This window comes from Copadichromis virginalis, linkage group LG12, assembly GCF_057382275.1.
Source record: "Copadichromis virginalis isolate Kocher_CV1m ecotype Utaka linkage group LG12, C_Virginalis_male_GT1.1, whole genome shotgun sequence".
Lineage (NCBI taxonomy): Eukaryota > Metazoa > Chordata > Actinopteri > Cichliformes > Cichlidae > Copadichromis > Copadichromis virginalis.
In genome coordinates, this window is record NC_140629.1 from 29660239 (window position 1) to 29731278 (window position 71040).

The 71040-nt window shown below is 40.8% G+C and overlaps 3 protein-coding genes across 4 annotated transcripts; all 3 read left to right on the forward strand.

Moving 5' to 3' along the window:
* Positions 1–838: 838 nt before the first annotated feature.
* Positions 839–29032, forward strand: nsd3 (nuclear receptor binding SET domain protein 3). The gene is made up of 25 exons (XM_085475920.1): positions 839–1220; positions 3159–4018; positions 6879–7127; positions 7236–7398; positions 7498–7652; positions 8638–9267; positions 9342–9507; positions 9619–9719; positions 10146–10191; positions 10304–10434; positions 11181–11306; positions 11430–11556; positions 11649–11849; positions 13983–14162; positions 14818–14964; positions 18012–18168; positions 20229–20431; positions 20527–20639; positions 20736–20882; positions 20978–21100; positions 21613–21729; positions 22085–22226; positions 22339–22445; positions 22554–22758; positions 23722–29032. Exons 2-25 carry the CDS (start codon positions 3203–3205, stop codon positions 23985–23987), a joined length of 4818 nt encoding a protein of 1605 aa, XP_085332046.1. The 5' UTR covers positions 839–1220; positions 3159–3202; the 3' UTR covers positions 23988–29032.
* Positions 29033–32003: 2971 nt separating this feature from the next.
* plpp5 (phospholipid phosphatase 5) lies at positions 32004–41059 on the forward strand. Of its 2 annotated transcripts, none has more exons than XM_085475921.1 (8): positions 32004–32182; positions 33714–33854; positions 33950–34058; positions 35038–35128; positions 35243–35306; positions 35394–35518; positions 35975–36145; positions 37165–41059. In XM_085475921.1, exons 2-8 carry the CDS (start codon positions 33784–33786, stop codon positions 37332–37334), a joined length of 801 nt encoding a protein of 266 aa, XP_085332047.1. In that variant the 5' UTR covers positions 32004–32182; positions 33714–33783; the 3' UTR covers positions 37335–41059. The 2 variants fall into 2 exon arrangements, with proteins under 2 accessions (XP_085332047.1, XP_085332048.1); XM_085475922.1 differs by having other exon boundaries at positions 32004–32158.
* Positions 41060–42296: 1237 nt separating this feature from the next.
* cdc45 (CDC45 cell division cycle 45 homolog (S. cerevisiae)) lies at positions 42297–50128 on the forward strand. Its single transcript, XM_085475924.1, has 18 exons — positions 42297–42534; positions 42645–42704; positions 43095–43187; positions 43434–43571; positions 45176–45322; positions 45419–45477; positions 45563–45611; positions 45707–45768; positions 45858–45908; positions 47454–47573; positions 47687–47818; positions 47910–48008; positions 48089–48250; positions 48349–48487; positions 48569–48652; positions 48764–48882; positions 49404–49480; positions 49819–50128. The coding sequence occupies exons 1-18, from the start codon at positions 42484–42486 to the stop codon at positions 49881–49883; spliced, it is 1707 nt and encodes a 568-aa protein (XP_085332050.1). The 5' UTR covers positions 42297–42483; the 3' UTR covers positions 49884–50128.
* The last annotated feature ends 20912 nt before the right edge of the window (positions 50129–71040 follow it).

The window sequence follows — 71040 nt, forward strand, 5'->3', positions numbered from 1 at the left end:
CCATCCATCCACCCTCATAAGACTTTGTGTTACACTATCTCATACCGTACATTACCAAATCTCCATTTGCACTATTTGCCTATTTGCACTACTCTGCCTGGTTTGCACTCAATGTCATTTACCCTTATATTGTATATTGTATAGCTTTCTTGTTATATGTAAAATTGTATTATATTATTTAATTTTTTTTACTTTAAAATATTTTACTTGCATTTTTAATCACTCATATTTAAATGTTCATTTTCTATTTTATCTAGGGATTGAGAGTAACGAAGTTTCTATTCTCTGTATGTCCTGTACATGTGGCAGAATTGACAATAAAGTTGACTTTGACTTTGACTTTGACTTTAAACCTGGCACTTTCTTGCTGAACGAAATCCTTGATATATGAAAGGAAGTGTTCCTAATAACACTTGCAGGAACAACATGCAGGAACAAGAAACAAGAGGCAGAGTGACAGCTCTTTCTTTTTTCCACCTCCTCCCCCTGAGAAGCAGATCAGGCGAGGAGGCGCGTAAAAGCCAATCGGAGAGCCTGCTGCAAGCGTAGATACATGGTGCCGTGGACACAGAGATAAAAATATAATAACAATAATGATTTAAAAAAAAAATCAAATATTTAACAGTGTTTATCCACGATACGAGCAGTAAAATGTTCTTGTGTAGCCCATTAAAAATAAATAAATAAATGAAACCCCCCACACATGCGTTTCCTCCTTTATTTCCGTGCATTTCAGATGCCTTTTTCCTCCTGTTTAACCAAATGTAAGATATAAACTACAGCTCCCGGGGTGCCTCTGGTGACCCTTGCTTGCAGGCTGCATCAGTGTGATTTTGGCGCTGAGCTGAGGAGCTGGATCCACCGAGAATTTAAAAGAAAAAAAAGGGCAGAGCGCTTTTGTTAAACCGGAGGAAGAGGGTGCTAGAGATTATTATGAAGAAGAGGACAGGAAGGGGGTTGCGATCAGATTGAGGTTTTCGGGTCCTCGCACTGACGAAGAGCCCCGCGTTGGGATTGGGCAGCGACCAGATCGAGTCCTCCTCCTCCTCTCTGTGGAGAATTGCGTTAAAACGAAAAGGCCTGAGCTTTACCAACATCACAGGATTATTATTATTTTTTTATTATTATTTTGTACCCCCCTCCTTCTCCTTCTCCTCCTGTAGATTAAACGAGGAAGCATTGCTGGCTGGTGTATGTGTTTAGAATGGGACACGCTGAAGGTATTGACATTTTTTTGTGTATTTTCCTGCATCTTTCGACTCGCTATCAAAATCCGTGCTGCTGCTGGTGCTACTGCTCAGTGTTGGCCGCCTCTGCATGTTGCATCTCCTCGTTTTCAGTCGTAGCCAGCTTGCTTTCGGGCACATTTTCCCCCCACAAACCGTCAGTGATGGAGGTATAATCACGGCAGACAATTTGATTTAAAGGGGTACCAGGCAGCCATATTGGCAGCGTTAGCGTTAGCCTACCCAACATTAGCTTTCTCCCCCCTCCTCCCCTTCCACCTCCTTTCATCTTGTTTCATGTGCGCTTAGATGGATTAGAAAACATTAATAAATGGAAATGTGTCCCCGAGTGTGTCAGAAAGACATACAGCCACATCCCCGTCGTGTGCTTCGCCTTTTAACCGTTTAAACGGCTCCTGTATTTCCATTTCGATGCCTTTGGTGCCAGGTAGCTTCAAGCTAACATCGCAGGAAGCTGTAAGATCAGTCATTGAAACCTTGTTATGCCCATGCATGCACCCGTCTTTTTTGTTATGTTTGATTAAAATAACACATCTATAGCCAGCTATTGATCTCTGCCACACTATATATACACCCAAGTTATACTACAAGTCCTTATAGGAGACTAGTGACCGCTGGATGACATCTTTTGGATGTTTACATCACCGTTGTTCACCCTTCGCAAAGCTGCTAACAAGTTAAACCGCAACAAGAGGAGCAGATTACCCACTCAACACTTTAAACCTAATTAATTATATCAGCTCTGGTGGTTAAAAGTGTTCAGTGCATGAGGTCAAACCCACCTCTGGTAGCTGCTCTTTTGTTTTGTGCAAGCAGGCCACCATGTGTTTGTGTTGATGAAAATAAACACATAAAAATCACCTAAAGCTTGTGAACAGGAGCTTGCACGACCTCTCAGTATACACTACGAAGATGACCCGAGTTTGTGATGATAATATGGGGATTTATGGGGTCTGCAATTCAGACCACCCTGTGAGTTTATCACAGTAATCATTATAATGAGTATTCTGCAGATCTCCTCAGTGCATCTGTTTAAAAAAAAAAAATCCCACATAATTCAAACTGCTGCTCTAAAACTCAGATTTGAGGAGTAGGAGCCTGGTGAAACTGCCACTGAAGTGATAATTAAAGTTGTGTAGTTAATGGTCAGCTAACCCTGAGTTTGTAAGGGAGGAGAGGTGTGTGCTTCTACAAGTCAGAGTTAGAAGTTTCACACTATATTATTAGCAGAAATTTCTAGATATTTTAACCAGAAAACAGCTGATACATGGCAACCCAATTCGGTAGATGGCTGACTTCTTTCCAGAACTTATGACAGTCCCGTGTGTTTATCTGCAGTGAGAAAGATTTACCAAAGCCCAGATCAGTGGTCATAAACAAAAAATAAACTCTGTTATTCTGATGTTTTTCTAGCTATTTTATTCGTATAATAATAAACAGTCCTTGTGTTTACTGTGGGAGCCAAAAAACCCGATGATGTAACTCTGTCTTTGCTCTTAGTTTCTCTTCATTTACAGCTGCAGTTTGATACGTTTCAGACACCAAATCTGCTTGGTTCCATTTAGAGAAAGGATTATTGTTTGGGTTTAAATATGCCTTTTTCATTGAAAATGAGGCTTAAAAAACGGTAACCGTGGGTTCAGATGTGACACCAAGTGTCAGTGTGTGACAATTTGGGATTCCAGAGTGAAGCTTTAATTTGCAAACAAGTTTGCTTAATACACTGCTAGAAAGTTAAATAAAAAAGGCCAACCCAGAAACACAGATGTGTGCAGTGTTAATCTGTTGCTCTGTGTTAAATAATCTGTTAATAATTCCTGAAGGATAGAAGCTAAGGTCTTGGTGACTATTGGCTGTGTGCTTGTTGAGCTTTCCTGCGGTTCATTCAGTTGTGTGTACCTCTGTCGGCAGGTCCAGTCAAAGAAAAAGACAGTTAAGGATGCAGGAGCCCAACAATGGATTTCTCCTTCTCTTTCATGCAAGGGATCATGGGAAATACAATTCAGCAACCCCCTCAGCTCATTGACTCCGCCAACATCAGACAGGAAGGCACCTGCGACACCGGCAGTGACCCGGGTGAGGATGGTGGTCCCTCCTACGATGCAGCCCTGGATGCAGAGTTTCCGTACCCGCCATCGGCTTCGGAGGACATGCCGCAGGTCCCCAATGGCTACCCGCCGGGTTTGGGCATATACGAACCGCAGGCTAAATTCTCCATGTACTCGCAGTTCCCCAACGGCTCTGCTAATGGCTATGGGGCCATACGGAGCTACGGGGACCACGGCCTCGTGTCGGTGGAGGGGACCGTCCTGAGAGGTCCCGGTCTCCAGGAAAGACCTCTGTCTCCCGTTTCACCCCCACTGTCCACACATCACCCACACCTCCACCACCACCATCATCATCATCCCCATCACCACCACCATTCGCTCCACATCCACTCAAATCCACCTCACATACAAACCCACTCACACCCGCAGAGTCCTCCACCGCCACCCCTGCCCACCCAGCATCACCTACACCAGACACCTCACATCATGACTCACAACCTGCCCCCTCCTCCCCCGTTACACCTGCCTTCGTCCAGTCCTCCCCCCTCACTTGTGGACAACACCCCTTCGTCTCAGCCCACGCACGCCCCATCCAGTGCTTCTGGTGGGGTCCTGAAGAAAACCAGCTCTCCGGAGATCAAGCTGAAGATCATAAAGACGTATCAGAACGGCAAAGAGCTGTTCGAGTCTGCGCTGTGCGGAGACCTGCTGCAAGAACTGCAGGTAACTGCCAACAGCCTTTTAGGCAACATTTCTTTTTACCTTTTTGTTTATTCTTCCAAAGATGCTTTTTAGTGCAGAAGATTAGGTGGAAATGTGGAAATCTGCACAGGTGCGCACAGTGTTGTTTTCTTTTTTTATTATTATTTCATATAATGAAAAAGATGCATGATCTGACTGCTATCTCCTTTTCAAAATTGCTTCAAACATTTTTTTTTTCATGTGGTAGAACAGAGCTGAAGAACCTCTGATTCTCCAGAGTTTAATGTATTTTTAAAAAATTGCATTAATAATTACAAAATGTATAATGTTTAAGCTAATTTTTCTGCAAACTAGACTTTATAGTTAGCCATTCCTATGAGAACTAAAACTTTGAGTTACAAAATCAGCCCGGGTGTTCTCGACTAAGATCAAGAGCCAAGCCTATGAGCAACAAAATCAAGAGACGATAGTGCAGCTGGAATTACACTTACCATCTGAATTGATTAAGTGTAGAAGGAATGGGCCATCAATGACAACACGTGGGTTATTGATGAGTTTAAAAACTCTCCAGAAGCTTAAAGGCTGCACATTATCAGGATCAGCCCCTTTAATTTAATCAAAGTTTGGATAGCAAGATAACAAGAGCTGTTCAAATGGAGGTCATGGGGTGAAAGTGCATTTTCTAGTCTTTATATAATGTATGCATACATACTATCGTCATTTAGCTCTGGTCAGCTACTGCCAGAGGATTTAATAAAATTTACCAGATTTGAACGATTCTGGTTGAGGTTGCGGCCAATCTGCTGTACTGTCTCTCTGAAAAAGACAAGGACTAATGTTTTATATTTATATAAAGTTAAGAAAAACTTCTTACTTGATGTTAGAGCTGAAATGATTAGCAACGTAATCAATTAGAGGATCAAAACGAAAACGATTAGAGATCCCGTTCACAGCTAATGTTGAATACCAGATGACTGTGATGACCTTCAGCTCAGTTTGTTCACAGTGTTGCAGACAGTTTTTCTTTCTTTCTTTCTTTCTTTCTTTCTTTCTTTCTTTCTTTCTTTCTTTCTTTCTTTCTTTCTTTCTTTCTAGGAAGAGTAAAGATCACGTAAAAAGCACAAGTTTAATTATTTAGGGAACTTAAGGATAAATATTAAACTAATGCTGGTTTCAGCCTGTCAAAGAACAGAATTAACTGGTTGTTGCTCCTTTTGTTTTAAAAATCTTTAAATTGTTTTTTCTCACAGGAATAAAAAAAAAATGCAGATAAAGAAACTTTATCAAAATATAACAAGCATCTGAAGTTTTCACATTGTTTTATTGTCAGGTTTTTATTAACATTTGCTCGTGTTTGGCAGTCCTCTTTAACATGAGCACATGTTTCTTCACAAATCTTTATGGCTGTACTAACAAACTCGCTCTGTGTGTGTGTTTATTTTAAAACCTTGCTTTTAACTTTGTATGTTTTTATTAATGTGCGTATTAGTAAACCTAAAGGGTTTGCTGGTAAAGGTTTGTGCATGAGAAGAAAGCACACACTGACTTTAATCTGAACCGCTGCGTCCCGTGTCTGTTATTCCTTTGGTTTATAAATAATTAAATCCGAGAAAGACGTGTGAAACATAGTTCAGAGGTGCTGCAAACTAATTTGCTTCAGAACTTCAGTCTGGGGACATCAATAAATGATTATTTTAATTATTGCATAAACTAATTGTGTGTCTTCTACTATAACAGTTAATAGTTAACTAAAGCTAAACTAAAACTGGGTGTGGAAAAGCAGTTTTAGTTAAGTTATATAAAGCTTAAAAACTAGGCCTCAGAAAAACAGAACCAAGTTTAACAACTTGTCTACTTGGAAATCATACGCAGGAAATGTCCTTGGTATTAGTCTTTGTCAGTTTGGTGCGTCATTTGAACATGCCCTCCCCTATTGTAACAGTTAAAAAGATGGAAATTATGAAAAACTGAAGTGAAACAGGCAAACTCATTTTGGATAGTACCGAATTGAAAACAAATGCTCAAAACCAAACAGAAAGAAAAAGCAAGCCGAAAACTTAAAAAACTGTAACAATGACGCCTCATGTACTTTTTTAGACAGCCGCCCAACACGTAAGCTCGGCCAGTCCACATACAGCGTGGAACTTTACATTACATTTTGGCTTTCCTGCACCTTATGCTTCTGCTCAGTAAAGGAAAAACTTGCATAAACACAATTATTTTCCCATTTTAAAGACATTGTGTTCTTTAAAAATGCTTTTTTCCTCCCTTTTTCCATGTTGTCATGGACATTGTCAGGCATTGATGTCAGTGTGTGTTGACAAATACTTGTAAGCCAAAAGCTCACACTTAGACTGGTCTAAATGCTCTATTTTGTAAATTAATTTTTAACTCTTGACTCCGTATGATCTCGAAAGGAGTGGATATCATTATCAGGAAGTGTGAAGGTCGCTTTTGCTTATGAGAGGCAGCCAATCAGAAGGAAGTTCACTTACAGAGAGCCCAAATGACAGATGATAAATAAACTGAGTATACCCAGGCTCAGTACTAGATAAATGAGGATTATTTTAACCATAAAGCTACTCTGCTGCAGTCCAAGAATAAAATTATGCGGATGGAAATGAACATAAAATGTCCTGTTTAAATCCCAAGACACCTTGGCAAAATAACTGTGCGTATTAATTGGAAATCTTATCAGTCCATTTATTTTTTAATGGAATTATTACCGTGCACATCTTAGTTTATTTTTAATTATTCTTCAAAATCCCTAAAGCAGCGGACATCTGAGGAAATTCTGAGTTGTTTCTTTTATAAAAACACAACAAAATGAACTGCCGTCTCATCGCAGCTGACTTCTTTCTGTTTATTTCCCCGTCTTCAGAAAGAGTCTCAGAAGAACGAGGCCGCTCAGGCGCAGCGCAGACATGAGAGGAAGAAGGAGAAGAGGAAAAAGAGTGCAAGACTGCTGCTGCAAGCTCAGGAACAGAGCCTGGACACGAGCCAAACACAGCCAGGTACCACAGGCCAGACAGAGGACACCCACGTCCAGCCGCCGCCAAAAGAAGCACCGCCGGTGCAGACAGAGAAGCCTCCGAAGACCGTTATTAAAACCGAACCAAAGACGCCGAAGGCAAGAGCTCATGTTCACTCACCAAAGCAGTTTGAAGTCGTCGCAGATCAGCTGCTGTGGTTTGTAGTAAACATTTTGAAAACATAACAGTGACTTGTTCATGTTTAGGTTCCTAAGGTCCATCATCCATCAGTGATCCAGGAGACAGGCTTCTGTAAGGAGTTTGTAATAGGAGATCTGGTGTGGTCCAAGGTGGGTACCTACCCCTGGTGGCCCTGCATGGTGTCCTCAGACCCACAGATGAAGGTCCACACTCGCATCAACACCAGAGGTAAAATCCCTTAAACGTCTTTGTTGTTCAAGTTTAAGTGTGTAAATGTGTAAACACAGAAGTGCCGCAACTTGTTTTCTTTCCTCTGCTGCCGTGCAGGTCACAGGGAATATCACGTCCAGTTCTTTGGCAGTGTCGCAGAGCGAGCGTGGATCCACGAGAAGAGGATAGTCATGTACCAGGGGAAGCAACAGTTTGACGAGCTTCAGTCAGAGACACTTCGCAAAACCACAAACCCTGTAGAGAGACACAAAGTATGCACAGATGGGAGATTTATTTTTAAGACTTAAAGAAAACAAACTGTTTAAACAGAATTTTTGTTGTTTTCAGCTTTTAAAAAGATTGTTTCAAAAATCTTTAACCAGAATTAACCATATAGTGGACCTGCTATGCTTTTCCTTATTTTCAGCCACTGTAACAATGGTGGATGCTCATATTAAAGATATTAAAAAAAAATTTCAAGTAATGAGGTCATCGTATGTGCAAGTAATCCCTTTTGAGTTAAAAGCTCAGGCTTTAGACCTCTGCAGCGGCACACATTTAAAAATGTTTGATTTTGTTGAGTGGGTGAAAATTGGGATACTTAGTTTGAAAGAATAATGAGCAAGTCTAATTTGTTTTTAAAGATTTTTCCCTTTTCTTAATGAAGGCATATTCTGAGCTGTCCTCTTCACATAACATCATCATCAGACATCCCATCCTCACTGGGATTATAAGACAGCTTTATGTAACATCAGTGTTTATAGTGGGGATTTCTCAGTGCCACTTTTTCATCTCCCATGCTGATGGTTAGTAATCTGATGCTGTCTTTTTCCCCTCTTACACAGCTAAGCCAATAATAAATTTACATGGAGACACGTCTGAGCTCGAGATATCAGTTTAACCCAATCAGATATTCTTAAATCTCAGTTACTTGTCACATCTGTCTTCATGGCATGCTGTTAACTGAGGTTGTACCATGTAGTTTTGGCTAATGGAGCATCTGATTATATTTTCCCCAATGTGTTACCCACTATCTTTGACCAATATCGAATCAATACCAATTATTGGATCCACACACCTCTTCTTTTGTTTTTAGTCATGTATGTAGTATGTGGAACACTTTTTTTTAATTTTTTTATTATTATTATTATTATTGTTCTAAAAACTCCCTGAAAAGCCTTCAGTTAATCCAAAATCATGAATGCCAGGGTTAGTACATGTTTATAAGTTCATGAGTTTTCTTTTTTTTCTCATCAGCTAATGAAGCCTATCCCTCAGCGGGAACGTTCTCAGTGGGAGGTGGGTGTTGGTCACGCCGAGGATGCTTTTCTGATGACGAGACAGGAGCGAATTGACAACTACACCTTCATCTATGTGGACCCAGACCCTACTGAAGCCCCACCCAGCAAGAAACCCAACATCAGACCTGAGAAACGAAGCCGGCGCTCAAGCAGCTCTATCAGTAAGAAGGAGGACCGAGATGTAAAGTCACCAGATAGAGAGCAGCCTCCGCGACGGCAGCTTCCACGGAGACAGTGTAGTGTTTCAAACACAGATGACAACGCAAACTCCCAGGCCTCAAGTGAAGATAAGAACCAGAGGGGGGACCAACGTAAGACCAGCTCACCGAAACAGAATGCCGGCTGTGATGCACGAGCACAGCAGGACTCTCCGCCTCCGGTCAAAACGTGGAAAACGGCAGCTGCCAGGAAGCTGCTGCCTCTTTCTATCACAATGAAGAGGCTGAATGTGGAGATCACAAAATGTGACTGGCCTCTTATCCAGAAAAAAGCAGCTGCCTCCCCAAAGAAGGACAAAGAAGAAGAGAAGAAAGAGAGGGTGGAGAGAGAAGGCAGGCAGCCCGACCTGGGATACTGCTCACCTGAGGTTGGTCTAACTGACAGAAGAAGATGTACACAGCAGAAACATCCTGTAAGCTAATATTCAAATGTTGATTTCAGCAGGACAGCAGAGCTAAACCTGAGCCCAGTCCAGAGGAGGAGGAAGATGGGGATGAAGGAGAGGACGAGGGAGAGGAGAGGAGAGATTCCCCAGCGAGTCGGAGGAGTGAAGAGGGAGGATTGCAGCAGACCTCATCTCCGGGATCACACCACAGCAGTCCGCAAGGTTGGCGAAACACAGACATGCAGAGTGTTTCTGTTGCATTTCTCAATTTTATGGATTAAATTGACAAAGTCAGAAAGAGATGCAGCTTAGTGTTTTGTTTTGTTTTTTTAGGTTCTCAAGAGAGGAAGCTTCAGCGGCGGTGTGTCAGAAGCAGGTCTGAGTCAGAGAGAGGCAACGATCTCGTCCCTAAGAAGAAAACCAAAAAAGAGCAGGTATTAGTCCTCCACAGGGAATCAGTATGCCATACCTTTCTCTCCCTGTCTTTTTTTATAGAATATAAAAATATAATAAAGTAAAAATTGAAATATGAGCCTAGCACTTCTGTTCACGTAACAGCTTTAGCAGTTTGAAAGCTTATCAGATGCTAAAATGCTGCTAAAAGGATTTTGTAATATGATAGAGCTTTGGGCAGCTGTATTTTTCCTACACCGCAGGAGTTGGCAGGAGAACTGTGAAATTGTGTATCTGTCTTCCAAAATAATCCAGGTATGCACGTGTTGAGCTATATTCAGATTTGTTTTGCAAACTTTCCTGAATTTTTGTGCAGGAATAGTTTCATTAAATTGAATGAGACAGCTTAGAATCCAAACTAAGAAGACCTGAGATAACCTGAACCTGCACTTTTAATCTCCTTGCAGGCTGAGATGGCTCCAGAGACCACGCTGAGGACAGGTTCACAGAAAGGTGAGCGATCATTCATTCACACACGCTGTAAATCATTTGTCATGGAAGCTCTTTGTACTTGTAGAAAGACAAAATCTGTCTCTTCTTCCCCCCCCCCCATGTGATCGTGTAGGAGCTAGTGAGATCTCAGATGCGTGCAAGCCACTGAAGAAGCGAAGCAGAGCATCAACAGATGTCGAAATGGCTTCATCTCAGTACAGAGACACGTCTGATTCAGACTCCAGAGGCCTCAACGACCCGCAGGTAGCCTTGAATGACATGACCGAGGGCTTTTTTTCTGCACACAAAATATTTGTCTCCATTAGTCCAGAGGCTAAATATCCATACATTATTGCCATGCATGCAGAGATGTTTACTGTTCATAGTGCAAAATTCGATCTCAGTCATGTTTTCATTATCTCTGATTCATTTTGCTCTTATTGCATTAATTTATTTTTATTCCTGTAAGCAATAGGCCTGTTTAGATCCCAACATTGCACCCTTTAAAACCAGAAATGAGCACTTCTTAAGCTTTTACCTTCTTAAGGATGATCATTTTTTTTTATTATTTACATGTTTTTATATTATTCTTTGGCTTCTCTGCTGCTGAAGAAAAGAAGACACTTGAAGCAGTTGATACTCTTTTTGTCATTCCTGTCATATATGTATTGTTATGATGATGGTCCACGTACAAGTAATTCCTGCAAACTCAAGCTCAGACTTGGGGCTGCTCATTTGCCAGTTTTTTCCTACTCTTTGATTTATATGTAGAGAGTGGATATTCCTAATTTGGTCATCTCAGGTGCGCAGCTCTGACTGTGAGCGCAGAAGCTTCTGTTTGCGAGGTACAGCCAATCAGGAAAAAGTAGGGTAAAGGGAGAGGAACTTAAACAGCTTGGTTCGATGAGGATACAATTCACAAAGGTCCAGTGTAAGATAAGAAAAAATGTCTGCACACCCGACGCATTGGTTAAACACTCTGGTTTACATTCAGTGCATCTCTGCTTCAGGGCTTATTTGGGAAGAGTCTTGATAGTCCAGCAGCAGCAGATGCAGATGCTTCAGATACTCAGTCTGTGGACTCTGGCCTGTCCCGTCAGGACAGCAGCACCAGCAAGAGGGACACTGTGTGCCAGGTCAGCGTTGCTCATGATTCGCCTCAGTTCTGCTCTTTCTTCTAAACATTTACAGGCATTGGTTGTGTGGTATATTTGTGTGGTATATTTTTAAACTGCCTCACTCTCTGTGTTTTTGTGTAGATCTGCGAGGTGTACGGCGATGGTTTGATGGTATGTGAAGGTGACTGCAACAAGCAGTTTCACATGGAGTGTCTCGGTTTGTCGTCCCCACCTGAAGGAAGATTTAGCTGCACAGAATGTAGAACAGGTGAGTGAATTCAAACACAACTACATATCTACCATCATATTTGCAGTGTTTGGCGCTTTTCTACAGCACGTTCTCTGACATTCCTTTTCTAGGGAACCATCCTTGTTTTAGCTGTAAAACAGTGGGCATGGAGGTGACGCGCTGCTCTGTGTCTGGATGTGGTTGTTACTATCACGAGGACTGTGTCCGTAAACTCCCGGGAACCACCAGCAGCCCAGGTGGAGGTTTCAGCTGCCCTCAGCACAGTTGTTCAACCTGCTGTCTGGAGAGAGACCCACAACGAGCCAGTAAAGGTAGAACAGCTTCCCTTTTTTGTCTGTGGCCTTTAGTAATTTCGTGGTTGAGTCTGTAGGGGTGTGAGCTGGTGATAGATAGAAAAAGGGTCATTAAAATGGAGTTTAGACTCCTTAGGTGATGATACTGACTGACTAATAGAACAAAGCTCACATTGAAATCAAGCTTGTGATTCTTTGTTGAAATATGTAAGAGTTAAATGCATTAGAAGTAAATAGGAGTGTCTTCTTCAGAGAAAACAGACTGTGGGAGAACTTGTGCCAGATTTAATGAAGAATACTTGGTGACAGCCTTGGCACAAACATCCTCTTCATGTCAAAGTTAAATTGTTCTGTTTGGTGAGAAGTACCTGGAGACTGTCGAGCACTGGAGAAAGTAAACTGGCTTGCTCCTGGAAAGGTCTTTAGGCGATCGTACATTATCCTGCAGGAAATATCTGCAAATGAGAAAAGATGCGCTTCGATGCAGAGGTGCTAAAAGTGATATCGACAACTATGATTTATACCAGGGGTGCGTGGTTCATTTTCCCAAGGGGCCACATGAGAAACTGGAACTGTAGTGGAAGACTGTAATAATAAGTGGAACTCAATTCTGCTCCATTTTAATTTTATCTCTTTATAAGTGTGTTGTTGCAGCCCTCCACAACAATCCCAGTATGTCAGGGAAACCCTTAGGAAAATGAACTGATTTATACCTTTGCCATCAGACATGAAAGTCATCCAAGTGGGAAGAGAGGAAAGGCTGGAAAGGAAAAAAAAACACGCCTAACACCTACCGGACACTGCTCTGGTTTTGCATGAAATGACTTTGAAAAGGACTGAAAGAATCATTTTCAGTGAATTATATTTTGTATACAAATGGGGAAAAAACTTTATGATTCAAAGAAAAATCAAATAACACTGATTTCTTTTCACATACCTAAGATCATTATGAGTGTAAATGGATGCAGGTGAGGACCTGTGCAACTTTGATAGGAGTCAAATCGTTTTAGGTTGTTACTTTACTGGATTTTTCTCAAGTCATGTTTCTCTGGTTCTTTAATCCACTTTTAATATCTATATATTTTTTCATGTGAAAATGTTAATGAGAGCAGTTGTACCAAAAAGATACATTTGCAAATAGCTGAAGCTTTTGTTTAAAATAAATAAATACAAATCAGTAGTGCTTAGGCACAGCAGGCCATCAGTCTCTATAATACAGTGGAGAAAACTTTTTATGAAGAACTTATTTTAAATCCAGTCCCAGCAGGAGAAACTCGTGTTGTTTTGTTCAGTATATGTCTACACAGCCCAAAGCAGTGACTCTCAATCTTTTTGACTTGTGATCTCTTGTGTTTTTGTAACACTTTGTTCTATTTTAGATGTTGAAAAGTCACATTTCCCCTCTGAGCTTCTCAGATGGCTTCTTTCAAAAAATAGTTTAGGTTCAAAAATTAGCCTTACCATTTTGTCTAGCTTAGTTTTTTTTTCCTTTTAAACCTGAGTAAATACTGCGCAAATCTCCAGGTTTTCTTGTGCCCTATGGAAAATCTATTGTCAGATTCTGTTTTGTTGTTTAAGTACTGTGAAGATAGATTTCAATAACTTGGAGCTGAAGTCTCTCTAGTCGGTTGTCTTTTTCCTTTTGCTTTCCTTTAATTACAGCTGGAGCCCATTAAAGGAATATGACCTATTTGTTTTTAATAGAATCTCAGCAGTAAAAAGAAGTGAGCAGAGCTGTGTTGTTAGGCTGAGTGATTAATTGGATTCCAATTATACTTCCATTTTTGTTTTTTAATGATCACGAAAAGAAGGTAATCTCGGATCTACAAGGACACCTCATCCTGTCTACTTCCAGCAGTGTCTTCACGTGACTCCAGTGCATGTCTTCAGGATGGCTTGAGGGCCTCTGTTTGCACCCTGGTCATAAAGACCCAGACCATGTGCACCTCTTTTTGTCTTTTACTTTTTTTTTTTATGTATTTATTTTTTAGCAGCCCTAGAGTACAGTTGAATACTCCAGAATGATTACCTCCTACCTAATCATTTTTCCTTGACCTTCTTGGAGAACGTCACAAGGCCAAAGACATAAAGGCAAATTTATACCACGATTGTGGTAAAATCTGCTCTCTCTCTCATCTGTTTCCCCTCCAGGTCGTCTGATTCGTTGTATCCGCTGTCCGTTGGCCTATCACACCAGCGACAGCTGCGTGGCGGCAGGCAGTGTCATCCTTACTCACCACATCATGATCTGCAGCAACCACGGCAGCGCCAAGAAGAACGGCCTCCTCACCTCCCCCGTCAACGTGGGATGGTGCTTCCTGTGTGCCCGAGGTAAGCTTTCCCCACCCTACACACCGACAAACCCCCGAGCCAAAGGAGTGACGTTCCCCCTCGCCCCATGCTGCAGACACAAGCAGTTCTTAATTACCGTACACCAGACGATTTGAATCTTGTGGCGAAATCCAAGATCGATTCTTCTTGCCTGCATCATCTCATATTGTCATCTTTTTTTTGTTTGTTTGTTTTTTATACACTTTTAACCTCTTTTTGACGCAGTAACATCTCATTTAGGTATCTTTAATATTACATGTTTCATGTTTGGCTTTGTTGTTCATGGATAGCAGTGCTGTGTCTGTTTTCCATCATGATACTAATACTATGAACGAGTCGGGCTGTTACACTGCACTCCACTTAAAAGAACCACGTCTGTCCTGAGTGCCGATGAAAGAAAACATCCTTTTTTCTTTGTGACTTTTAGCTCGTTTAAGCCTCACATTTAACTTCAAGTTGAGTGCACTGTCTGGCCTCTTTCTGTTGAGACCAACTTTGTTTTACTTTTGTTTTTTGTGCGTGTTACAACTGTGTATGAGTATGTGTGTTTGTGTGGCTGTGCACGCGTGTTTGTTCTTTCTCTTTTTGTAAACTTTGGGTAATTTTCGAGTTTGACTGCGGCTCACCCCCGTCTCTTCCTGTGTGTCTTGTGTAGGGCTGTTAGTGCAAGACCTTACTGACACCATATTAAGTTCATATGCCTATAAGTCCCACTACCTTCTGACTGAGTCAAATCGTGCTGAGTTGAAATTACCTATGATTCCCTCTCCTTCGTCAGCTACCAAAAAGAATGTTGGGAAAGGTAACTGAACAGTTTTTCTCTTTCTCCTTTGTCCCACTGGTCTGTGTTTGTGTTGTGCCTGCTCCCATTCTGACCCCCTTCCCTCCCTTTTTGTACACATCTTTCATTTCAAAGCCTTGAGGTGCAAAGTTAATTAACTGACTACACATGCAGTTAATTTTAACGCAGAGTGACGCAGAGTAACTTCAGCCAAGTTCCCTAACACATTAACAAAACAACAGTGGGCCTCATGCAAGAATTAAGTCTTGTGCTCTCATCCCAAGCCTCTCATTGAAGGGTTGCATATGAGAAGCCAGAGTCACAAAAGTAAAATTATTGTAAAATTGGTCTTTCAAAGATATTACATTTAGAAAGGCACAAGTGTACATCAATTCTGTTTAGCTGTGTACTGCTGACTCATTGTCACACAATAACAGCGCAGTAGATTAGGCAGAAATTGTGCTCTTGTATATAATAAAAGGACAAAAAAGGCGATTCTTTAACTGATAAAGCTAGAGTGAGGAATTACCGACTCGCTGGAGTTTGGTGTGCAATTATATAGATTGAATTTATTCATTTATGCAAAATGTGTAATATTTAAGGCAATCAATCCGTGGATATTGTCACTGTACTATACAACTAGGCCTCATGGCTGCGTATTCATATTAAAGATATGAAAAAGATACATTTGTGCTTGTTCATTAATCAACAAAATTAAAAGAGATGGCGACATAATTGAAATAACACATCTCATCTGCCTAAGTATGTTATTACGATAGACTCTATAAAAGATGGACGTAGCTTCTGGGTCTGAAAAGTAAAGCCAAACATGTCTTCTGTGGTAATGGTCATTGCAAAGACACTTCTGGTTGTATCAAAGTAAACGCGTTCATGACTTTACTGGCTCATTGACTTCTTTGGGGTCATATTGAATAAAACATGAATGTTGTTTTGTAAATTATGATTATTCTCAGAGTCAAAAAGAAGTGTTTTCCAGAATAAATGAAACCTTGCAGACTTTCCAAGACCGACTCTAAGGTGTCAGGATGTTTTCTTTTTGATGCTAAAGATACTTCTTTATAGCTTTATGACTTTGGTTGAATATTTGGGCATCTATGATGTGAGTTTGGCTGAGCAGACCGTTCCCTGACACCCTGGTACTATTTGAATGATAAGAACCTAAACATTGAAATGCCTTTAAACCTTTGTGCAGTACTCTACATGTATAAAAGGGAATAATTTGGCATGAAGTTAGAGGCGACAAATTCTCTCTGCAAAGTTACGATGGGAAGCAATGAAGAGGAACCAGTGTCACAAACACGGATACTGTTCAGCAGGATGAGAGGTATTTGGTTATTCGTCTTTTAAGTCAATTACAGAATAAAACCGCGGTCCCCAACCTTTTGTGCGTCACGGACCGACAATATTTTCACGGACCGGCCTTTAAGGTGTCGCAGATAAATACAACAAAATAAAACTAGTACCGGTACCGAAAAAAAGAAGATTTATTCATAACACACATGAAAAGACCGAGGAAAACCGAGTTAACAATAAAAATGATAACAAAATAACGCTGAAAACCGATTAAAAACCCTGAAAACCATATATTTCACACCTGAGCCTCAACTCTCGCGGCCCGGTACCAAACGACTCACGGACCGGTACGAGTCCAGGGCCCGGGGGGTGGGGATGGTCAGTGCAAAGCTAAAAGTCAGACTAATGTGGAAAAATCTCTTTTTAACACAACTAATCTGAACAGCTCATGAATTTTGTTCACTCATCCTGTTGAACGTGAAAAGTTCTTATTTATCGTAGATCTGCTTTGTTTGTATGAGTGGTTCTTGCATGAGGCCCATCGTAAAATTGGTTGCTGATGCGCAACCAATCTACAAACTTCTTTGCTAAAATAGTCGGTTATAAAGAAAATAAATCAGTTTATCTGCTGGTAAAATAAAATTGGTCCTTAGACCTGCAGCATGGATGTATGAAGTCCCAATGCTCTGGGTTGGTTCAGGTTTTCTCTGTGGTTTGTGGAGCTTCTCGCTGCTGGAGGCGCATTGCTTCTCTGCTTCAGCACTCTGGGCTTGGTTTTGATTTGAAAGACCTCGTCCGGCGTCACCTCTTTTATGGCAACTGCAACTAAGTTTGTTTTTGACTGAAAATTTCAAACAGTATGACATTTTGGCTCCCCTCATGTCTTTGAGCTTTGACCTGCCTTGGATGGAATATAATCCTAATCATTTAGTACAATTAAGCAAAGAACTGTTTCCAGGTGATGGAGGTTAAATTACAGGGTTTTTTCTTCTTTTTTAAAAATTATAATTCTGCTATTGCATTTTTTTTTTAAATTACATTTTGGAAATGGAAATACTGTAAAGATTTGATTCCATGCAAGCTGGTCTGTGCAGAATGTGATATGTGTGATGGGAAGTTTGCTTTATGAGCTGGACTGCATGCCGGCTTTTTGCCAGTACTTTGTTATTTGAGTATAACCCTGATTCATTGTTAACCTGCTGGCTGATTTTTATTCCGGTGCTACCGCATGTATTTCCCATAAGACTGGTCTTGGTACAGTGCTCTGAATCTGATTGCCAGACATGCTGTAACCGCTGCAATAAAATGCTATACCCAAACCAGGAAACCCATGCAGGGTTTCCAGTCATTTCATTCATGCCGTCAGGCTGTTACAGGAGGCTTCACTCAGACCAGAAGGTCCTAGCCTTAGTTTTTCATTTAGATTAATAGCCAGATGTTATTGTGGTAGGAATGTCTTCCTAAGGAACACTGTTTTAACTCACATTAGATGCTAGAAAACCACGATTGTATTCTGTATTTATAGACTTTGTACTAGTTGTACTTTTAGTTAATAGGCTTGTCTGCAAATGAGATTCAGAGTTTGACCAGGTGTTAAGGTGCATCACCTAATCATGCACTCCTCCTCTCTTTGCATACCCACCCCCTCCCCACAACGCATGCACACACACACACACATACACACATACAAACACAAACACACATCCATACACACATACGCAAACACACACATGTATACATCCATACAAATGTAGGAGGCAAGTTGCTGTGCTGCGACTCATGCCCAGCTTCCTTCCACCCGGAGTGTCTGGAGATGGAGATGCCGGAGGGGTCGTGGTCCTGCAGCGATTGCAGGGCAGGGAAGAAACCTCACTACAAACAAATTGTCTGGGTCAAACTAGGCAACTACAGGTAGGAAGCACAGATTGGGGACAGCTGAGGGTTATGCAGCTGTCACTTTGTGGTATGGATGCATTTAAAGGATAAGATAGTGATAGTTTAGATTTCAGTGCATGATTTCTACCTTTTAATCCTATTTAAAAAAACCACAGAAAGTTGATTGCACATAGTCTTCTGTGTCGTAGACCTCCGCTGTTGTCCAGAAACCCAGTAATGACCAGCAATACTGTTTCCTTTCTTATAATAATCCTTCTAGTCTTGATAATTTAAATCTGCCACAGAAGCTGAAACTGTTCAAGTATCTTTTGTCCAGAGCCTTAAAAAAATTAAGACCAACAATCAGCCACAATATTAAAACCACCTTCCTAATACCGTTTATGTCCCCCTAGTGCTGCCAACACTGTGTCTGACGCATCAAGGCATAGAATCCACTGAATGTTTCCTTTAGTATCGGGTACCATGACGTTAGCAGAAGAGCCTTTAAGTCCTGCAAGTTGCTGCTCAGTCAGAATGAGGATTTAGAGACTTTGGAGACCCAAGCAATATTTGTTTATTTAGCACTTTTTCCTCTCAAGAGTTACAAACTCCTTTACAAAAGCCAGTATTCATAATAAAAGGTTAAAATAAAAGACACTAAAATTAAACGGAGCAGAAGACAAAAGAAATCATCATCAATCTGTGAAGATAGTCATTCTCCATTCCTGCTAGAAAACACCATCAGAGTGAACGGCTGCAATGAAGTTATGTATCTGGTCATGCAACAGTGTTTGTTCCATGTCATCGTAACAACCACATGAATACAAAAAACACTGATAGGAGCATCACACTGTCTCTGTCAGCTGTTATTCTTTCCATAGTGCATCCTAACTGCCATGTCCGTGCGCCCCAGGGTGGCTACAATGTAGCTTGCCATCACCAGTGTGTGAATGTGTGTGTGAATGGGTGGATGACTGGATGTGTAAAGCGCTTTGGGGTCCTTAGGGACTAGTAAAGCGCTATACAAATACAGGCCATTTACCATTTCTTCCCCAGGTAAACAACACACACTCACCCAGCCGTTCACATGACGTAAAGAAGACATGATTCATCAGACTAGACAACCAGTGATCCATTTTTGATGCTCACATGACCACTGCTTGTGCTTAAAGCTAGCATGAGAGTGCTGACTGTTTTATTCATCAGTCTCTCATGACCACCATTAAGAGTTTCACTTATTTGTGCTACAGTAGCTAATCTGGCAGATCAGCTACACAGGACAGCCTTTATTCCTCAGTGTTATCAGAGACAGTAATCTCAGTTGTCTGCTTGTATTCCCATGGGCCTCTGTTGGTAAATGCTGTGTACTGGCAACGCAAAACAGGACATGCATCGCAGTTTGTCTCTTAAATCTTTGAGAGACACACAACCTATTTTTTCAGCTTCTAACACATACGTTTTAAGAATAGACTGTTAACCAGCTGCCTAATATATCCCACCCCATCATAGAGGATCTTGTAACTAGACTATTTTATTTAGCTGAGCTGTCAGTGGTTTAAACGATCTGTTTTTTACTTGCGTCTGCAGCAGGAAGAAATCTAATATGAGCCTGAGAACCGCAAACATGTCAGGGGGGTGCGTGCATGCAGATTGTTGGTCTTGGTCTGTTTAAACTCGGTGTAGCACATTGTTTTCACACCTCATGGGGAAACAGGATGTGATAATATAAATGCAGGTATTCAGGAAACACTGAGCAGTGCTTTTCGCTCTCACACTGACTGTCAGTCAGGCTCAATATTTGTCTCACAGTTTAGAATCTTCTGGCAGATTAAAGGTGTGCACACAGATAATTATTAATCTGTTGATGAAGCAGCTCTGAATTTGATTTAAAAAAACAAAATTTCTAGGCAGAAACAAATAAATACAGTATTTCCTCTCTAAGTCATGGTTCACCTTTTCGAGGACTCGCTGCATCGTGGATTTATCTGTAAATTTAGATTGTGGAATTTCATATCACAGGCTTCTGTGGCCTATAGGTATTTTTATTCTTATTCACTTTTGCCCTTGATTTTCTAATGATGTCCCTTGCTTGCCAGGTGGTGGCCTGCAGAGATCTGCAACCCTCGCCTGGTGCCATCAAACATTCAGAGTCTTCGGCACGATATTGGTGACTTCCCGGTTTTCTTCTTTGGCTCCCATGACTACTACTGGATCAACCAAGGCCGCGTCTTCCCATATGTGGAGAATGACAAGAACTTTGTCACAGGACAGATCAATATTAACAAAACCTTCAAGAAAGGTAACATATTCCTAAAATCCTTCCTTCTAATCTGTTGTGATATCACTTCAAGCCAAAAGAAAAGATGATTTTCTGAGTCGCTATTCATCTTTTAGCTCTGGAAGAAGCAGCCCGGCGCTTTCAGGAGCTTAAGGCGCAGAGGGAGAGCAGGGAGGCTCTAAAGCAAGACCGCAATTCTCGCAAACCACCACCCTACAAGTTCATCAAGGTGAGCAGATGGAAAGACCAAAAGGTGGTTATAAGTTTTGATCGTCAAGTTTTCAGGGTTGTTACTAATTCTGTGGCTGCTTTGTTTTCCTGTCAGTCCAACAAGCCTGTGGGGAAAGTTCAGGTGCACGTGGCCGACTTGTCAGAAATTCAGCGATGCAACTGCAAGCCAGCAGATGAGCATCCCTGCAGCCTGGAGTCCCAGTGTCTCAACCGCATGCTGCAGTACGAGTGTCACCCACAGGTCTGCGTGCATCTTTGGGTTTTTATGTCATTTGTGATTCAGGTAATAAAATCTAACTTTTAACTTTCTGTGGTTGGTTGTGCTCCTGTGATCAGGTGTGCCCTGCAGGAGACAGCTGTGAGAATCAGTGTTTCTCCAAACGGCTGTATGCAGAAACAGAAGTGATAAAGACGGAAGGGTGTGGCTGGGGCCTCAGGACAAACCAGGCACTGAAGAAGGTGGGCGCTGCACTTAAAATGCAGACCTTTCATCTAAAGAGCATCAGCGCATCTGATTTGTATTTGCTACAAGCTGAAATGTTAAATAAAGCAATCTAAATTAGTTTAACAATCAAATTAAACATAGAAAAATACTGAAAAATAAAAAAACTGAATAGATTACAATAAAAGCTCTTCTTATTAATCTTGCAAGCTGCCTACCCTGCAGAAAAGCTTTTAAACGCCCCAGTGTCTGTGATATTTGTTAACATATGTTCATTTATGCTATAAGTATCTTCTTCTGCATACAAACAAAAACATCTGAGTGCAGTAGCAGTTTCTAGATATGTAAATTCAAAAATCTAGAAATCAGTTTCATCTGCCAGGCAAGAGTGTAAAAGTTCAGCAAATCAGTGGTTCTCATATGTGTGTTTGTTATTTGTTGTCAGTCTGCTTCCTAGCAATAAGTAATTTTTAAGTGCGTGTCTGTGTAATAACTAAAACAATATAAATGTGTTTGTTGTTTCCTGCAGGGTGACTTTGTGGCCGAGTATGTGGGAGAGGTGATAGACTCAGAAGAGTGCCAGCAGCGAATCAAACGTGCCCATGAAAATCATGTGACCAACTTCTACATGCTCACCCTCACCAAGGTAACATCTGTGACGTTTACTGGACACTCAGGATACACAATGCTAACAACAATAGATAACATACAACAGGTAACAATAGGTAACATACAACAAGTTGTAATATTAGTCAGATAATCCATTAGAAACGCCCCCAAAAGACTCCAACATACTTTTCAGTGATCTTAAATTGTTTTGTTTTTTTTTCACTTCCTCATTGATTTAATTTTTCAGTCCTTGACTGTCCCATTTATTTGTTCATCCATTCATTTCCTTGTCCAATTTGGGGTCAGTTCACATAACATCCCTGATACATAAATCGTCCACAGAAGAACATTTCCTAAACTCTGGTGTCTTAATACTCACGTCTTCCCGGTAGGATCGTGTCATCGACGCTGGCCCAAAAGGAAACTCGTCTCGGTTTATTAACCACAGCTGCAGCCCAAACTGCGAAACCCAGAAGTGGACGGTAAACGGCGACGTTCGTATTGGAATCTTTGCCCTTTGTGACATCGAGGCTGGTGAGTTAATCTGCAGCTCTGACACACATTTTCCTTCATGTATATTAAATGTACTGAGAGCAAGTTGGATGATTCCCATTTAATGTTGCTCTTCTCCCTGGTGTCCCTGCAGGCACAGAGCTGACGTTTAACTACAATCTGCACTGTGTGGGCAACAGGAGAACGTCGTGTCACTGTGGATCAGACAACTGCTCTGGATTTCTTGGGGTCCAGCCATCGGTGAGGATGTTTGTCATCCCCATTAAAATTCAGAGTACCTAAGAAGGAGCAGCCAAGTTTGGAACCTGTGTTTGATACCTCTTTCTTGTTTTATCATATTTCCTGCAGAGTGCTGCAGTGACGGAGAAAGAGGAAAAGGCCAGGAATGCAAAGATGAAGCAGAAGAAGCGGAAACTGCGGCCGGAGGGCAAACACACACACGAGTACTTTTGCTTCTGCTGCGGAAAAGGAGGAGAGCTGGTGATGTGTGACAGGAAGGACTGCCCAAAAGCGTATCACCTGCTGTGTCTCAACCTCACCAAACCGCCATACGGTAACGACAGAAATGACTTTCTGCATGCTTTTGTTTAGTTTGTGTTGCTCCTGAAACGTTTCTGCAGGTCAGTTTCTTGCAGTTTTCCAGGGTTTTTTTTTTTTTTTTAATTGGCTGTCTGTACTTTCAAACCTTCTCTATAATACTATGTTATCAGTAATGTACCGGAAATTAAAGCAGATGTATTAGGACAGGATATTAGAAGAATTTCCTGTTCTGTAAATCATCTCATTGACAGCTCAAGTTTTTGTTTGGGATCTCTTTTTGAGGTTGGAAACTCCTGTCCTCAAAAATCAGTTCACTCCACAACATAAAAAAATCAGCACAGCAGGAAAACGACAAAGGTGGTGGAAAGCACAGCATTTAAGTCACTGTTCCCATCCACCCCTGTATGCTGTCCTTATGCATCAGTTTTCCATGAGCTTTCCATTTTGGATTTGTAGCTGGGACACAGATGCAGAAGTGTCTGAAGGAGGCAGGGAGAGACATCCACTCCATTTACTTTTAAAGCTTTTGTTTTTATCAGAAATGTAATGGAGCATATAAAAATTAAGCTACTCTGTGGAGGTAGATGTTACACTGATTGGACACTTTTTACCTTTATCCGTCTGTTTTGACTTCTGTGCTGAATTAGTGTCTAGATGACGATCTCTCAGCAGTGTGACAGTTAACAGGAAGGCTCGTCCTGGGCCTATGCTTTTTTGGAAATCCACCCGAGGGATTAATAAAGTTCTATCTAATCTATATCAAAGATCAGCACATACTCATTTGTAATCTGGTTCACATGCTTTACACCAGTTTTCCCAATCAAAGAAAACACGAAGTGTGATGATCAGAGTTGTGATTGACATGTCAAGTGGACTGCAGATGTGGTGGGCTATATGTGATATTTATTTTTAAATAATCTCCTTTTTCAGTTCTCTGACTTGATGCGTCTGTAATTAACCCATTTCCTGTCTCCAGGGCGGTGGGAATGCCCGTGGCATGACTGCAGCGTTTGCAGCAACCCGGCCTCGTCTCTCTGTGACTTCTGCCCTCGCTCCTTCTGCCGGGATCATGAGGCGGGGGCGCTCACCACCTCCTCCCTGGACGACCGCCTCTGTTGTTCCAGCCACAACCCGCTCAGTCCCCTGGGGGCCAAATCCAGCTCCACCCAGCAGCGGCGCTCCGCTCAGAGCCCCGTCAGAGTCAAAGAGGAGCCGGAGTCAGGCCAGCCGGCCACGGAGTGATAAAACCCTTAATACCTCATTCCCTGCAAAGTGTGCTCCAATCCACCTCTGATCCTAAGCAGTGCACTACAACAGGGAATACAGTGCTTTTTTCTTTTTTTTTTTGACACATGCGATGGCCGCAACTCAGAGCTGAGACACGCTGACGAACACCTTGATGCTGTTTTGTGGCGACAGTAGGAGAAGGACCAGAAATCATCAGGCACCGTTTTCCCTCCTGTCTTGCCATAAAACACCACTACTTACACTCTCTGCAGCTCGCCTGCGCCCACTGGAGGGCCCAGGCCACCACCTCATTATGTTGTTTTTAAATTTTTACTGCTATTTTTTTTTTTCTTTCTTTCTTTTTAAAGCAGTGTAAGCGTCGTCACGTCTCCAGTTCCTGGCACTTTGAAGAACTCACTGAGTGAGGTGGAGGAAGGGGCAGAGAGGAGGAAAAGGATGTGGGAGCTGAAGCTCTCCATCACCACCAAGCTGCTCCTCTCCTTGTTTACCTGCTGTAAGCTGTGGTCTCACACACAGGGTGGCTTTAGGATGGAGACGAGCCAGCTTTTCTCGTGATCTGTCATCCTCTTTATCTGTTAGAGAAAAGGAGCGGCGGGGAAATGACCAATTTCGTGCAATTTGTTTTTTTCCAGGACCACACTACATTCCAACCTTCCTTAAACATGGTTTTAATATGCTTATGGGTATAGATAAATATAATTATATACAGTATCTATGTTTGTTAATGTTTACAGACAGATTCTCTCACTTCATCTCAGTGAGTGGTGTATTATGTTTGTTTAGGTGTTGAACATTACGCAGACCTCCTTGTGAAAATAGTCCTATTAAGGTGAAATATAATGGTATATAGTGAAATGGTATGACATTTCAGAAGTTCTTGTGATTTTCATATTGCCAGTCGCACTCGCCATTGTGTACATAATTGGCTCACAATATTGTAAAATACTAAAAAGATCAGGAGGGGGCGGAGCCTCACCTCTCTGATTGTTCTTGGAAGATGGAAAAGCTTTTTCTTTTTTCTTTTTTTTTTTTGTAATAATAATTGAAAAAAAAAAAAACAAGACAGATCCTTTTTTTTTTAATTCTTTCTTTAAAGCTATGTTTTCATGTTTCCTCCAATTAGTTATTTGCAAAGTAGATGGAGGGGCCCAGCTTGTGATCACTGGTGCTGTCTTAAAGAAGTGTTAATAAGCCTTAAGTTTGGGTTTTTAGCTGTAGTTACTACTGCCCAGATGCAGTCCACTTCGGTTGTTTCGGTTCGGCGTACTGTGACGGCTTTTTTGTTTTCGGGGATTTGGGTTTTTTTGCCAGACTTTTTCTGAAAAGCACTTTCACGCGGCTCATTGCTACTCACCTTAGCTAGGTCATACGTATACAGAAATGTATATTAAAAGAACATATGACAAGTGTTTCAAAATGGATACCTCTTCTTCTTGTATTATTGGAAGTTAAACTGTGTTGTAACTTTTTGCCTCTCGGTCAGAAACGTGGTGAGCGCTGGGTGTGGCTTGTTTCTTCTGAGGAAAGTGGCCTAAATGCTGTTTTTATTTTATTTTATTTTTGTTTCATATTTCTTTTATTGTTTGTTTTCTTTTACATTTTTCTTTGGCACACAAGTAGGAAAGACTGCCAACCCAGCTTCGTCCAAAAAAAAAAAAAAAAGAAAACAAAAAAAAATGTCCTCCGTGTCCTCCAGAGACACTTCTTCATTTTCCAGCTTGAGAAAACTCTTAAGGCTGGGCTTTATATGGAGACGTAATGGTGTAACAACAGTTCAGTCCAGTATAATGTACAAACTTCTGTACAGTGTTTTTAATCGCTCATCGTCAAATCTCAAATTTTTGTATTTATTGCACCACATTTTATACCAATTTCTTTTTCAAACACCAGTGCAGTAACTTGTCTCCCTCTGTAAGGAAATAGGCTTAAAAAAACATATGGGGAGTTTTACGTAATATACCTGTATTTTCTTTCTTTTTCTTGTTTTTTTTTTTTTTTTTTTTTTTAAACATTTGGTGTAATGATTCCACATCCGGTAACAGCCGCTGCTCATCAGCCTGTGTCGTGACTCACTGTAATTGGTGTTTAAAAGCAGTGTGAAGCACTTCAGTATTGGAATGTAAAGTTTCTGTTTCAGAGCAGGTTTTGCAGCCCGGACTCAGGTGGTTGTCACTGAAGGAAGCTTTTCTGTGATCGCGCCTTGCTTTGTCAGTTACACTGATGTTTGTTTTGTTTTTTGTGCCCTTAAAAGATGTATTTTCTCTTTAAAAAAAAAAAAAAAAGTGCAACAGGGTAAAATGGTGCCAATGTTTCCAATCAATTTAGGTGATTTAGGGTCTTTTTAAACACTCAGTTGCCCGTTTATTAGATAGAACTTCAGAACTGGGATGAAACTTCGAGGAGGTTATAATGCTCATTATTTTTCTACTGATGTTGATGACGGTAGAATAAATGGAGACTTTTTCAGACATGATATGAAACATACAGGGCTTCAAGGTGCTGACACTCAGGTGCGTTTTCTTTTTTTTTTTCTTGTTTACCTGAGTGTTGTTGAGGCTGACTTCAGTCTACCCACACTGGTACATCACTAAGAGAGATCTGTTTTCGCAGACGAATGTTTTTATTTTAAGTGCTAATAAAAACTGAGCCAGTGAGTTAAAATGACATTATGTTCTTTATATTGTTGTTTAAGGTATTCTTTACTGAGCTGAGGAGCATGTGCAGTCCTAATCTTTAGTGGGATTGCATGAGTCGTAAACTCGTTCAGATGTCGATGCTGATAGATTAATCGTGGGTAAATATCTGAAAGGATGATCTCTACGCCACCTCTTGCCCAGTCACCAGCTGGGATTGTATCCAGCCTCTTGTTACGCTACAGCTTCTAAATGGACAGTTTTATTCTCCGGCCTCTAAAACAGGGATGTCAAACTTATTATACATCAAAGGCCACATGCAGCCCACTTTGATACTTAGTAACTGTAAAAACACAGTTAAAAGTCCAAAAGTTTATCCCCTCAATATTTCCAAAGCTGGACAGATTGGAGACTTTGCCAGGCCAGTTCTGGCCCCCGGGCCTTTTGTTTGACACCCTGCTCTAAAAAATTTGCCACCTCTAAAAACAAAAGCTGAGCATTATAGCTTTCTTTAAAATTTTATTTCAGGCCTGATAGCAGTGTGGGTTGTTGTTGGTTTTGCCTAATAAACTGGCAGCTGGCTGTAAATCATGAGGGAGAAAGAATAAAAGCCTCCGAATGCAGAAAACTAAGACGTACTAGACGTGTTTTAGTTGTTTGAAAATACTCACCGTTCATTGACAAATTATGTTAATATGCACAAGTCCGGTTTCTGTGCGCTACAGGATTTCAGTTTAAGTGTGAGGCCTTGAACGACCTCTGGACACTGATTCTCACTGATTCTCGCTTGTGGCACACAACACAAGGCCTGATTAGTTTAGGCAAAGTTTGAGGCAGGACACTTGATGCCTACTCACTCGCTGTGATAATCACCTGACTTTTTTTAATGTCCAACAACAGATATTTGTGAAAACGGGGACGTTAAAGTCAGATTTAATTCGACCACGGGGAAATGAACTTTTTGGGGTCAGACTTCTGTTTTAATTGATTGATGTGCATTCAGAAATGCATAGAAAAGCTTGAACTATGAACTTTTTGCCCCCTTCAAGTTAAAGTCTCTCACTCTTCTGCATTCGGCAGTTTCTTTCCTATAATTCCTGTTGTTTTGTTCCTTTCAGGAAGCCTTTTTTAAGATGGGATTCCTGGAGGCGAAAAAAAGGGGATAGTTGTATTTGTTTTGTTTTTAATGCAATTAAGCACTTCTAGTTTTTCTTTTCTTTTTACAACTGTATTCCTTGATAATCAAGTAGGTCCATGACTAAAGCACCTATTTGTGTACTCCAAAAGGTCTGTGCGTCTAAACTTTAGTTTCTTTCTTTTTTAATTTATTGATGTACTGTTTGTTTGCTTAGGTTTGGGGTTTTTTTGAGCACAGGTTTCGTACGTGTATGATTATCGAACCGTAGGCATCCCTGACTCGTGTTATCTGCTTAAACAAAAGCGATCATTTATGATGATAAAACTTGTCTTAAAGCTTCTGTTTTTTTTCTGTTGCTTAGCTGAACTGCATGCTTCCAGACAACGACTTATTGCCAATGTCTTTTTGTTTGGTTGTTTTTTTTTGGTTTTTTTATTGTATTGCACAGAGATTCTGCAAAACCGAACGGCCTTTATTTTCCTTCGCACCTGCAGATCACATGATCGCGCTCATTTTTTTGTGCCAGTTTGTCCTCTCCCGGCCCTCCTGCCTGACAAAGCAGCAGTATTATTTAAGTGTTCATCTGAGTTACTTCAGAAACTGTCTGGTGTGTATGTTTTGGTTTGAAGAGACAGCATGTTTGCTCTCATTTAAGTGGCCCTTAAATACGCCTAAGGAGGATTTTATTTTGTTTTCCACCCCCTGTCTCTGTGTCAAAGGGCATGTTTCAGTTCACTGTGATGTCTTTTGTGTTTTGTGCAATGTTGCCGACTGTCATTTTGTTTTGTTTTTTTGGTTTTTTTTTAATTAACATGCTGTCAAATAGTGTTGGAATAAATAAATAAATTCACCTTCATAAGCACTCATGATCTCTTTTTACTTGTAGTAAAATTGCTTACAGTAACTCTAACTGGGGTCATATCTATCTCTCTTGGTGTTGCTTCAATTAAAAAGTGGATGAACACAAAATACCATGTTAATTACTGTTCAATCTGTGTTACTGCATACTACATTATTGTTGAAGAACTTGTAAATAGTTTGCATTGAACTTGCATAGGATCTTGTTACTGTGGCGTGCTCTTTTTGCCTGTAAAATTCTGCTTCTAAATGTGTGTGACTGTTGAGACGACACTCTTTTTGTACATGACTGTCTTTTTATTTGAGGATATTGATTCTGTCCTTTTTCATTCGAAAGTTGAGTTTGAAGAGTTCAGACATGCCTGAAGTTTGACTTTAATAAAGCTGTACTCTGTCTCAGTGAAACACTCCCACTGTGTGTGGCTTCTTTTTTTTTATTGTTTGGTGAGAACAAAGTGAACCAGAGCAAAATGCATCCAGGGGCAAATTCTTACCACTCTGCAGTGGAGTTATTATACAGTCGTGGCAAAGAGAAAATAGATCATGCTATTAACCTTCTAAGACCCAAACTCTTTCATGGCATGCATTTTAAAATTTTCTTTGCTATTTGAGCTGATTGGTACCTGATGAATGTAAAAACAAAAAATTACCAGATTTTAAAAAATTTTTTTTTTACTGAATTTTGTTCCTTAAAAATGAGATCCACATATGAGGACATTTATTTTGATAGAACAGTGGCAGCATAATGTCCTTGTACGTGGATATCAGGCCTTGTAGAGGAAAATTAAGTATTTTGGTCTAGACATCCTAAAATGTGATGTCCACATATGTGGACTCCAGGTCCTAGGATGTTAATGTCAAAAACTAAAATCCAAAAGTAGCGTGTGATTGTAGAACTGCCTTTAGCAAGTGTGAAATAACTTAAAGTAATCATGATCTGTATGAGTTTATCAGTTTCTCAAAGCATAATGGAGGAATTTTGGCCCATTCCTTACAATTTCAGACATTTTAATTGGGTTGAGGTCAGGTTATTATATAGTAGATTTTGTGCTTTGGATCATTGTCTTGTTGCATGACCCAATTTCAGCCAAGCTTTATTTATGACCTCACATTAGACCCTAGAGTACTTTGGTAAACAGAGGCTTATAGTTGACTAAGTGACTGCTAAACAAGCACCAATCATCACCATGTTTGATATAAGGTGTTTGGATTTCTCCAAACGTCCTGCTGTGTTCAGACATCTCCACTTTTTTCAACATTTTCAACTTTCTCCTAGCAGCACATACTGTTGTGAATTTTTACATTTACCATGCTAACTGAGGAATGCATCTTGTATAACTTCTTTGCCACTATCTGATCATTTTAAGAGTTACACAACTTGCCTCATTCGCCCATTTTTTTCTATGCTCTTTCTATGTAACCTTCCAAGTAGTAGGAGAGCTGCTCTACCTGAGCTACAGCCACCCCTATACATAGAGAGTGAAAAGAGGTGAGTGAAGAAGAACAACGTACCATAGGAACCCCCCAGCGGCCTAGGGTTGAGGGTCACCTGATCCAGTTTTAACTATATGCTTTTTCAAAAAGGGAACGTTTTAAGGCTAGTCATAAAGGCAGAGAGGGGTCTGTCTCCTGAATCCAAACTGTGATCTGGTTGCATGGAAGGAGGACCTGAACGCAGAAGGATCTGCCTCCCATTCTACTTTTAAATATCTGAGGAACCACAAGTAAGCCTAAAAGTCTGAGAGAGAAGAGCTGTATTGAGATAATATAGAAGCAGTAATGGTGTGTCTAAGTCTGTCCACATACTGCTTCTGCATTTTGGAAAATTTGTCATTATTCATCTAAGGTTCTGTGTACCTGATATGAAGACCCAGACTGGAGTGTTTGTAAGGGGCAGATTTAAGCCTCTCAGTTATATACATATATAGAGTCTCAATCAACCCTAATCAGGCTGGTGCCTGATAACAAGATTTAACCAAAGTCATAAAGACCAAAAATTCATGACATTTCCTTAGCATTTTTATTTTGTTTTGTAAGGATGCAGTATCGTTTTCATCTTTCCCAAAATTCTATTTTTTATATTTATTTCAGTTAATAAAAACATTTTTAGTTTACACCTAGTATTAAGTTTCTGTTTAGTTTTATTTACTTATATTAATCTTGCTCTGGAGAATTATCGGGGCAATTATTTTTAAGTGTGTATTTTAATGAACTTTACCTTCTTGGTAACTGGTCCGGGACAACCATACAATGAGTGAAATGCTATTTCTCCTACCTCAATGTGCGGTAAAAACATATTAACAGGCAAAACACATAAAAATCCTAGAAATATAAACTGGGAAGCTTTGAATGGATGAGTATTTAATAAGTGGAGCTAAACTTATGCAAAAAGTGAAATATTTTACGAAGACGCAGCAGTAAAGAAACAAACATTTAGGCAATAAATCATGCAGACATCTTCTGTAACCTCTAGGTGGCCATTCGTAACGTGACGTGGCTTCTTGCATCCCACGTGTCAAGCAGGAAAAACTGATCTACGACAACTTCCGGTTTACAAAACATCAAGAAAATGTTTTTCTCCTTTGGAACGAACGTGGATCACCGTGAAGCATTTATATCATGAGAACATTACAACCCCCCATCCGAAAAAAAGTAAACGAAAAAAAAAAAAAAAAAAAATCAAAACAGCAGAAAAGAATTGTCCATCGAAAATTACTGAATTAACACTTTTATACCTTGATTAAAAATCAAATGTTACTAAATAACACACAGGGAAAAGGTAATAAACTGTCACCATACCTCAGTTTTATAATTGCTGGCCATCTTTTTAATATACTTTTTAAAAAATGTACACAGTGAACTACACAATCGCAATTCTTCACTACAACTCGCTTTTTTAAAATCAATCAATCTATCTATCTATCTATCTATCTATCTATCGTGGCTCAAGAGTTGGGAGTTCGCCTTGTAATCGGAAGGTTGCCGGTTCGAGCCCCGGCTTGGACAGTCTTGGTTGTTGTGTCCTTGGGCAAGACACTTCACCCGTTGCCTACTGGTGGTGGTCAGAGGGCCCGGTGGCGCCAGTGTCCGGCAGCCTCGCCTTTGTCAGTGCGCCCCAGGGTGGCTGTGGCTACATTGTAGCTTGCCATCACCAGTGTGTGAATGTGTGTGTGAATGGGTGGATGACAGGTTGTGTAAAGCGCTTTGGGGTCCTTAGGGACTAGAAAAGCGCTATACAAATACAGGCCATTTACCATTTATCTATCTATCTATCTATCTATCTATCTGGAGTACGACGGGACTTTGAGCCGCATTTAACTTAACACTTTCATTTTTAAGGCTTTTATTTTGACAGCTCACACCAGACGCGCGTGCGGTGTTCGTTAGCTTCACGCAGCGCTCCTTCTCCTCCTCCTCCTCCGTGACATCCCTGTTTCTCTCAAATCTAAGAATGCGCGACTTACACCTTCGGTAGACACAGAAGAGTTAGGGGCCTGCTTTATGTTACAAGAAGAGTAAACTATGAGGATAAAGAGGTAAAGAACAGCTTCCGGTTTAAGGTTAGTAGTGTTAATTTTTGTCAATTTGCTTGACAACGCGGAAATTCGGCCAGATGTCTATGGTGACAGACGTTGCTAGCTCTGCTTAGCTTAGTCTGCTAACGCATACTTTGTACAGATCACTTAAATAATAATTTTCCTCTGTACCGACGGCACTGATCATAATTCAATGCGTTTATGTTATATCCGGTCAAATGGAACCTCTTTAATATATAGAGCATCTGGAAGTGGAGGGCACAGTTGCAGCATGTTGGCCTTTATGCCAGATTTTAGACGTGGTCAGTGTAAATACTGATGTAAACAGCCTTTTTATCTTTACCTGTATTTATCTGTGCGAACATACGATGTGTAAAGAGGGGGAGTCATCAATTTTATTTTATTTTTTGCATTTCTTTTAAAATAATAAGCTCAAACAGGCGCATTTGGCATCGTTTTGCCTGTGATTTCAAATGAATGGTGCACTCATGTATTTATTAAGATTACAAGATTATTTTCTCCTCCTTTAGACCAACACCAGATGTTAAGTGTCAAGATCATTTTACATACACCCCATTTTTATGGAGTCCCTTAAGATAGAGTTGTTTTTAACCTTGTGCAAATCAAGTTATTTGGCTTTTGAGAGCATTTTATTGTGGACACAAGTTACACAACGGTTTTTATCTTGTGCAAACAAGTTATTTATCTCTTCGAGCAAGTGATTATCTTAATCAAACAAGTAATAAGATAAAAAAAATATCACCTTACAGGACTTAGTGGGCTCCATATATTTACTGTAGTACAACGTTTATATTTGCTGTTTTTCTGTATATAGGATGTATAAATAATGTAAGTAGCTTTGCTTTAATGGTGATTATTTTGAGAAACTTGGAATTGTTACCTTTCGTGTGACGTTTCATGCCCTCATTTTGGTAAACGGGGTTATCTTTTAACTTAATTTCAAACGACGGGTGGTTGAACTGGAGGTGGTAGAGTTAAGATTTTTATTGGGAGTGATGGAATGGATTAGAAATAAGTACATCAGAGGGGCAACTCAGGTTGAGTGTTTGGAGATAAAGTTAGGGGTTAGACCGAGATGATTTGGGCATTTGCAGAGGAGGAATAGTGAGCATACTGGACAAAGGATGTTGAAGATGTAGCTGCCATGCAGGAGGAAAAGAGAAATACTTCAAAGGAATTTTCATGGGTGTAGTCAAGGAAATTTGGTGTGATAGAGGAGGATAGTAAGGATAAGGGGAGATGGAGGCAGGTGATTGGCTGTAGATGTTAAGGTTAAAACTAGACTTACAGCCCAAAATATTAACCAGTATCACCAGGAGGTGCCCAGGAAATAACTGTACCACCTCAACAGAATAAAGCAGAATAACTTCAGCTGTTTGTAATGCACATACTTGTAACTAAAGTATTTTGCATAAATCACTGAAACTATTTAAAAAAAAAAATCAATAATCTTCTCATCTATTTAGGTTTCATTGTTTTTCTTTCAACATCTAAATTAAAGTAAAACTAAAACTCAGCTCTCCATTGTCTTTAGTCCCAGTTAAGTTAAAAGATGGTGGAGTGAAGATGTTTGCTGTTGACTGACGTCCACTCCGAGAAACAAAATGAAGAGGAGGCTGCTGCGTGGTTTCCTGTCGGAAATTTCCATCCGGCTGGCGCTGTTGGTGGTGTTCCTGTAAGTTATCCCTGGGACAGGCACAACATCTGAATGCAAGCATTTTGTTTTATTGTGGGCAAACACCACCTTAACACCATTTGTGCTTTGCTCAGTGTGACGGAGCAGCTTCCTCCTTTCTACCGTGAGATTCAGGCAGAGGAGATGTGGCTGTATAAATTCCACCGCGTGGAGAGGGACCATGTACCCACCTCTCTTATGTTTGTGAGTATAGCTGTTTGATAAACTGGAATAAATAAAATCCCTCTGGTCATTTTTGTACTTTATTGGAACACGTTAACTTTCTGCTGTTTTGTAGGATCATTGTAAAGTTTCTTTTTAGGACCTTAACTCCCATAAGTTCATATTTCTGTGAGAAAAAATATTCATAATATATCATAACTCTCTGGATTTTTATTAGCTTTAAAATTAAACCGCATGATGGTTAATTTACATATTAAATGAACATCTTGTCTTTTTAGTTTGGGTATGTTTTGATGCACATCAAGAACGTAGCTATATGATCATGAAAATCTTTTGTTTACAGTTGTTGTTTGTTCTGATGACGTAGAGTTAATATTTACTGAGTGTGACTGAGCTCTCACAGGGGAAATCACTTTAAACAAGTCCAACACGTGGACAAAATCGTAAAGTCCCCCTGTGACTCCAGAGGGGAGTTTTGAGACGTTTGATAAACTGGCTCAAAACTTTTAGAGGCGTGGAGTGTGGAGAAGAAATAAGTTTACCCAGTTTAACCAGTCTTGATTTCCTTAAAAACGGCTGGTCTATTATCCTGAAAGTTTTAGGAGTCCTAAAACATCAGCATAGGACGAAAGCTGTACTGCACAATGGGGTATTTGATATGTCCAATAATATGATTTTGAAAATGGTCTAAAAGGTCTTAGCAGCAAAAAATAAATAAAACTATGGAGAAATCTAGTTTAATTACCCAAAAACAGCCCCATGTTTTTAAATTCTACTAGTAAGCATATTTATGAGTTATAAGTAAATCACCCACCATACAGCAGGGGTTGTTAAAGGGGTAAACTTTCCATAGAGGCTGTAAATGTGCTTTTCACTGCTGTAACGTTAGACATTTTAATATTGAATCTGTGGAGAGTTTTGTGTGTGTGTGTCCAGTCTCAGATGGAGAGGATTTACAATTATTATTGTTATGATCTCCTCTTTTGTTGATCTGTTACAGAGTGTGGCGGTTTGCACCCCGCTGATTGTAATCCTGGCTTTCACCTTCCTGAATAAGTCGGAGCGTGGTGATCTGAAGGAAGCCTCACTGGGTAGGAAACTCGTGCAAAAGAGCTTTTTGGTTTGTCGCATTTAAATGTGTGGGCTGGCTTTTTGAGTTGATTTATCTTTTTCATGATTCAGTTCTGTTTCCCCCTGTCATCCAGCTGTGACTCTGACTCTAGTGCTGAACGGAGTTTTCACCAATGTCATCAAACTTGTAGTTGGCAGGTAAGCATGTTAGATTACATAGCACATTCAACTTTAACCAGAAGCTCCACATTTGTCCTCCATGTTCATTCTGTGTCACATCCTCAGGCCACGACCAGACTTCTTCTACCGCTGTTTCCCAGACGGTCAGATGAATCTGGAGCTGCGATGCAGTGGTGACCCAGATGTCATCATGGAAGGCAGAAAGAGCTTTCCCAGCGGGCATTCTTCCTGTAAGAGGCTGTTATGGTCAATTATGGCTGCAGAGCTGGTACATTTTCATCAGCAGGCAACAAGAAAAGTAAATGGAGGCACAGAGTGAGGCCGGGGGGCGTATATCTCAATGCACATGTATCCAAGTGTGTAATAGCCTTTAGGCTCTTATTTCATTGTTAGACTCATGCCTGAGTTATAGTACTGCCTTAAATCTATGAACATAAAAAAAAATCAGAAATGCAACTGCACATCTCAGTGAGGTAGACTTCCGCAGCTGAAGTCTCTCTGCCCTTTCAAGAAAGGGAACTGTATGAGATTTTTCAGCCTCTTAATAGTAGAGTAGTGCAGACCACATCATTAACTGGTGGGGATTCAGTGCAGTGCTATAATTTCAGCTCTGATTTCCCATTTTGTGGCATAAAACTTCCTCTGGCTCTATTTCATCCCTTCCGTTTCTTTCTCTTTCGTTGCAGTTGCCTTTGCAGGTTTGGGCTTCACAGCGCTCTACATTGCAGGAAAGCTGCGCTGCTTCACAGCAGCGGGCCAAGGCCGAGCGTGGCGGCTGTGTGCCTTCCTCACTCCTTTACTCATTGCAGCTGTGATCGCCCTCTCCAGAACCTGCGACTACAAACACCACTGGCAAGGTCTGTTAAATTTGCTTGGTCTGAACACTGCAAAATACTGTAAGTAGTTGGCTTTTTTAGCTGACAAATTTTGGGTACTATTTTAAAGACAAATCTCTATCAAACGCTTTTATTTATGAAGGTTATCCAGACTTAGCTGTCTGTATGCGAAAACGTAATTAGCCCCTTGTTAAGTTATGAATTAACTTGGTGAACAGTGGTGAACCTTCCCAGGAGTGGCCAGCCTACCAAAATTACTCCAAGATTGCATCAATGACTCATTGAAGAAGGTCACAAAAGAACCCAGACAAACATCTATGGATGTCTCTGGCAAGGTGAAAACCAACGCTGACCAAAAAGGACACAAAGTCTCATCTCACATTTGCCAAAAACACTTCTTGATGATCTCCAAGATTTATGTGAAAATATTCTGTGACAGTCGTGATTTTGACATTTTTGAGTCCCATTAAATCTTGAATAAAACTAACAGAGCATTTAGTAAAAAGAACGTCATAACAACAGTTAAACATGGTGGTGGTAGTGTGATGGTCTGGGGCTGCGTCAGGACCTTCACAACTTGTTGCAACTGATGGAAGCATGAATTCTGCTCTCTATCAGAAAATGTGAAAAAGGAAAGGTTTTGGAATGACCTACTCAGAATCTGGATTAAAACTGATTCACATCTGTCGCATGACCTTAAACAGGCTCCTCATCATTGAAAACCCTTCAATATGACTTAATTACAATTCTCCATAGAAGAGTGGGGCACATCACCTCCACAGCAATGTGAAAGACTCATTGTCAGTTATCATACATGTTTGATTGCAGTTCTTGCTGTGAAGGGTGGCAGCTTAGGTTTACGGGCAATGACTTTTTCACACAGGGCCAGGTAGGTTTGGGTAACTTATCACATTTGCATGATGAACCCAGGTGCTTGTGTTAGTTATGTCCATATATAGTGTATAATAGTGCATAATGTAAATAAGGGACTAATTTAGCAAAAGTTCTTATCCGTGTTGTTATGTGTCTCCTTTATGCAGATGTGCTGGTGGGGTCTCTGCTGGGTCTCGCCTTCGCCTGGCTGTGCTACAGGCAGCACTACCCTCCCCTTCGGGACCCAGACTGCCACAGACCTCTGCGTCACAGAGAGACTGTTCCTGCCGCACAGGAGCGCAAGCTGGCCAACTCCACCTACATCCTGCCCATGTAGAAAAGCTGTAACTGCATTTTCCTCTTTGCTGGTGTCATTTAAACTGAGTTGCACAGTAATCCATGTAATACTGTTTTTTCACTCTTTAGGGCTGGGCAGCATATCGGTATTTAAGTTGATCATTAATCATTGTCTATGTATTCTCTGGGTTTTCTTTTTGTAGAGGGAGACATGATACACAGTTTCTTTTCTGGAATGAATTTGCATCAATTACCGATTCAAATTTTCTCCTACATTGTTTCTGAAACCCTTGAGAGCTACACTAGCACATTAGCAGGTGTCTAGCAGGTTTCTAGTCCCGTAATTACCCAGCAAACAGGTCAAAAGAGGTCGCAGTACGACCACAAAAACTAAACCGTAGACAGACGTATGTCAGTGTTGTCTCAACGCAGAATAGAGGCAAGGTCAGACAGCCTCTTGTAAAGTGAGGAATAACAAATCGGGTTACTGCAAAAACACTTTATATTTTTACAGTTTTCTGCATCTAAACTGTATTTCATTTGTGGCACAGTGAAGTTTATGCATTGAACTTTTACAATTATCTCCTCCCTGTCCTCGATGTCAGTGTCATAGACTCAGGAACGCTCAGGAAAAGAAAGAGGTCACACGACATGATTATTTTTTCTCCTGATTCCTCCTCTCGAGACACTTTTTTGTTTTATTCTCATCAATAAGGAGATAGTGGGGAAAAAAATCTTGAACACAAGCTTTCTCTTACCAGAAAGTCTAACAATGATGTCCGGTAACCTCATGTATTTTTCCAACTGTGACTTGATGTCTGAAAATTCCGCTGTGACAGTTATTCAGTATTGAAATGTTTGCTGGGTACAGATGGGGTATCTCATTATCATGATGCTGTTCTCCAGCCCAGCTCTGCACACTCTGTGTATTGTGCCTATAGATCACATACTTTACTCACAACAGCTGAGCAGGTTATCTACACAGCCACTGTACAAACAGTCCACCACTCATCAGTCTCTGGCTCAGCTGCTGTGAAAGAGTTTCTCATGTGAGAATCACTTTGTGATTGTTTTGTAAACTTGCAACTTTGTAAAGACGCAGGATTGAGGCTTAAAGGGAAGCTAACCGCACTCTGAGGTTCATTTCTGTGCATAGACGCCTCCTCTGGTGAGAAGAATCGAAACTCAATGCCTGAGGATTTTTCACCATCTGTTTCAGTCTTTGTGGTTTTGGAGCTGGCTCAGGCTTAAACAAACACTGGGAGCAAACATCAGCTTGTTAGGGGTCAAAGTCCTTGACTGTCCTTTCTGTTCACAGATCAAAATAGCACAAACACACCTAGTAAAACCTCAGAGAAACATGTTATGACATGATGACACAGACAGTAAGATGTGATTAAATGATCCAGTGTAATGGAACTTTTGAGCTTAGATGCTACTGACCACCAGACCATGTCTCTCTTGGGGTTACTGGGTAAAACTGCATCTGTCATGATGCCTGTTATAGCATATCACAACACTAAGATACTTTGTGGTAAACATTTTGTTGTTTTTGATAAGGAATTGGGTAAAGACACAGGATTGTCTTTGTTATACCTGCAAATTAAGAATGTGAAATTAACTTTATGCTGCCATAAAGTGCAGTGGCAGCAACAGCCTTTCAGTTTAAACAGCCTGGCTTGATGTTGGCTGGTCCCACGATTAAATCATAGCTAACAACGAGTTAAATATTACTTTGACTTTCCCATCTTTTCTGTGGTGTTTTGATGCTTTGATGATGTAAAACTTTGAAAAAAAGTCAATACTTTATAGGTAAAACCTTCTTAAATTGCTGAGCACTGTTGTTAAAACAAAAGTGCAATTAATAGGGACTATTTTCAGCTGCGGATGAATACACATATAACATTCCAGTAGTTTTTGGACAGCAGTGAAGCTCTGTGGCACAGAGGAAAACAGTATTTGTTTTGGTTTTGAGCATATATTGGGTTTAGTGATTAAAAGTATATAACACCTCCAAGTGATTCTGTTAAATGAACTTTCAGGAGTGCAAACAACTAAGCACTCCTCTTGCATTTAAAGCCAAGTTCACGTAAACATATTGATCACGCTTGTTTATTTTTACTTTATCGAATGCTTTAAAACTTTCTGTCTTCCTATAATATATGTTCAATGTTTCCATTTATTGATTTTTTAAAAAAAAACAAAACTTCTCTGTAAAAAGTCCTCCACGATATTAACATCCTGATGTAGCAGTGCTGCTTTACGCTTCTCAGTTTTTCCAGTGCCTGCTTTGCTTTAAATGATAAAATCATCTCTGGTGTAACAGGACAGCTCAGCCAATCACGTTATTCCAAGTCACCGTAACTGTAAAGCGAGTTAAACGAGTCTTCTCAGGCTTACTGTAGATGGGGTACTGTAGGTACTGTTTTAACCTCTCCAGGCGATGGTGCTACCCTCCCAGTGCTCCTGCTGGCCAGGTTTTTCTCTCCAGCATGTAAACTCATCGATCGTAATCTGAGACATTTAACGCTACAATTTGTGGTTTGGGCGTATTTTGAGTTTTTATTTATTTAATGTATATTTTTTTCTGTTTGTGTGTTGAACCGGCCAAAGTTTTGCATGGTTAACCCAAGCATAAAAGCAGCTGGATCTCAGTGGTTACAGACCAAACTTGGCATAAAGAAAGCGGATAATTTTTGTGCCTTTGTTTACTATGTTCCTCTCAGTTCATGAATGAAGTGTATGCTGCATGTTATGGTGTATGCTCTCTGTCATGTAACCTTTTTTTTTTTCCTTCCTGAATCTACGTTTTGTTTGTTTGATTGTTTCCAGTGTATTCACTTGTAAACAAACAAATATGGCATGCTGCATTTTTTTTAACCTCAGAAAGAAACGTGTCATTTCTTTTTACTCAGTGGATTAATTGTTGGTGGAGTCAAAAGTGAAGACGTGTGTGGATAATGTCAAAAAAAAATTTAAAAATGAGACAAGAGGAGAGAAATCGTATCTGAATTTCTTTGACAGATGTTTTGGGGGTACTTGTTTACTTTTTGGGGAATGCAGGAGTTTACTTGAATTTTTAATATTTGTAACTTTAGAAGTGGTTAGGATGAAAATGGGAGCAAAGTTGTGGGTAAACTTTGAAGGTGTGACTCACCCTGAAGTCGGACATACAAATTTTCCCTCCGGCCTGTAGTGCTGTCTATAATCTTAAATAAAATGGAGCTAAATGTCCATAGTAAAAGAGAAAAATCTGAATTTTAAAATGTATTTTGAGGAACTCTAAGCAACAGGATTCAAGCACCCTAAAGGCAAAAACATTTCTACAGCTGATTTTTCCCAATCTGACCAACTCGTACTAGAATTGTCTTGATGAATAAACAAGGAAAAATCTGTAAGTTCAATTTTTGGGGTGAACTGTCCCTTTAAGGCAAAAAAAAAAGGTCATTAGGCTGCTGCTTTTTCATAAAATCATGCATGTTTCACACATATTTTTTTGCCTCCATCCATTCTATTAATTTATGTAATTTCAGGGCATTCAGAGTGATGTTGGGGGATTCTGCTGAGACTTTCCTGTTTGCTTTGTTCATGCCATGATCGTACAGCTCATTCTGCTTATGTGCTGTTTGTGTTGTGATGCTTTTAATGAATCTCCCCATGACACTGAATGATCTCTTGTCCTTTCCATGTTTTCTTTGGAGTCAGCAGTCCTGGTTTTGAGTTTGTATGTGATGATGGATGATTAATAAATGAGGTTAAAACGCATGTGCATATCAAATTATGGCGCACCAGTATTTGTAGATGATGTATTGGGAGGTAATCTCCCGGACATTGTATGTATTTACATATTGTGTGTGGTAATAATTCAGATTTTTAAACCTCTAATCAAAACTGTAACCTGTGCCACCTCTCTTTTTGTAGTTTTTCACCTATTATAATCAAACTGAAGCATGTAGTTCTGCTGGAAATTATTTTAATGTATTTCAAGTAATGACTTCGCAGGGTAATGGACAGTTGGTGGGTGGATAGTTTAGCAGACGTTAGGGTGTGTAAATCAGATTCAGGTGGTGACACAAATAAACAATTGAACGCACCTTTTTTTAAATAATAGAATTCAGTTCAACTTGTTTTGTGAGTTTGCGGGAGAAGTTTTCTTTCAAGGCCTTTTGCCAGACAAGCTCATGAGATACATTTATATACTATTCAAGTGGAAAGGGGTTGGGCAAAATCCTTTCCAATATGTTTTAATCTAAATCAAGTACTTTTTAAAATTTCAGTCTATAACAGCTTTTATCATTAAAGTCTAAAAATGTGTGATTAATGCCACTTTTATAGCTATGCCAATGAAAACATCTTTAATAGTACATACTTGTAAAGTGTGTGTCACTACTGCGCTCCAGGTTTACATGAATACATTTATACTTGGTTAAGTGAACCTCTCATATAAATTCACACAATTTCTGTTATTGTAACCACACGGTGGAAAACTACAATTTTGTGAATGTGTGAAGTGTGTGCATAAGTCATTGTTTTAGCATTTTTACAGTTAGACTTAAAACAGTATGGTACAGAAATCATAGTTAACTCTGTGAGGTTTTTGTGTTTTTTATTAAATTGTTTTCCTATGTCTTTGCAGTCAGGGAATAAACAAAATAATCATTCTGACACACAGAAAACTGATTAGATCTTTCTCCAAAATATAGAGGTAGAGAGAGGTTACCATCTATAATTGTTTATATTATTATAAATTCACCATTCAGGTAATATAAATGTAAACACTAATGTTAAAATAATATTGTGTTCTTAATAAAGTCTAAAGGAGTTTACACATATTATAAAAACATCGTTATGACATTTAAATAAATTAATAAATATTTCAAAATCGATATAAATAAAGCTATAACTTTATTTCAGCTCTCTTTAGTTCCAGTACTGCTTTGTTTCCTCAACCTGGTAGGCGGGACTTCCAGCGTTGACGTTGCTGATTTTCTTCTATCTGATTGGTCGGGAGTGACGTGTAGATTTGGCGCCACATTTCCAACAGGGAACAGAGCGGCATCGCTGTGTGTGTATTGTCAAAGCTCCGAGCCTGACAGCAAGCCAAAATAACCCGCAGTTTATGCCACCTCAGGGTGATTCGATTAGGCTCGTCTTATTTTAATAGTTTTAATCGACTGACTTCTCTGAAAATGTTCATCGCGGACATAAGAAAGGATTTTTATGAAGTTGTCGCCAACCAGGTAAGGCTAACTCTAACATTAGCCAACATTGCCTAGCAGCTAGGAAACTTAACATCTGAAATCGCAAACTGAAATCGCTTACATTATAAACCTTCTCGTGCTACTTACAGAGAGTCGTGCTCCTGGTGGCACCAGACATTGACGCTCTCTGCGCCTGTAAAATACTGCAGGTAAGACAATAAAATGTTAGCAAGCGGCAGCTCCTGTAGCCTTTGCGTGCACAGTTTTTGACTGTTTTTCCACTGTTGTTTTGCCTCTCTTGTTCTAGTGGCTTTTGTGCATGATGACGAACATTTGCGCTCTTAAACTAAGGTCATTGTAGAGGGTAAACAGAGAGCATGCTGATTAAATACTTCCAGTTATTATGGACTTTCGGACACCCAACCGTACTGTCATAATGGGGAGGTTACCATCTGTTCATGCATTAACTGGGAATATTTAAAAGTACTGACAGTAGGTTTCAGTAAGTGCTGTTGCGGTTTATGGAGCTTTTTTGACTTTTACTGTGTTCAGAGTAATTATAAGCTGATGTAAACACTGACTGTTTGTGTCTTCACTAGGCCTTGTTTCACTGTGACCAGATCCAGTATACACTTGTGCCAGTTACAGGCTGGCAGGACCTTGGCACTGCCTTCCTTGAACACAAAGAGCAGGTATACTTAAATAAGACCAGAAGGCTGTGCTGTAAAGCGAGATTGACGTTAACACGTTATTTCAAGCCAGTATGAAGGTGCTTTTAGCTTTTTGAGATCACCATGGAAACCTTTGCTTTTTTATGCGTTTCTGCTTGAGAACCTGAAGTGGAAAGCTTTGTAGTACACTACTCTGAGCCTGCACATGAATATATGACAGTAAACACTGAACCTTATATATTGTGTTGACTGATTTTTGTGCTGCAGTTTCGATACTTTGTTCTCATCAACTGCGGAGCAAATGTTGACCTCCTTGAGATGCTGCAGCCAGATGATGACTCCATCTTCTTCATCTGTGACACTCACCGGCCTGTAGATGTGGTCAATGTCTACAATGATACCCAGGTGATGTGCAATGGTTTGCTAATTCGGGCTATATCCCCACTAATAAGTTCACATAGGTTCACAGGCTAGGGTCTACCCCACAGAGCCTCAGAGTAGCACAGGGATTCACTCAAGGCATGAAGTCTGAGAAGAGAAGGATCAGATGGAGTCAGGCCTGTAAGACTCAGCTCAGTGGCAGAAGTTTGATGAGGATGCGGACCCTACAGCTAAAGGGGATGTAAAAATGAGGTTTCGAACCACGATGACCATGATAGGGAGCATGATAGTGGAGACGTTTGGAGTGTAAGAAAAAAGAAGGGCCAAGTTGATGCATTATTTTAAAGCAGAAGGGGGGGGGAAACAGTTCTGTATATGTGAATTTAAAAAAACATCTTCTCACATCATCAGTCTCATCAGTTTGTCTCAAGAGCCAAATAACAACACACACATTTCCTCCAATTCTATTTGGCACTGTGTATAATCTGTCCACCGGTATGTGTGTGTTTAACAATATTAACCACTAGTTTGCCTGTAGAGCCAGGCTCTTCAGGTGTTTGTCACCATTGCTTAGTCCACAGGGGAATAGGCAAGATAAAAAATTGTAAAACCTTTACAAGCATCAAAGTCCAAAACTTTTGAAATACTTGTTGTTAAAATAAGTCCAAAATACATGAATCGACCATCTTTGCTCCACATTCTCTCCAGCATGCCGGTGAAGTGCCTAGCTAGTTAGGTATAAGATTTTTTTAAATTTCTGTGACTGATAATGTCCAGCGGGCAAAGTTAGCGTAGGGGCCTTTAAATATGTAGATAAAGTCTCCTTTTTGCCCATCAGAACTACAGATGGAAGTACTCTTGTGCTATTGTGCTGTACTGTATTTGCAATCTGGTACAAAACATCAAATAGTTCATTATCTTTATGCATTTCACTGTAAACAATGATCCATTTGCACCTGAAGTTCAAGATTAACAATACTCTGTGAAGGTTCTCAGTCATCCAGGTCATCGTAGTCAAAGGAGCTTGCAAAGAAAAGCGTCTGGACTTCAAGTTGCTTGAAGACGTTTCACCTCTCATCCGAGAAGCTTCTTCAGTTCTAAGGTCAAATGGTGGAGAGTCCCAGATATAAACCTAGTGGGAGTGACCCCCCACAGAGGGACAAAAGGACCCCCTGATGATCCTCTAATCGCCTGAGCCAAGGTGGGAAACTGGGTGTGGGTCCCAATCAGCCAGAGTTTCGGGTGTGTTCACTGTGAAACCTGGCCCCATCTTATCATGCGAATTCCTGAGGTCAGATGGCCCAGGATGTGAGTGGGCGTTAAGGCGTCTGGGAAGGGATCTCAAAACTGGATTATAGATGGCAGAGAGTTGGTGTCGTAAACCCCCGCCTCTGTTCAAAGATGGTCGCTCACAGTGGACATAGATGGCTTCTTTTACTCCTCTTTCAAACCATCTGTCCTCTCTGTCCAAAATGTGAACATTGGCATCCTCGAAAGAGTGTCCTTTATCCTTAAGATGCAGATGGACAGCTGAGTCTTGTCCTGTGGAGGACAATACTCCCTTAACAATACTCCCACTTGTTTGTGGAAGTGAGCGTTACATTAACTCTCTGTCTTCTGCTCAACAGATTAAGCTGCTCATCAAACAGGATGACGACCTCAGCGTGCCGTCGTATGACGATATCTTTCGAGATGAAGATGAGGAAGGAGAAGACTCTGGAAATGAGAGCGATGAAGGCTCAGAGCCGTCTGGGAAACGCAGAAGATTTGATGAGGTACGTATTAAACTGAGTCGGTGCTGCCCGCAGGGATGAACTGGTAGCGTGAACTGTAAAGGCTATTACATTGGGGCTGTGGTCCTGTGTTTGCAGGGGGCTGTCGAAAGGAGAATTGAAAGGCAGCGAGCCAAGAGGGAGTGGGAGGCTCGAAGGTGAAGTGTTTTTACTTAGTTGTTTGGTTCTTTCTGTGCACAGCACAACAGTTGAATGCATGCTTACCTTTCATTAATTTCACAGGAGGGAAATCCTGTTTGACTATGAGCAGTATGAATATCACGGCACCTCGGTGAGTTTTGACAACCTCACATAAGTAATATAAGAACATTAATGTTACCTGAATTTCTGAATGAACTCCTGAATTTTAATTTGTTTTCCTGTCAGGCTGCGATGATGTTTTTTGAGCTTGCGTGGGTTTTGACTAAAGATACCAAGGATATGCTGTGGTGAGCTTTCTGAGGAGATCTTTCATGGCAAACAATCTTGAAATACAGTTTATACGGTCTGTTAGATGTGCACTGCTTCTTCTTTGCAGGTGGGCCATCATCGGGCTGACAGACCAGTGGGTTCATGATAAAATCACAAAGTAAGGATGCCCTCAGTTTTACAAAACTATTATCAAAACAATTATAAACCAATTTCCCAAAAGCTCAGGACACTGAAAAATGTAAATAAAAGCTGAAAGCAGTTGCTGTCAAACCATTTAAAACCTTAAATCAGTCAAAATCTGAGAGTATTTATTTATTTATTTATTTTTAATGAAAGCATGCAAAGTTTTCATCTTGTACTATGGAAATTTTGAGACTTACTGGCTTGCAAATTACATAAGGTTGATACTTCTTGGGGCTTTTCTTTTCCAGCTCACTCATAACTCATTTTTTTCTGGGTAAAACTGACTTTTAAGCTCCTTTACACCATCCACTCCAGTTATAAAAATCTGAAGCCAAAATGTCGTTTTTGTCCAGAACCAATTTTAAGCTGTTTAGGTGTTGTGGGATATAACATAATCCCAAAGACAAAACTGCACCAATTTGTCTGTCAAGCTGACAAAACTTCAAAAAGGCTAAACAAGGATCGTGTCACCATGTGAGACAGGTGGCTTTTATATCAGGGGTGTAGAAAAAGCTGAGCCGTACTGTTGAAATTGCACAAATTTTCTTACACTGAGATATTGCAATGATTGAATGTGGAGTTACATTTCTTTACACTGACACAAAGGGGAATTTTAGCTGGTGAGGTCCATTTAAAATCAAAGTAAGCTGTTTGTGGCCTGTGATGTAAAATGAGTTTGACATCCCTGGAGAAGATCTCTTTTTTATCCATATTTTGTCTCTGTACGAGATTCCTTCTGTGCTTTTTTGTGGACATAAAAAAATTTTATATTTTTTTTTAAATTATTTATTTATTTATTTTATTTATTTATTTTTTTTTTTAAAGCATTTCAGGTCTGAAAATTTCACATAGTTCTGCGCCTGTGATGTTATGAGGGCTCGAAATAAGGTGCCAAATTTTGACCCAATGCTGTGCACTTTGAGTGTCGTGACTCAGTTTGAGTTTAATATATTAAAGTTTAAAAAAAAAAAAACATCAGCAGATTCTCATGAAAATTGCTTTCCTTGTCTTACTTGATATATAAAAAAAGAAATCAGTTGCTTAACAAATTGGCCCTCCTGGAGATATTATTGGACTGGAAGCAGACAAGTTCAGCACATGGACTCGTTAGCGATGGAGCCATGCTCGTGCAGAATGTGCTTGAGCACTGACTTACTGAAATGGGGACGATGATGCCTCAGCTGAAGGATGTGTTGTTCGGGAATAATGGATATCACAGATATGTCACTTGGCTATATCATGAGCAGTGTTGCACCCCTCATGCTGAACTGTGCTGGTGACCTGCATCCAAAAAGAGGTTTAAATTGTGACGGTTCAGACCACAGGTTTCCACTTCACCTTTAACCCTTACTGTTCAAATATAATATTTCAAAGATTTACCAGTCATTGCACTTTGGGTTCTGTCTGAAATATAAATACAAGGAACCTTTGTGTAAACTGATCTCTCTTTTTTTTCTTTTATATTTCTGCTGAGTTATTATTATTTTTGTCTGCCTCGCTTCTTTTTTTTCTTTTTTAGTATGAAGTATGTAACCGACATCGCCACTATGCAGCGACACGTTTCCCGACATAACCACCGAAACGAGGATGAGGAGAACTCGCTCTCGATCGACTGTATGAGGATCTCCTTTGAATACGAGTATCCTTAACTCCTCTGCCTTGTTGCCTTTTACAGATCTTTATGTTCCACCTGATTTCTGCCACACAATTGCTAAAAATTACTGAAAGTCAGAGCCTTAACTGTCTCTTCAGTCTTCGTCTTACCCTTTACCAGCACTGGTCTCTGTATGAGAGCATTTATAATTCCTGCTACACTTCCTGCAGCTTCAAGCTCTGGACCTTAAATGGCCAAAAGAAACTCCAGGAGTTTTTAGCAGACATGGGGTAAAGTGCTTTCTAATCCATGCTTTGTGTGTTAACAAACTTCCTCTTTTTGTTGAGCCGGAATTTGTTTGAAATAAAATTTGTGTTACAGACTGCCGCTGAAACAAGTGCGTCAGAAATTTAACTCCATGGATATGTCGATCAAAGAAAACCTGAGGGACGTCATTGAGGAGTCCTCCAATAAATACGGGTATGTATTTGAATGGCAACCACTGACTGCTCATCCAGTCTGCTTTTCCCTGTTCTACTCCCATTTCTCCTCTTCATCAGTATGAAGGACATCCGCATCCAGACGTTTGGCGTTCACTTCGGCTTTAAGAACCGCTTCCTGGCCAGCGACATGGTGCACGCTACTGCTGCCTTGCTGGAGAGTGCTGAGAAAGACGACAGCGAGACTGACAACTTCATCAAGGCTCTCGATGCCCTTTCTAGGTGTGCAAAGGAAACTAAGTTCACTCTTCAAAGACTTAATTTGCTCACATTTCCTTTAAAAATGTCGTCTTTTTTTTTCTTTTGTTTTCTCTGTGCAGGAGCAACATCGATCGTCTGCATTCGGGTATTGCGCTAGCGAAGAAGAAGCTGATTGCCATCCAGCAAACGGTCGCCAGCTGCATCTGCACCAACCTCATCCTGTCGCAGGGACCCTTCCTCTACTGCTACCTCATGGAGGTGCGAGTGTTTGGATGCCTGAGATGTGCATGCTTTCAATTTTATTTAGCCATATATCCTATTCACATCCTCTCTTTGTAGGGAACACCTGACGTGAAGCTGTTCTCCAAGCCCATGGCGCTAACGCTGCTCTGCAAGTACCTCCTGAAGGCTTTTGTCCATTCGGTGAGTGTCTGAACGCTATCGGGACTGATTCACAATGTAGACGGAGGTTCACTGAAATCATAGTTATTCAAGTCTCTCTGCTCTTTCACTCACGGTGTCTTGGCCAATTAGACGAGAAATAAACGCTGCAAACTGCTCCCGCTCGTCATGGCTGCCCCCAAGGATGTGGAGAAGGGAACTGTCATTGTTGTGGGAATCCCACCAGAGTCTGAGACGTCCGACAAGAAGAAGTAAGTTTCTCAGTTTATGATTTCTCTCCTTCTCAACCTGCATCTCTGGTTAACCTGATTAGCTGCTTTTTGAAAGAGATCAGAGTCCACAAATCTCGGCAGGACCTAATCTCAACAACTCAGAGCCTGCTGGAGATGTACGGATATAAAAGTTTACCAATGTGAGCTGATTTTTGTCCATGCAATGCTCTAAAAGTCAAAACCAGAGTCTTCAAGTGGTCTCTGAGGTTAATGGTGAGCCTGTGTATGTGATATGTGAGAAGAGTTATAAGTTAGAAGCCTTGCAGCAGCGTTCTGAACAACCTGCAGACGTTCCAGGTTCTGTTAAGACGAGCAAATGCTGAATTATAATATTTCAGACACAATTAAATAAAGGCGTGAATATTTTCCAGTTCAGAGCATGACACAGTGGGACTCAAATAACAACTAGTGGCTCTAATTTATTTCCTTTTCACATTTTTCTACCAGTATACAACAATATTGCCTCATTTCCTCCTCTGCGTTTGTTTTTGCCCTTTTAGTTTCTTTGGTCGTGCATTTGAGAAAGCTGCAGAGAGCACGAGCTCCAGGACTCTTCACGACCACTTCGACACTTCAAGTAAGACACAGTAAAGTGTTGTTTGTTTGGTTTTTTTGCTGCTGTGCAGACAGTCAGTGAATTTGCTCTTGCATGTCTGCAATGTGGCCACTAGGTGGCAGCCTAGTCTTTGTTTAATGTGCAGTCTGTTTGTCTTGCCATTCTCACCCAAACTTTCAGTTGTGATGCTGTTACTCAGGATTTTTAGTTTAATCTGTCATGTCTCATGTGTGAAAGAATATTTTAGAACATTTTAAAAATCGCAAGCAAAAAAACTCCTCCCGGGATGTCAGAGCGCTGCTGGATGATTTGTCCTGTTGGCATGTTTTTCTTTCTTATCTGTGTTTTTCTTTCTGCAGTAATTGAACTGAAGACTGAAGACAGGAGCAAGTTTCTGGATGCGCTCATCACTCTCCTTTCATGAGAAACTGAAGCTCTCCCAGGGCGACAGATCAGCTGCTGGTCACATGTGTCAGGCGTGTAAAATGTCACCAGCACCAGAACTTTATCCTTGGTTTTGTTTTTTAAGGTTTTAAGTGGTTTTTATGTGTATATTGTACAGTGTTTTTGTAAATGTGTTGTTTTAAATTTGTCTTTTATTCCTGAATGTGAGAAGTTTTAAGTCATTCACATTTTAAACATGTTTAATAAATCATTTTATAGAATGGAGACGCGTTGATTTTTATGCCTTTTTTTTATTTTTATATGATCAGGCATTATTAACTTCTTTTTTTTTTTTAATACTCTTGCAGTATTTAATATTTTTTACCTTATCTAATGTATGACCAGAAAATCCCACATTCTTCACGTGTCATTTGTTGAACTTTTAGCATGTCTTGGCTTCACTGCGGCCTGAGAGAAGTCAGCTGTTTATCTCAAAGCCTGGCCGGCTTTGCTTTCTTTTTCCTGAGAAGATAAACAAAAAAATTACGTGAGGTAAGTTTTTGTGTAAATTTTGCAGAATGGCAGTTTTGAATACCAAAATAGTTTTTAGTCTCATATTTGCTGCAGTGGAGGATGTTAAGGTAAACAGTGGTATTGTCAGGAGGGCGTGCACATCACCTTGGTTTAACTCCGTATCTGCGAGTCATGCTTTAAATAACTCAAGGCATAATTTTAAATGAGAACCCATAAAGGTGTCCTTAGTTGCCATATTGTAGTTGTAGTATATACAGAGACTGACGGGTATATTGGTATTTAGAATCAGCTTTAACGTTCAAGTACACATACAAGGACTCGGGCTATTTATGCTCACTTCTCAGTGAAAGAAGCATTTACTTTCACTTGACTGTCAACAGACAGTAGTACATTGCATTATTTATTTTTAATATTAATAAGAGTTTGTTATATTACAACAGTTGGGTGAGTTTGTACACTGCATAAACAGAGGAAACAAGAGTTTTTTAAAAAAAAGCAAAATGTTTGTGTCAGAATAAAGCGCAGGCAAATATTTAACAGTAAGAAACTCTGGAAATAATGACAACTTTAATACGGCAATTATTGTTAAAAAAAAAAAAAGATGTACCAACTAATAACAAATTCTACTATTGCAGTATTTTGTGGTTATTTAACTCAAACTACACATTTAAAGACTTTCAAATCGTATGTGAAACTTTTTACGTATTACTGTATTACTGTTAATGCTTCCATAGGAGCAGCCAGGTGCCCCTAATCAAATGCACTTTAATACCTAACTGTGCACACCTTTATAAGCAGAGATGTATTAGTTTGATGGTCTGCAGCATTCAGGTAAAACATCAGGAATGAGAAGCCCAATAGTCTGAGATGGGTTATATGGCCAGGTGAGAAGCTTTAACAAGAGGAAAATTGTCAAGACAGTACAATTAAAAAAAGACTGAACAAGAATGGTTTGTTTGAAAAGATGTGCAGGAGAAAGCCTGCTTTCTGGAAAGAATGATGGCAGGAAGACTTAGGTTTGCAAAGACTTGTGCAACAATGTCCTTTGGACAGGTAAGAGCAAAGTGAAGATGTTTGGCTGTACTGCAAACATGCACAGGGCCATGTTGGGAGACAACCAAACATAATATTAGCACAATCAACTCGTACCAACTGTCGAGCACAGTGGTGGAGGGGTGATGATTTGGCCTTATTGTGCATCCACAGGACCTGGGCACCTGGCAGGCACTGAGTCAACCATGAACTTCTCTGTATACCTGCATACTCTGAAGTCAAATGTGAGGTCATCTGTGTAACAGCTAAAGCTTGGCACAAACTGAGTCATGAAACGGCACAATGAGCCCAAGCACAGCAGCAACTGTACAACAGAATGTCTGAAAATCAAAGAATGAAGGTTGCAATGGTTTGGCTAAAGTCCAGACCTCAAACTGCCACAGTAAGACCTGTGAGAGCTGTGCATAAACAAAGGGCCACAAACCGCAATGAACTGAAAAAACGCTGCAACTCACTTTTAAATGTCTAACATCTGATGCAGTCACGTATCATATGTTGCTTGAGTCGGCACAGTTGAACCTTTTCTGCAGTAGTTACTGTTTCAGGGACAATATTATATTTAATGAAAAACTCTAAAAGTAAATGTTAATGAATACATTTATGTTTTCATATTTGAAATTTCTGCTTTTTGTATTTAAAATATGTATTAGTTTAATCACTTTTAAATCTTTTCATATAAATGGTTTCTGAGGGAGATGGAGCAAATTAAAAAGAACCTGCATGCCCAGCAACCTTTTTATTACAAGGTGGATATAGTGGATTTTAGATTACTTGCTATGCAAAAGCCCAATAAATCCTTTGAATGTAGCAAACCTCACAGATTACTAGAATCAACAAGCACGTCCTGCAGTACTTGTGGTTACAGCCCAAGTCTGCTGGCTATCCAAACATTAGCAGAAAAGCTAAAGTTTGGATATGAATGATTATGAAAAGCTTCAGGTTGAAGTCCTGAAAACATCAGCAGTAGATAAGGTCAGTTTTTCACGATCTGCCACCACACAGTCAGCAGAAACCACCATTAGCTTGTTATTAAGTGTTAGTGAGTTTGTTGGGGTGCATGACTTGAGGCTTTACCTAAGGAACCCTTTTCCACTCCTAGGCTATTTAAACTTCACTCATATTTGAAGGAATTACCGCATTTTTAAAACCCTCTTGTGGAAGGTTATCCATCCAGCTGCAGGCAGGAGGCAGGGGGCTGCAAAACTGCTGGGATCAGTTTGGAAAAATCCAGGCGTTATAAGGAAGTCATAAGTCTTGTATCATGAAACAAAGACTTGGCAAAGTGTTTGCTGTTGGCAGTGGTCAGTGAAAGGGGTAGAGAAAGGAATCCAAACCGATAACAGTCTTTTCATCTTAATCCAGTCTTTTGTTTTGCTGACGCACAACTTGTGGTTCCACCAAAACTCTTCTTACTGTATTTCTATGATTTCCAGTTAAAGCATTGAGGTCCACTAAACTTCACATCTTCTCCTGAGCTCAGCCCGCTCATGTGGGGCAAAGGTGAGAGCACAGCCTTGGCCCACACTTGGGAATGTAGGCCAGGCCCCCTGGTGGGGACTTGCTGCCGCCCTTGAGACTCACTGGAAGGGAAAGGCCTGAGCTGCTCCCAGCAGGGTGATTTAGATCCCTATCACCCCTGGATCAGGATAAGATCATGAACTTCAGCGTGAAGGGAGTTTGGGTGGTTTTGCAGGAAAATCCGGAGTGAGTGGCAGCAGCGGGCCGGAAACATGCTGCAGTGGAGGATGTTAAGGCAAACAGTGGTATTGTCAGGAGGGCGTGCACATCACCTTGGTTTAACTCAGTATCTGCGAGTCATGCTGTTTTCCCTAGGCTGGCTGAGAATTACTTACATCCATAATGACACTGTTTACAGTCACAGCAGAGTGATGTTATCCAGAAGAAATAATGTTACAAACTGTAACTGAAATAAATCTGACCTTGACCTAACTGAGGAAGCAGAGTAGTTTATTTTAAGAGATGTAATTATCATAAATTCAGCAGCCTTTCTGCTTCCACCGCTGTCATTGAGTTTCTTTCTTTCTTTATTGCTGGGTAATTAACGTATTTAAAGAAGACCTGTACGTTTTAGTGGAACAAAAATTTCCAAAAATATTTCCATGTAAGAGTACCTATAATTTTTTTTTCTACCAAAAAATAATTATCTTTAGATGCAGTAGAAGATGAGAAGAAGACAGGAACCATTGTATGTTTATTTTTTTAAAATAAACTAATTATATTTGATGTATCTTTAAGTAGCCTGTAAATTTGTGGTATGTTTTATCATTTTTTTACAATAATATTAGGAAGCATAAACTCCCCCATCTCATTATAATTATATATTATTTTGATGTCCATATTACAGGCAGTCCTGATGCGTGTCTGCATTGAAATTCAACCACAAAAACTGAATTTACATTTTGAAAAGTAATGTTGTTTTTGAAGAAAATGGGCACATTATAAGTACATATAAGTATATCCCGTAATTATCAACTTCGAGGTGTTTTAGAGGAAAGAAGGTTTCTCTGTGTTACACTGTAATTATACCGCATTTATAGGGTTCCAGGCTGTATTACTGAGTAATTTAACCTTCCAGTTTTACACTGTAATTACTCAGGATTGTAAGTTTGAAGACCTTATTTCTGCGTAGCCCAACCTCCCCAACTTGAAAAATAATTACAAAGTATTATTAGGGGCATGAATTGTAACATAGAGTAGTCTAACCACCCTATTTTACATTGTATTTACACAGGATATATTAAAAACATGCAGACTTTATTATAAAGTAGCCTAACGTCCTACATTACATTGTAATTACAGACACATTTTTGCTGCTCGTGTTATATTTTCAAGTAGTATAACATCCTCATGTTGCATTATAATTCCACAGTACGTTTTGGGGACCAGGCTGTATTAACAAGTAGCCTCCATCAACACCTCTTTTCTTGCACTGTAATTACACTGCACTTTTAGGGGCATGGGGTGTATCACTGAGTTGCCTGACCTCATAGTTTTGCATTGTAATTAAACATGTTTGGTGCCACCTGATATTGAATTAAAATGACTTATATTTGAATTTAAATTGTCTAATTTTAATCATTTCAGTTGCTCTGATTTTCATTCGCACAAAAAATTCAGTTCTCTAAATATGTATGTATTTGTTTAATTACAATGTAAGCTGGGCAGGTTAGGTTACTCAATAATATAAGCCTTATAAGAAAGTAAAAAAATACCCCAAAGTTACTAAAATATTTACAGTATAATTTGTTTCTTCTATCTTTTTGAAACCTGCTGTTTTTACCCTCCTTGTTCTGCTGTGCAACTAAATCACTATTTGAAGCTGCTGTAAACTGCGCCCTAATTCAGAAAAACCAGATGGTAATTTCCAGGAAATTACACAATACATCATGGGCTTTATTATAAATTGCTAGCACCTTTCTCTGTTGTTTGTTATACATTTATACATTGTTATTTATATGTTGTTACAAGGATGGAGACGTGACAACATTGCAAATAACGAGATCTGCTCACTGGATGTTCCCGCGGCACATCCACCCTTTTGGCCTTCTCCCCCTCAGCCATCAATCACTTTGCTCTCCACCACCCCCCTCTTGCACCTCTGGTGAAGTGGGGCCACTGCCCTTTACGCTGCTCTGCATACGAGGAATGTGGCACGTTACAGACCAGACACACACACACACACACACTGAGGAAAACAACTCCCCAAAGGCAGGACCATACAGTCAATGTGTAAATGTGCAGAAGAGATTTTCAAGGCTTCACACAAACAGTACTGTTGCCTCAACAGGACTGAGCTGCTTAGTGGGGCTTTGTGGGATGTCGGTGGAGTAATGATGTGGGTGGTGGGAGAGGGGTGGGGGGGCTGATACAGTATTTTCTGACTTTTATGATACGCTGTTATGATCTACATTTAAAAACTCCATACAACTTTTATGTTTAAGCGTAGTGTTTCAGTTTTGCCATAACAAGGGCTCGCTAATCCTTTAATAAACTTTAATTCACATAATCTGTTACATACACATATCAGTAACACACATAAACATTGCTAACTGCACAATTTTTAGTGTGTTTGACATTTCTGCACTCATACTTCTTTCTTATCTGCTGACATGTACACAAATACCACTGGCTCTGGTTGTGTTGGCTTTCTCCATTCATTTATTGGTCTGCTTGATCATCATCATCAACTTTATTTATAAAGCACTTTAAAACAACCACAGCTGACACAAAGTGCTGTACATTGGAACTGTAAAATAAAATTACATGAGATATAAATAAAAAACAAATAAAAGAAGAGTGAAATCATTAATTAAATAACTACTGCATTAAAAAAGAAACTAAGTCTCACTGAGGTTAAAAGCCAAGGAATAAAAGTGGGTTTTAAGACGTGATTTAAAAGTGGACAGTGAAGGGGCCTCTCTAACATGCATGGGCAAATTATTCCATAATTTTGGAGCCACAATAGAGAAGGCCCTGTCCCCTCTGAGCTTCCTCCTGGATCTCGGTACCTCCAGGAGCAGCTGGTCAGCTGACCTGAGAGACCGACAGGGTATGTGGGGATGAAGAAGCTCAGAGAGGTAAGGCGGGGCAAGACTGTGTAGACATTTAAAAACAAACATAAGAATTTTAAAATTAACTCTAAAAGACACAGGCAGCCAGTGCAGAGAGGCCAGCACGGGGGTTATATGCTCTCTTTTTCGAGTTCCTGTTAGGAGTCGTGCAGCCGCATTTTGAACCAGCTGCAGACGTGAGAGCAATAACTGACTGACCCCCACATAAAGTGAGTTACAGTAGTCCAGGCAGGAAGAAATAAAAGCATGGATCACTGTTTCAAGGTGCTGCCTCGAAAGAAAAGATTTTAGTCTTGCCAGTCGCCTTAAATGATAAAAACTGGACTTCACCACTGCTCTGATTTGGTTGTCCAATTTAAAATCACTGTCCAACTTAAAACCAAGGTCAGTAACAACAGATTTAAAATAGACTTCCAGGGATCCTAAAACAACAGAGGAGGACTCACAGGGACCACTGGGTCCAAACACCAACACTTCTGTTTTCTTTTTATTAAAATTTAAAAAGTTTCGAGCCAACCAAGCTTTAATGTCATCTAGACATGTCAAGAGAGGTTTTATGGAGATGGCATCCTTGCGTTTTAGTGTCAAATAAATTTGGCAGTCATCGGCATAACAGTGAAATGAGATCCCATGCCTTCTAAGGATAGAACCCAGAGGCAGTAGATACAGAGAAAAGAGCAGTGGCCCTAAAATTGAGCCCTGTGGGACACCACATGACAGAGGAGCAGAAGACGATTCGTAACCGAGAAGGCTGACAGAGAAAGTTCTATCTGACAAATAAGACCTAAACCAATTGAGTGCAGTGCCACCAATACCCACTACATCATGTAACCGAGAAATTAAAATATTGTGGTCTACTGTGTCAAAGGCAGCAGTTAGGTCAAGCAAGACAAGAACAACATGGTTACCAGAATCACATGCCAGAAGGATGTCATTAAAAACCCTTAGTAATGCAGATTCTGTGCTGTGAAGGGTTTTAAAACCTGACTGAAAAACCTCAAAGATTCCATTTTCATCTAGAAAATCTTTCAGTTGACTAAAAACAATTTTCTCTAAAACCTTGGAGACTAAAGGCAGCTTGGAAATAGGCCTATAGTTCGCTAAAACTGTGTGATCAAGGCCAGGTTTCTTAAGCAGTGGCTGTACTACTGCATGTTTGAAATTTGCAGGAACCACACCAGAAGACAGACTGCTGTTAATAATGTCAAGGACATACTGTTGTATACTAGGAAAAATTTCTTTAAAGAATTGTGGAGGGACAGGATCCCGTGGGGAACCTGTGGGCTTAATATGGCGAACCACATCCTCTAAATAGGAGAGCGTCACAAGCTCAAACTGAGTGAAAACAGCAGCGCAAGGGACAGAGACAGAGGGGTCAGAGTCAGGAGCTGTGATAAGAGCCCTGATGGTGACAACCTTTTCAATAAAAAAGTTCAGAAAATCATTGCAAATCTCAGGAGAAACTTCCAAACAGACATTCAAAGGAGTATTAAGAACAGTGTCAATGGTCCTAAATAACACACGTGGGTTATGACAGTTGGAAGAAATAATATTTGCAAAATATTCCCTTTTTGCCTCTTTAACAGTGTTCTGGTAGCGATGCCAGCAGTCTTTGAGAATTTGAAATGATACATGCAGTTTATCCTTTTTCCACCTCCGTTCTGCTCGACGACATTCCCTCTTAACAGCACGACTGCTCTCATTAAACCAAGGCTCAGGTTTAGCCTTAAGCTGCCTGGTTTTTAAAGGAGCCACAGAGTCCATGATTTTTTGACAGCAAGAATTAAACCAGGAATGTAGGTCTTCTGTGTCAGAGGAAACAAAGTCAGAAGGCCCGCCGAGCTGATTAAAAGCAGCAGAAAACTGCGCAGCAGTGGCGGGGTTAATAACCCGACAGCACCGAGTAGCAGCGCCAGGTTTAACTGCGGTATATGTCAAACCAACGTTGAATAACACAGGCATAATGATCTGAGAGTGCACAGTCACAAATCTCCAAGTCAGTGACAGGCAGACCATATGACAGAACAAGGTCCAGTGTGTGTCCGTGCTCATGTGTAGGGCCACGTACGGACTGTACCAGGCTAAAAGAGTCAATAAGGCTTAAAAAGTCCTTTACCAGTGGCTTATCAGGACAGCATACATGTATATTAAAATCTCCAACAATAAGAACACTATCATAGTTGGGCATAATCCCAGCTAAAAAATCAGAAAAGTCGTTTATGAAGTTCTTATTGTATTTCGGGGGGCGATAGATGACAGCGCAGAAAATCGGGTTTGTACGACTCACCTCAAATGAGGTAAGTTCTGTGGTGTATTCATAATTGTCTCTGGTACATTTGTTGTATGGGCAGTATGTGTTCACTGTTTGATTGTGTAATTACGTGTTACGCACTGGCAATGCATGCCGGTAGATGGTAATACAGGAAGTAAAAGAGATGGTCTTACCGCACACAGTGGTCCCGCGTACTTATTCAGATTCAGAGTAAGAATCACACATGGTGTCAGAAGTGCTGTGTGACTCGTAAGACTCCATACATCTGCCGAGTGTGAGGAGAAGGGGAAGGTGGAAACAAAATGCCGAATGACGACGTAGACGATCGTCCGAGGGCAGGAGTTAGCACCGCGGCTAGCACTCCCAGCGCTACGTTTAGCATCCAACCACCGGAGCCCTTTGATTTTTCCAAACCACACGAATGGACAAGATGGGTCCGTCGCTTCGAGAGATTCCGTCAGGCAAGTAATCTGTCTGCGAGCTCGGAGGAAAATCAAGTGAACACTCTCATATATTGTATGGGAGACGAAGCGGATGACGTCCTGAGAGGACTAAAGTTAAGTGATGTAGACCAACGGGACTATGCTAAAGTGAGAGATAGCTTCCACAACTTTTTCATTGTCAGGAAAAACGTTGTTTATGAGCGCGCACGTTTTAATATGCGCAAACAAGAGCCGAATGAGACTGTTGATGCATTCGTGACTGCCTTGCATGCATTAGCAGAGCACTGTAACTACGGACCGCTCCACGATGAGCTGATAAGAGACAGAATAGTAGTGGGCTTGGCCGACACGAGGCTGTCTGAGCGCATGCAGATGGAAAAAGACTTGGACTTGGATAAAGCTATAAATATGGCCAGGCAGTCAGAAGAAATCAAAAAGCAACAGTCAGCTTTGAGAAGTGAAACAAATGTAATGCATGTAAATGCGAAAACAGTTGACAGAGTGATACAAAAGCACGACAAAACAAAGTTCAACATGTTCAAAAATAAAACTGTCAAAACACAACAGCAATATAGCAAGAGACAAAGTAACAAATGCTACAAGTGCGGAGGCTCTCCACATCCGAAACCTGAGTGCCCAGCAAATGATGCAAAATGTCATTTATGTGGAAAAAAAGGTCACTACCAGCGAGTCTGCAGACAAAGCAAGACAGTGCAAAGTATTGAGGAGGAAGAGGAGCAAGGTTTCTTCCTAGGCTCAGTTTCCAGTGACGGCCAGGCGTGGACAGCCAACATACAAGTGAAAGATGCAAAAATCACTTTCAAACTGGATACTGGAGCAGATGTGACTGTAATAGCTGACTCGGACTTATCAAAGATTTTTGCTAACGAACACAGACCAGTTCTCCAGCAGCCAGAAAAACCTTTGTTAGGCCCTGGAAAAACACCACTGGACGTTGCAGGTTTTACAAAGCTACAGCTCAACTACGGAGCGAAACAGACAACAGAGAAGGTCTATGTTGTAAGAAACCTGAGCACTCCACTGCTAGGCCTGCCCGCCATTACAGCTCTTGGCCTGCTGGTGCGAGTTGACGCGGTTTCAATGGACACTCTGAAGACTACTTACCCTAAACTTTGCAATGGTCTAGGGAAAGTGCAGCGGGCCTATCACATTAAACTCAAACCGAATGCTGTGCCGTACTCACTCAAAACTCCGCGAAGGCTTCCTCTGCCTCTGATGGGAAGGGTAAAAGAGGAACTCCAACGAATGGAAGAGCTTGGTGTCATTACCCGAGTTGAGGAACCAACGGATTGGTGTGCCGGCATGGTTGTTGTTCCAAAGAAAAACAGCCCTAGGCTAAGACTTTGCGTAGACTTTACCGGACTAAATGAGTATGTGTGCAGGGAAAAATATGTGCTGCCATCGGTTGAACAAAGTCTCGGAATGCTCGCAGGAGCCAAAGTGTTTAGCAAACTGGATGCCAACATGGGCTTCTGGCAGATTCCCCTGTCCGATGAGTCTGCCAAACTCACCACCTTCATCACACCCTTTGGGCGGTTCCACTTTAACCGCCTACCGTTTGGGATCAACTCAGCGCCCGAACACTTTCAGCGCATGATGGCGGAGGTCATCGAGGGTCTCGAAGGAGTGGTGTGTCACATTGACGATGTGTTGGTGTGGGGACGTAACCATCAGGAGCACGATTCCCGTCTCCATGCTACACTGCAAAGACTGGAAAAAGCAGGCATAACGCTGAATGTTGAAAAATGCGAGCTCTCCCAGAGCAAGGTTGCTTTCTTGGGTCACATCATAGCGGATACAGGAATCAGTCCTGACCCGAAGAAAACGGAGGCAATTACAGAAATGACAGAGCCAACTAATGTGTCAGAGTTGCGCAGTTTTCTGAGCATGGTGAATCAAGTGGGCAAGTTCATCCCCCATTTAGCTGAAAAAGACAAAGCCCTGCGAGATCTTCTTTCCAAAAAGAACGCATGGTATTGGGGAACTGACCAAGTGAGAGCTTTCAAAACATTACGAGATGCCCTGACCTCACCCCCAGTGCTCGCAATGTATGACCCCAACAGAGACATTAAAGTATCAGCAGATGCTTCATCCTATGGTCTCGGAGGTGTTCTTTTGCAGCTGTGGGAAGAAGGATGGCGACCAGTGGCGTATGCATCGAGGTCCCTTTCTCCTACAGAACAACGATACGCACAAGTGGAAAAAGAGGCACTGGCATCTACATGGGCGTGTGAGCGTTTTCGTGATTTCCTGATTGGTAAACATTTTTGTCTTGAAACGGACCACAAACCTCTCGTTTCCTTACTGGGAGGACAAGCTCTGGATCTCTTGCCACCCAGGATCCAGCGATTCAGAATGAGACTCATGCGTTACTCGTACACTGTGCAGTACGCCCCAGGGAAATCGCTCTGGACAGCAGATACTTTGTCCCGCTCACCTCTGAAAAAACCAATGAACCTGTCAGACAAAGAGCTAATGGAAAGCACAGACATATATGTCGACAGTATTGTAGCAAACATGCCTGTCAGTTCATCATATATGCAAACACTGAAGGAACAACTGAAAAGCGACAGTGTGTGTGCTCGCATCATGGACATGTGCACCGAAGGCTGGCCAGAACATGCAAAACAAGAGCCTTTACTGCGAAATTACTGGCCTGACCGAGCCACGCTCACTGTTGAAGACGGCCTTTTGTTAAAAGACACACGGCTTGTCATTCCTTCAGCAATGAGAAACGAGGTGTTGGAAAAACTACACGAAGGACATCAAGGTGTTGTAAAATGTAAAGCTCGTGCACGCCAAACAGTGTGGTGGCCCGGGCTGAGTCAACAAATCTCTGAGATGGTGCTCAAGTGCAAAACGTGTATTCAAGAAAGACACAATAACAGTGAGCCACTCATGCCAACAGAATACCCTGCCCGCCCATGGCAGAGAGTGGGCACAGTATTCAGGTCAAATCTTTACAGACTTTGCAGCAGCATACGGCTTTAAACACATCACAAGCAGTCCCAAGTTTCCGCAAAGTAATGGAGAAGCAGAACGTGCTGTGCAGACTGTAAAAAATCTTCTGAAAAAAGCAGCTGATCCTTATCTAGCTCTTCTTGCCTATAGAGCTACACCACTGCAGTCCGGATACAGCCCTGCAGAGCTTTTAATGGGCAGACGTCTGCGAACCACACTGCCGATGCTTCCATCGCAGCTGGAGCCCACACTGCCGGACAACGCACTGCTCGCTCGAAAGGAAAGGGAGAAGAGGATGATGGACATGGCAAACTTCAACAGGCGCCACCGCGCAAAACCTTTATGCAGCCTGTCCCCAGGAGAGCAAGTTTGGGTGACTGATGTCAAAACTACAGGCACTGTTATCCAAAATCACTCTACACCCCGATCATACACAGTGGAGTTACCACAAGGGACTGTGAGGCGTAATCGTGTGCATTTGATTCCTTTAAGTTCACCTGTGCATGAACCTGCTAATGTGCCTGTGTTGCAGAAGCCTCAAACACCCAGTGTGATCCCTGCTACACCTGTTAACACTGATGTGGTCAGAACCAAGTCAGGGAGGCCAATAGTTAAACCTAAAAAGTTAGATCTGTAAGAAAAAAAAAAAGGTTGTTGTTATGTAACTGTGTTATAAGGGTTTTGTAGAGCACAGTAAAATAAAGCTAAAAAGAGTTGTTAAGAAAAGAAAAGAACAAGAAAACAAAACAAAAGGTTAAAAATGTAATGCAGATTGTTTGCCAGATGTTCTTGTATGGCTTTGAAGAAGAGAAGTTCTGTCCTGAGAAAAGGAATATTCTGTTTTTGTTTAAAAGGGGAGATGTGGTGTATTCATAATTGTCTCTGGTACATTTGTTGTATGGGCAGTATGTGTTCACTGTTTGATTGTGTAATTACGTGTTACGCACTGGCAATGCATGCCGGTAGATGGTAATACAGGAAGTAAAAGAGATGGTCTTACCGCACACAGTGGTCCCGCGTACTTATTCAGATTCAGAGTAAGAATCACACAAGTTCAAAGCTGGAGAACGAAGGCTGTAGAAAACACTGCTTACATTTAAAATCCTTTTTGTAAACAGTCACTGTGCCACCACCTCTGCCTGACGTCCGTGGCGAGTTAAAATAGCAACAATCCACAGGTAAAAGTTCAGATAGAACACTGGACTCACCAACACTCAGCCACGTCTCAGTCACACACAGAAAATCCAGATCACGGGAACTGAAGAAGTCCCGAAGAATAAAAGTTTTGTTTAAAAGTGATCTGGCGTTCACCAGGCCAATCCTAGCGGGAGCTGGAGTTGGCGCTCGGGGTTCAGGGGGTCCAGAAACCCGCCGCAGCGATCTCAGATTCCGATAATGTTGACAGCGGAGGTTTAGCCTGGGAGGGCATGGGCAGCGAGGCCGAGGAGCATCATCATCAAAGCCGACCACAGGCACCAAACAGGTATCAACAGGATCCAGAAAACGCCGAGACGCAAACAGCCTTGGCAAGAATCCATGCACTGGTCGGAAAACAGCAGAATAATTCTTTAGGTAAACCTTTAGCTTCACCAGGCGACCGCTTCGTTTACCCCGGCGACGAGGACACTTTCGCCGGGAAGGTAGCGTGGGAACCCGGTACAGGTAACCCGGGGTTTCCGATGCAAATGGGGGCAGGGGTTGCTGCCCACCAGCTCCAAAGGACACAATATTTTGGACCACAGGTTTGAGGTCCAATAGTGTCTGGCGATCATACCTCAGCAGAGACTTTGTTTCATGACTGACACAAATTAAAAATAACATAAACAGGAACAAACTTGGCAGTGACAGACGAGCAGCCACACACACCGGCGCCATCTTGCCAATGCTTTAGGATGTATAGGCATTCCTGATCCTAGCAAACTCTAATTACTTTGGTTAATCAGACTTTTTATCTAGTGCCACGGCACACCTGAGTAGTTTGTCTTTCTAACAATGACAACCTATAGAACAACAAAATGTCGTTTCATTAATTACTTACATGCTGGTTGATCCCATAAGTAGTTCCTTTTGTTTCACCTGCTCGTGTCCTTTCTTTAAATAAACTCTCAGAAATCTGCACATTCATCAAAATCCATAAAAAAGGAGCACCAGCTGTTTTTACTCCTGTTCCTTCTCTGTCTTTGACAATCCTCTGGACAGCCAGAGACTTAGTCTCTCCGTCATGCTGTGAGCAGATCGTGATCCACAGTCCTATGCAAACTTTTTACACAAACTCAACAGTACAAATATCATCACCTTAAAACCTTTATTTCCTGCACTGCTTCTGCTGCTTTCGTCTCACCCTGTCAGCCCACAGCTGCCCTTAATGATCCCTAACCCCTACGACCTTTAACCTCTTCAAACCCTCTCACAGTTGGCGGTGTTATTTCCTGAATTGGTCTGTTCTCTTTTGTTTTAAAATGCTTTCAAGCAAAAGAGATTAGCAGCAAAGATATGACGCAGGGCCTGAGAGGTGCTTCTGGGCCTTCAGTTGATCAGTCTACTGTTTATTGAATCCTCATCAGAAATGATTCGAATAACTAAGCAAGATGGAGCTGGAGAAAAGGTTGAGGAATGCCAAATTACTCAAGAACTGGACTGAATCTCAATGAAAACAGGCCTTACGGAGTGATGACATTTTGAAATTTTTGGATCACATTTCTGTCAGTGTGAACAGAAGAGGTCAAGAGAGAGACACAACATGAGTGTCTGCAGCCATCTGTAAATCACGATGAAGTGTCTGTCATGTTTTGAGGCCAGTTGTGGATGTTGTCAAAATTGATGGATTTATGAATGCAGAAAGAAAAAGGTTGCTTTTTGTCCACCACGCAGTATTATTTGAAAAGGGTCTGATTGGAAACCGCCTAATTTTTCAGTATGGCAATGTTCCCAAACACTGCCAATGCAACTAAAGCACATCTGGATAAAAAACACACACACTGGAGCACTATCAGTTGTGGACTGGCCTCCTCGGAGCCTCGACCTCAACATTATTAAAGCAGTGTGGGATCAACTTGACAGAGAATGAAAAGGCTGGCAAAGAAGAAGAGCCTTGAACGTCCTTCAAGAAGCCTGCAGATAGCTAAGTGCCGGCTGTGTTAAAGAACTTGCTGGTCATACTTTTAATATTGACTTTTAAGCTCGTTAGAATTGAAACTCTGCTTTATATACTGTATTTCTATGTATGCACCTTTACCCATTTTCCAAGCAAAATATAAAGAAATGAGTGACGTCTCAAGACTTGTGGACAATAATGTAACCAATCTAGAGTATAACTATGATAACTACACTAATACAAGGTCTGTTTATGTATAAATATGCTTTCCACAGGATGTTTTTTTAAAGTATTGCGTAGAAAACCCTAATCGGCATGACATTCCTGTTACATTTGTGTGTTTGCACACTGGGATGTCAAGCAGAAAAACTGAAGGGAAGTTGAAGGAGGGCAGGCTCAAACACAGTCGGGTGTGATGAGAGTGTCTTTTTTTTTGCCATTTCCTGTGGTGGGTGGCTCAGTCATGCAGGATACCCTTTAATGGATAACAAGCAGAACAACTTTCTTTCTTCAAAATAACCTATGGTCCCCTGAACACAGACAGAAAGCTCAGGAAGAGAAAGACAAAAACAAAACACACACTAACATGAGTTTCCTTGTTCTACCTTTAATTTTTCCACATATCAAATTCAGGTTTTTTTTTTTCTTTTCAAGAGTCCCAAGTTTTCCTGCAAGATGTAATTAGTGTAGAAACAATACACTTTGTGCATCTAAATCCTGATCCTGTTTGTGTACGTGGTTTAGATAGTGTTTGTTTACTAAACCACTGATTGCCATATCCTATGTTTGAACGGGAGTCCAAATAGAAGCCAAAGTTAAAGTACTGCCTGTATCGCAGCCCTTTATAGCAACAGGAGTAATAAACAGTGCTGGTAGTGACATAACATACGTTTTGCTAACCATGCCAAATCAGAAATGTCTCCTGATCACACCCAGACATTCCTCATGCTGCCAGCACTCTTCATCTCAGCAGAGGGCTGCCATTCACTACTTTAACTCATCCATCTTACCCACTCGTATATGTGTGCGATGAAGTTTTTATGTGTCCAGGTATTTCGAATGTCCATTTGAAGATATACCGAAACATGATCTCACCCAGACTGGCATGGAAGGAGTAGAGACTCCCTGTTTGAATTTCTCCCCGCTCATATTTTTGAGATACAACCATCCCTGTGCTCTCTGTTTATTGCACTTTTAAGAAAACACTGGCTGTAGAAATGTTGTTGGCTTGTCTTAAATTATACATGAAAATCTAAATATTGTGTCATTTTTGGGAAAGTGAGATTAAATATTTGGCATGCCTTTTTGTAAATATTGAGATTTGAAGGGTTAAAGTTTTAAAGGTTTAGATGCTTTTTCGGGGGGTAAGTGGGAATAATCTGTGACATATTTTTAATTGATATGATGAACCTGTTGCCTGTTAACACATCAAGCAAATACAGATTTGAAAGGATAATTCACTTTATCATATATTTACCAGCAGGTAATAGTTACTGAAAGTTCTCGTCCAGTAGAATTTGATATTTATGGACCTACATAATGCATCTTCTGATTTCTTAAACATGCCACAGTATTCCTGTTTAAATTGGGAGAGCTGTCTACATAGTTTTTACATGATGTATACATAAGGATTTAAATATTACCAATAAAGTAAATGCATCAATAGAATTTGGAGGTCGAATTATCCCTGAATTATGTCGTAGATAAACATTTTAACAACCTATTAAATAACACATGTTAAATCTGTTTTTCACAACCTTATCTGAGCTTTATCAAATGTACATTGAGCAAAATACAAAAATCTTTAATGTTTTATTTAAGTTGCAAAATCGGTTCAGGCAAATAATTCTCTATATGGCTTTAAATACACATTTCCTTACAGATATTTGAGATATTTGATACATTTTAAAAGTTTTAGAAGTTTGGGGATGTCAAATATCATTGTACTTGTATCAATACAAGTACTTAAACAGAGTGCTCAAAGATACTGCAAAAAAACCAAGAGCTTCAGCTCATATCCTGCCAGCTTCAGTTAGCACAATAAATGTTCATGACGGTGCGATTACAAGAACCCTGAACAGGCTATGGTTTAAAAGGGTTGCCAGGAGAAAGTCTCTTGCATGAGAGCACAGCTAGGGTTTGCAAAATACATCTGAACAAACCACAAGACAATGTCCTTTGGACAGCTGAGACCCAAGTAGAGATGTCTGACCATAATGCACAGTGCCAGATTTGGAGAAAACCATAACAGCACAAACACCTCATACCAACGGTCAAACATGGTGGTGAAGGGGTGATGATTTGAGCTTGTTTTGCAGCCACTGGCCGTGGGCACCTGGCAAGCACTGAGCTGACCGTGAACTCCTCTGTATTCTAAAGTATCATGAAGTCATATGTGATGATGTCTGTCTGATGTCTGTGAATGTTCTCAGTCATCCACATCATCATTGTCTAAGGAGCTTGGAAAGAAAAGTGTCTGGACTTCTTTAAATTTCCTTGAAGACTTTTCACCTCTCATCAGCTCTATCAGCTGTCAGCTAATGCTTGGCCCAGACTGTCATGCAACAGAAGAATGATCCGAAGCACAGCACCAAATAAAAGCACAGCTGAAAATAAAAAGAATTGAGGTGATACAATTAAGTCTAGACTTCAACCTGACTGAAAAATTGTGGCTCATCTTAAGTGAGCTGCGCAAAAACAAATACCTGCAAAACTCAATGAACCAAAGTAGATTTGACTCCATAGAGTCCTGTGATAACTTTCTTTTTCATGTGTATGTATATACGTGCATACAGGTTATTTTTCTGCAAACTGTTTGAGGTATATGATGCTGTGGCTCTGAGCACATAGTTCTCTTGATAGGACCTTCTGTTTGTGACATGCAGCCAATCAAAAGAAAGTTGGCTCAAAGGGAGACTGGCCTTAAAGATTAAGGAGCTAAAATAGTTTGTCTTGGGCAGAGGATGAGATCAGGGGCTGCACCAGTGCAAGAAAAAAAGGATTATTTTGAGTTCTGAATCATGTTAAGCTCGTCTAAAAGAGAAGCAGGAAATGAATACAATATGCTCATTTTAAATGCTGGACTTAGCCCCTACAGTATAAAAATGGGTGAATTTATTTTTAACTATTCTCCTCATAAAAGCAACATTTGATAATTTCCCTTGTACCCTTAATGACGAGCTTCGACACCTCAGTATTTACCAATAAAGACATGACTTGACCACCATTAGTAGTTTCCAGGTAGCTACATAGGCAGAGAGACACCCAAACTAACTTCTGATGCACATCCAGTCTTTTTGCTCAATAAGCAGGCCTGAAACACTAGGTTCGGAAAAACCATTTCAAGGGTTCCTTCTAGTTATCTTTCAAGGGGTAAAGAGATAAAGGGATTTGTCCTTTTCCCGGTAAAAGATAAATCACGTATCCCTATTTTCCAGATTTGACCTGATGTTTGTTTACATGTGATAATGTCTTTGCTGTTCTGTGAAGCGCAAAAAGTAAACAAACTTAACATCTTCACTTTTACATAATCCAGATGGATATTTTAATGTTTGAGGAATGTCTGTTCTCAACCCACAGATGAGCAATTATATGTTAGGATTGCATCAAACCACTAACCTAGCATAAAACAGAGCGTTGTCATATGCAAACGCATACATTTATCTGTACCTGTGTTTGTGTGAATACTGAAGCCTAGGGAGTAGTTTACCCAAACCACAGGGCTCCATCTACAAACACACACACACACATTACACTTCTACTCCTTCTCCTCCTCTCCGCACCCTCCATGTTCCTTCCTGTTCCTGTTTCCTGTTCTGCTGTCCCCCTGCACAGGAAGCCTGATCGTGCTACTGGACTCTGACAAAAAGCCGTGAGTCAAGCTGTAAACTTTCTGGACACACTGGAGGAAAGAACGTGGAGTTTTGTTTTGTTTTTTCTGATCTCCATCTCCATCTAGCTCTCTCATTGTTTCTCAAACAAATGACTCATGGGGTCTTTAACTCTATGTACAAAGCCACATTTGTCCTCCACGTTTAACCACCTGCAGACTCTTGGCTTTGCTGTCTGTGAGTAAGCTGTGTCCAGCTGGGAGGTCTGTAGATTGTGTGCACCTGCTGGCTCTGGTGCAAGTCTTACTCAGTCAGTAAAAGCATTACTCAGTTCTCTTGTTTCGTGACTCGTTTACGCTGCTTTGGAGGCTTTGTAATATCATTGTCCTGTAATGTTAAGTTTTAAAGTGACCAATCGTTCCAAGAGCCGTTATCAGCTGGTGTGAGGAGCTCAGACTGAGGGTTGTGACCCTGATCCGAAGTTTGAGGCTCGGCTTCGATTAGATCATGCCTGATCAGTGGAGGGAGCCGATCTGCAGCCTGACCGGTGACCAGCTCCAGAGGTCAAGGTTCAAGCCATGAGAGTCAACTTCTTAACTCAACCATGAAAAAACACACGTCGCTCATTCGTGACACAAATCTGAAATCAGTGATCAATCTGATCGCCTTTTGACACGGCCTTAACTGTATGGCCTCTCGCTCACTCGGAGGTCAAGTTTAGTTGTTCTCTGTGTGCTGTGTCATCCGTTTGTTTGTGTGCATGTTTCAAAACATATGGCAACATTTGCTCTTTGGATAAAACACAATGAAGAAAATATGCTTTTGCTGTCTCAGCCATTTTTGCAGTGACCATTAAAGGCTTTAAGTAAATCCCTCCTTCATCTTCCAGACTGCTGTGGATAGGCTGTGCGTATGTTTGTGTGTGTGTGCGTGTGTGTGTGTATGTGCATGTGTGTGTGTGTGTGTCCATAGTTACTGGAATGTCTGCTAGCCAGGCCTTTTATTAGGCTCATCCATACCACCACATTATAGGCTCCCGTAGCCAGGCAACTGCAGGTTCTGGCTGGTTACAATGGCGAGCGTCCATTGAGTGACGTCGCCGGCCCTATTTGCCTCCCTCCTAAGAGAAATGAGGGCCTTTTTTAAATGTGCACCCCCATTCCAGCTCTTTCAATACTCACACATACATACACTCACTTAACCCGTTACTCACGCAGACAGACACACACACTGTGCTTCGTCACCCTCTGTGAAGATGAGTGGAACTAACAATCTGAAAAAAAAAAACATCTCACTGAGGCAGAGCACACTGCAGCTTCCCGGGAGTGTCTTTGTGTGGGAAAACCCATGCAGGCCACAAAGTGTGAGCGCTTACTGTCAGCCAGTCTTAGCCTGATTATGTTACTCTGTCTAGTAGAACATGTTTTACTGTGCAACAACATTCCAACTAATACAAGTAGATTAGGTTATGATAACCTGTGCATTTATAGGTAAACATGAAAGTATGATTAACAGTTATTGAAGTTACAAATTACTCACATTTTATTATTTAGACTAAAAGCAAAGGTTGCCATTAAAAACATGGTCATTTTGTTGGATTCATAGTCTAAATTCCAAAGATATTCAGTCTGACATCAATAAATAAAAGCTGTACCATTTACCGTTTGGGAAAAAAGTAATTTTGGTGATCTCAAACCAGCTATCAGAGATCTTGAAGTGACGTTTTGTGGCGAGTTTTCACTGAATTCTGATGTTAACAGTTGACTAATTTCACAAATGCAGTCCTATTATATCTAAATGTGAAATGGAGTTTGTTATTCCTGCTTTTATTTCCTCTCACCTTGACTACTGCAGCTCACTGCCTTCTCCTCGGGTTGTCTAGCACTCATACAAAATGCTGCTGCAAAGCTCCTTACCAGCTCCTCCATCCTTCAGCTCCTCACATCACACCTCTGCCGATCTCACTGCACTGGCTCCAGAATCCAATTCAAAGCTTAGGCTTTCCTCTTTGGGAGTCTGCATGATGAAGCACCCACTTTTGCACACCTCACCGGGACTCTCAGGTGTTGATCAGGACTAGGGATCAAGACTAAAAACTAAACGTGACAGAGCCTTTGCAAGTGTGAGCCCCCGCTCTCTTTGCAACACTCTGCCCTCCTGTGTCCAATCGACGAGCAGTTTTTTATCAGTTTCTTATTGAACTTGTGCTTTTTTCATATCTTTCAGAAAATGCAAGTAAGTAGACCTTGAAATGGAAATATTCTATCAAACCTATAGATGAGGACCTTGTGATATGGTTGAACATGCTGGAAACTTGCTGTAGTCTCAGTGAAACCTTTGTTGTTTTCTTAACTGCATATTCAACCCTCAATTGTGGGCACCCTGAGTCTCTGATGA

Bases quoted from the DNA above. Each gene is read 5' to 3' on its own strand.
- cdc45 (XM_085475924.1), top strand. From the start codon at position 42,484: ATGTTCATCGCGGACATAAGAAAGGATTTTTATGAAGTTGTCGCCAAC. The intron at 43,188-43,433 runs GTATACTTAAAT...TTTGTGCTGCAG, and splicing joins TCCTTGAACACAAAGAGCAG to TTTCGATACTTTGTTCTCAT. The intron at 48,883-49,403 runs GTAAGTTTCTCA...TTGCCCTTTTAG, and splicing joins GAGACGTCCGACAAGAAGAA to TTTCTTTGGTCGTGCATTTG.
- plpp5 (XM_085475921.1), top strand. From the start codon at position 33,784: ATGAAGAGGAGGCTGCTGCGTGGTTTCCTGTCGGAAATTTCCATCCGG. The intron at 35,519-35,974 runs GTAAGAGGCTGT...CTTTCGTTGCAG, and splicing joins TCCCAGCGGGCATTCTTCCT to TTGCCTTTGCAGGTTTGGGC. The intron at 36,146-37,164 runs GTCTGTTAAATT...TCCTTTATGCAG, and splicing joins CTACAAACACCACTGGCAAG to ATGTGCTGGTGGGGTCTCTG.
- nsd3 (XM_085475920.1), top strand. From the start codon at position 3,203: ATGGATTTCTCCTTCTCTTTCATGCAAGGGATCATGGGAAATACAATT. The intron at 11,850-13,982 runs GTAGAACAGCTT...TTTCCCCTCCAG, and splicing joins CCCACAACGAGCCAGTAAAG to GTCGTCTGATTCGTTGTATC. The intron at 22,759-23,721 runs GTAACGACAGAA...TCCTGTCTCCAG, and splicing joins CCTCACCAAACCGCCATACG to GGCGGTGGGAATGCCCGTGG.